This window comes from Glarea lozoyensis, assembly GCF_000409485.1.
Source record: "Glarea lozoyensis ATCC 20868 chromosome Unknown GLAREA2, whole genome shotgun sequence".
Taxonomy (NCBI): Eukaryota; Fungi; Ascomycota; class Leotiomycetes; order Helotiales; family Helotiaceae; genus Glarea; species Glarea lozoyensis.
Genome location: NW_007360994.1, coordinates 787,766 through 856,836, shown reverse-complemented (window position 1 = coordinate 856,836; position 69,071 = coordinate 787,766). Strand labels below are relative to the sequence as shown.

The window sequence follows — 69,071 nt, the reverse complement described above, 5'->3', positions numbered from 1 at the left end:
TCCAGATCCAGCACCTACAAAAGGCCCGCCTTCAACAGTACGGAGTTTTATCTGCCGGCTAAGCACACACACCAACGAACCCCCACTACTGTCGATCAGATCCCTGTATTGATCCTTCGAAGAGCTAGTGTGGGGTGCGTTAAAGTTCTTTTCATTTTGACGCTTCACGATTGCCGAGGGGGGAAATGGTTGATGCATGCCGAGATGCGAGAAATGCAAGTTTGTGAATCTGGAAGGTGCGGTGGAGTTGAGATTGGGGCTGTGTTCGATAATAATGTGGTGAAGGTTCTGGATTTTTTTTGCTGTTGGAAGATTTCGTAGGTGGCGAGGAGGGCGGAGACGGGAAGACGGATGGGATGTCGCTTGGAGTGCGTGCTTGCATGGAAGGAGTTAAGGATGTTTACTATTCGAGCAATCTCGTGACGGAGGTAAATCCAACTAGATTCACAGTAAAAGGAGTGTATTGATCAGCAAAGCAGTTATTTTGGTATGGTGAGAAAGAAATCAATTTACAATTTGAGATTAAATCCCAAGTGCTTTTGCTATCATACAAGCGCTCATCTAGAACCCTACTACTCCGTCGCTATTCCTACGCTCAATGCACACGCAGAGCTGTTTAATTCAAAGTATTGACGCCTTTCCCATGCCCCGTAAACGCCATTGATAATTTCAGTTTTGTTTTCTGTATATCCTCGTCTCATGACTCGTCCATCAATTCGAGTGGAGGTCTTGAAGTGTGTGCTAGCAGTGGCTTCTCAACGTTGATCGGGCTGATATCTCCAGTCATATCATCAAGTGAGATCGCTGGCAAGTTTGGACTAAGACCATGTTCACTTGGGTTGTACAAAACGAGTGATCCGCTTCGTGTTCTGCCCTCAGTCTCTCCATCGCTAACCGGGCTTGCAGGTAGATCGGTTCTTGGTCTGTGATGTAACTTTGCCAATGCCTCTGCCAAATCCTCTGCGTGAACTTGCTTGTTTGGCGCATCTTCCATCTTCACTTCCCATCCGTGTGGTGGAGATGGTGGCGGGGAAATGAAGAATAGCTTTCCGGCGTCTGGGAGGTTCAGGTGCTCGTCTTTAGGTTCGATCGAAGTCGCATGTCCAAAATAAACCTTTACTCGCTCGCCCATGATAGCCTCGCCATCTAGAATTTGTTTGATGCGGATAGCGGAATCCTCCTCGAAGAAAGAAACGATAATGCGGCGGAAAGACTTAAGTGGTGCCCATGAGTGGATTGGCGCAGAAGCGTTGACGAGGTCCTTGATCGTTTGGAGGTTATCTGCGCGAAAGATTTCTGGGTCTTGCAGGTTGGTGATGATGAGGGTATTCGAAGGAGGAGTTGGCTGGATGAGTTGTGGGAGGTTCGACAGATCTATAGACATCGGCTTGCGGGATGATCGCGACGATGGCCGCGAAGACTCTGGGGATGGTGATAAGGACATGGTGCGTGGTTTGGTACTTTCTCAGTAGATATGTTGAGAAGTGGAAGAGTACGTCTGTGAGTGTTCTTGTATGAATGTGAAGTTGTCCTGTTGTCCTGGTTGAATAATGAGTCGAGTTCAATGGTGGCGGGCAGTTGATATGTTTTATAATTTGGACCGGGGGCGAGCCAGAAAGAGCTGCGCCTCGGAGGGTTTGTGCTTTTCGCCGTCATTCCCCAACCCTCTCTCCCTCTGTGGCTTCCAGTCGCTCGCTCCACCGCTCCGCTTGGTCGCTGACTTTTCACCTTCTGGGCCGGTCGCGTAACCCAGACACGCTGAATATTCGACGAGCTCAGCCACCAGAAGTGCCAATCGAATTGCCGGAACGGGCCTGAGAGGGGTTGACAGATGCGACAAACTCCATCGTGATCGCTGGAGCTCGACCTCAACGGCCCGGGACTGGGAGCATGCATGGTGATTATCGCTCGTTCTTGGCTACGTGTACGCGCACACAGTCTGGAACACTACCGACAGTGCAAAAGAGAGATCCAATGCTCGAGCGTGGAGATGGGAGTGTTGAAACGTGTGTCAAACGGGATTCATCCTCGTGAGTTCGGCGTCAAAAGGACCAGTTTACTTCTCCTTCGCGCCTATCAACCACTCCCGAGTATTACACCAACTCTTTGTTGGTGAGATTTATGCTTGTTAGAATCTGCGTGATCATGAACACTGCCGAGTCGAACAAACATTTGATCATTCCCATGGACCGGAGTCAAGCGCCAGATCATAGCCAGTCTTCCCCATCCTGTCCTCATATTATTAACCTTACTCCGGGAATATGGGATGGGCTGGAAGCGCTGTGGTCTTCGGCGGCACGCTCCTGTACTCTCTTCCTTCCTCAAGAATATCTACAGCGCCAATATCGGTTGCAGTACCACTCTTGCGGTATCCAACGAAGCCATTCAACAGAGATTGGCTGGCTGCATACGAATGATACTTACGGGGAGGTAGCTCACCTCTTGGAGGTTTGAGTGATGAGGGCAGTGCAATTGATAAATGCTTCACCTGCCTCATCCAGGTCCGAAAGTTCATACCTATTGATTCCACAAATCTTGGCGATGAGCTTGAAAGTCTTATTGATTAAGCGGCATCACATGCAGTCAACCGAGAAAGTCTCATCCGTAGATATCCCGTTCCGTTTGTCAATCTGCGGATCTACAGAGTGTCGTTACTCGTATCCTGTCTGGATATTCTTGGATATTCTTGATCTTCAGCCATGTAGCTCCTGTCAAGTCAATTCTACTAATTTCCAACTTCTTATTTTCAGACCCAGCATGACTTCAATTCCCAGTGGCACCCCAATACAGTGGATTCTTGAAAGCTTGCTTTCAACAATGTTATCATAACCGGTCTAGGTGTTCTAGACGAAGGTTTGTCCGGCTTGACACTTCGGTAACCTGTTACGAGCTACAAAGGAGGCTGAGTACCAACACCTAACATGCCAACTCAGCGCTTTAATGTTACAAACCCCGCTGACTACGGGGTAATGACAAGACTCGGCGAAGCTAACGTCTTTCTCTTGATTTCTTTTCTTTCTAACACTCCAATCCCTACCTTCAAATAATCACTGGGTCTTCTCCTATTGACTCTCGCTTAGAGGATCCCCAACGTTTACCTATGAGTACGGATTCTAGTCATTCGGTGGCGAAGGAAAAGTTGTTGAGACCATTATACCTGGGAAGACACGTGTGCTGAGTTGTGCAGAACAGCCTCAAATTTGCAAGGAGCTCCAAAATATGTCAACATTAGTTAATTGTTGGAGGAAGTGGAAGTTCCTTTGTCATGTCCTCCCTATGTCGCGCGGTGCGATTCTCCGCTAAATCCCACGACATAAAAAAGATCAAGCCCCCTGGGATTAAGCGAAGCCTCCACGTGATACTAATCCAAGCCTTTTCCGCATCTGGCAAGGGTGCAGGAATGCGCGCCGGCATTGTTCTCTAGAATTTGCCTGGACGTCAGCCTCCTCAAGATCATCGCAACGCGTCTCCCCAAACATCACCGCAGGCACGAATCGCAAATCCACAGCAAGAGGCGTTGCTACGTACCCAACACTTGTTTGATCGGATACCTCAGCCTTGCAGACTGCCCTCGGTCGATCCACCTCAAACAAGCTTAGAAAGCTGTTCCGAACATCTTGAAGCCTCGTCCCTACGTTCTCTCAGCCTCCCTTGCGCCAAAGCCACTTTCGGTCAACGCCAGACATTCAAGATGGATTACGATGCGATGATGTTAGATACGGAGGCGTCCGGGCCTATCGTGAAGATTCCAGTTGTAAGTACCCGCGAGGCTAAGTCTTTCATGAAGGCGAGGCTCACGCGCAAGATGATAGATTGCGCCGCATTCGGTCGATTTCGAATTATCAAACGTGGATCTGGCTTTCGCGAACTCGATACGACGGGTCATCATGGCTGAGGTCCCTACAATGGCAATTGACCTCGTAGAAATTGCGGCGAACACATCGGTACTAGCAGATGAATTTATCTCGCATCGGTTGGGGCTTATTCCATTAAACTCAAAAAATGCAGACAGTATCGAATACTCACGGGACTGTGATTCTTGCGACAACTACTGCGACAAGTGCAGCGTTACTCTTACGTTGCACGCGCGATGTACAGGAGATGAGATTATGAAAGTCTACGCACGGGATCTGGTAGTTGAGGCCGTATCTGGGAATGGAGATCTAGGAAGTCCAGTGATCACAGATCCAGAGGGGTTAGGCACTGTTATTTGCAAGCTGCGCCAGGGCCAGGAACTGCGCATGAAGTGTATTGCAAAGAAGGGAATCGCAAAAGAGCATGCCAAGTGGGCACCAGTATCTGCTGTAGGTTTCGAGTACGACCCACATAATAAGCTGAAGCACGTCGATTTGTGGTATGAGGAGGATGCCGCAGCAGAATGGTAGGTCTACTCGCACTTGTACGCCGAAAGGCCTCTTTACTGACCCCCCCTAGGCCTGAAAGTGAAAATGTCAAATGGGAAGAACCACCACAAGAAGGCGAGCCGTTCGATTACGATGCAGTGCCCGAACGATTTTATTTCGAGGTAGAGAGTGTCGGAAACCTGGAACCAGATGCCATCATTCAGCAGGGAATCAAAGTCCTACAAGAAAAGCTAGCATCGGTCATTGCAGCCTTGACTGGTGAGGGCGAGGGTGGCGCAAATGGAGCTGATTACGAACCACCACGAAGTCCGGATATTGGTGGCGGCGCGAATGGCGGTGGATGGGATAACCAGGGCTACACGACACCATTTGGAGCTGCGAATGGTGGTGGATGGGGAGGAACTGGAGCTGCGACGCCTTATGGAGCCACTCCATATGGACAAAGTGGAACTTGGAATTGAAGTTAAAAGGTCGATAAAAGTAATAGCGTTTCGCACTCACCATCTACGAGATCTCGAAACAACAGGAATTTCTGAGGGCTCTAATAGCCTCGCCATAAAAAGGCAACAGAGACAAAACCATGTATTAATACTTGCATATGAGATCACGGCGTTCCGGGAAAAACATCATACCCACATGGGGACAAGGCGGCAATCTAGACCGTGGTCTGTAATCTAACAGGTTTTGGAATGTCCAGACTCTTTAGCAAAGGGCAAACTTATTCGTAGTAACCATACCAAAAAGGTCTTTCAAGCTACAATCGCTATCCAAGACTCAAAACCATACCTTGTTATACAATGGAAGCTATAATCTATCGGTTTCAATCATGGCTTTATCGATACACATACTGCAGATATAACATTTTAACGTTGTATTGTCTATTCTATAACAGCAGAAATGTCTTCCCTCCCAAAATATGCGTCTACACAAAACGGAAACCTAGGTAATCTTACAATATCCCCTAGTGACATATACGCCTCTGACGCCTTCATATGCATTTATCCGCCAAACTCCTAAACTTTGTGTATGGTATAAAAACAGAAATTCAACCTTATCTTTGCCAAGTTCACTCTAGACCTTCTTACATCCTCGTCTATCTTTTACCACAGGGCCATGAGCCAACCCTCGAGTCTATCATGGTACATCCATTCGAGCTCTTACTTCCCGATTTCCACCAGTCTAGCAAGTCTAAACAAACTCTCTCCGTCTCGAGTTTCGAGCATCAAGTCTTTTCGAACTTGTCGTTGATCTCAGGTGATTGTGGATAATATTCCAGCCATTTATGGCTCGCCAGCCGAATCATCAATCCCCTTTAACCTCCTGTATATCTTTTTGTGTTGTTCCAAGAACAAAAAGGTAGCGATTGTATGAGGACCCAGTCTGATAAAACTAGGAACCCATCCTCTGAACATCCATCCTACACCCTCGTCTCTGTATACATCCATCAAGAGCTTTCTAAGTGGTTTGCTCTCACTGGCGCTCATGATCCTAGTCTTTATGACGTCGACTGGAGAGCAGACTGTAGTTGCGACGAAGCCTGCCAGGAAGGAGGCGGAGAAATGTGTTGTTAAGTTATCGGTTAAAGGTGTGTGTTGAATCAGGACTCGTTTAAAGCCATCGTATGATGCTAGTTGCGAGGCTGTCATGAGGACGGCTCGCATACTATTTGGCCAGACCCCACGAAACAATGTTCTCCAGCCTTCTTCACGCGTCATTCGTATTAATCCATCAATTGCGTTCTTGTAGTTTCTGCGATCTGCTGGAGCGAGTGCGGCATCGTGCTGCATGCGGACGTTAAGGACATCTGCAGGATTACCTGCTACTCCACCCAAGAAGCCAGATGTTGATGCCATGGCTATGAGGGCGGGGAAGGATGGAGATTGTGTGCTCGTGGTGAAATCGGCTTTCAGTTCTTCATAAACGCCGAATCGGGTTGTGGAATAAGTCAATTGACGAAGGAGGGACGCGGACAGGCCAGAGTAGAGTCCCAGGAAACCATCATTCTTAAATACGTGTGCAAAAGTTCCAACCATCGATTTTGGAGCGTCAGCGCTGCGAGTTTGTAGGCGGACCTTGACTATGGAAATGCAGATTAGTAAATTGTACTGCAGCAAAATATCAGAGAATGCCTACCAAGATCCAGAGGATGTGTTACGCATGCTGCAAAACAGCTTGCGCTTCCACCAAACCAGAAGGGATATTTTAAATGCGCTCTCTCCCATGCCTTCTTTCTCGACAATACCGAGTCTTGTTGTTGCGACTTCGACATACTCGTGGACGACATTATAGCAGAATTTCGAACCGTGATAGCATACCGCAGAAGCAGGATCCAGGAAAAGAGTGTGGAGGGGTAGAAATAAAGATATCGAGCGGAGATAAGCTGAATTATGAGGTTATTCCTAAAGATACGCTCGGCCAGGAAAATATTACCGAGACGCGGAACCTTGCAAGCAGACTTTGGTCGACGGGCTCAAAAGTAGCGCCGAAAGCAACGTCTTGCCGAGGGGAGAGAGTGACAGAATTCCAGGTAAACGAATAGTTCGAGCGAGTGAGTGTAGGTATATTTTCTTGTGGTCGTGTGCTCCTGGGAAAATAATTCGAGATGATGTGTAACTCCACCAACATTCAGACCAGAGCGTCTCCGTCATTGCGCAGACCGGAACGGAAGAACCTAAGAGCCTAAATCTTCGGTCCACACCAGCCTCGAAGCTTGTGAAGCTTGGAGCTGTCAACCAATGCTCTCCCCGGATTCTATCATTATGTGTTAGCTATGAGGTCAATTGCGAGAAGACAGCGCTTTTCGACGGTCAGAGAGGCTTTGGCTATCTTTACAGGACTCTCTAATGGTGCTGCGGGGAGATTTAAGAGCTGCTGCCAATGCCGGCATAACTCGACAGGTTCGTTGATGTTGCTCTACAAAATTGCCTTTGAATTAACAGGCGTCAGCGAGTGCATTTCCCGGTAAAATCACATTAGGTGGCAAGGAGTACCAGAAAGACAACTGGTTCAACGTACCAGACTCGATCGCCAACTCTTTGACGCGCGAGTTACACAACACACCAGATCACCCCATATCCATAACCCGCTCAATTGTCGAGTCCAAATTTCCCTCTCCGACTTTCAAACACTACAACAAATTCTTTCCGGTTGTTAGTACGCACGAGAATTTCGACTCTTTGGGATTCCCCGCAGATCATCCTGGGCGAAGCAAAACAGACACGTACTACGTGAACGAGAAAACGGTGTTACGAACCCACACAAGTGCCCACGAACTGGCCATCTTCGGAGCAAATGAAAGCGTGGGATATACCTGTAGTGCCGATGTTTACCGGAGAGATGCGATCGATAAAACCCACTACCCGATCTTCCACCAGATGGAGGGTGCGAGGATGTGGGATAGGAGGAAAGCGCCGGGAGGAAACATTGTGCAAGCTGTTTGGGACGATATTTCGAATTTGCCAACCCATGACATGATTGTCGAAGATCCAAATCCACCTACACATCCTGAACGGAATCCGTTACAGCACGGTCACTCGCATGACGAGGCAGAGGCGATCGCAGCACACCTGAAGAGGTCATTGGAGTTGATGGTCGTAGAAATATTTTCCAGGGCGAAAACGGCAGCCATCGCAGCAGACCCAAACTACCATGACGAACCATTGAAAGTTCGATGGATAGAAGCGTATTTCCCATGGACAAGTCCATCTTGGGAGCTCGAAATTTTCTGGCAAGGAGACTGGTTAGAGGTTCTTGGTTGTGGTGTTGTCAAACAGGAACTTCTCGAGAATGCAGGCGTGCCTTCACAACTAGGCTGGGCGTTTGGAATCGGTCTCGAACGTATCGCAATGCTTTTATTCGAAATACCGGATATTCGTCTGTTTTGGTCGCAAGACGCACGATTTCTCGATCAGTTCAAGGGCGTCTCATCTGACCTCACTTCTTTGAAACGATATGTTCCGTTCTCCAAATATCCCGCCTGTTACAAAGACGTTGCATTCTGGCTTCAGCCATCCTCTTCATCTACTACTTCGGCAGCCGGGGGGCTAGCTCCAGTACAGAGTTTCCACGAAAACGACGTGATGGAAATTGTAAGAGAGATTGGAGGAGATGTTGTGGAAGATGTCAGAAAAACCGATGAGTTTACTCATCCCAAAACAGGAAGGAAGAGCTTATGCTATCGTATAAATTACCGAAGTCTTGAGAGAACGTTGACGAATGAGGAGGCCAACGAATTTCATGAACAAGTTAGGGCAGCGCTTGCCAGAAGATTAGGTGTTGTATTGCGGTAGTGTACTGTTGAAATCCGAGATTTGGCAGAGGGCAATCTGCGTTCGGTCAATGCTATCGAAAAGAAGGAGTCGAGCAGATATAACCATGGAATGTTGACGAGCTGTTGGCTATTTGCTGTACCATATGTCGCGATATAATACCCACTTTACATATTTACTACCATACATTACATTACATATTTGGCATATTTGACTGTCAAATTATTGCCATACTCCTCGCTGTCCGGCCAGAACGTTGAGAACCCCTCATATCAATACGTCACACGTCACCTAGCTAGCTCAGCACCCTACCCCACCAAAATTGACCCTAGATCCTCCTCTTCATACTAGCAATTGACAACTTCTTTCATGAAGCAAGACTTAATATCATACATCAATTAATACTTAAGCAACGAGTTTCAATAAAGATAATTCAAAATATCTAAATACATAAGTGGAAAATGGCAAATACATCAAGCAACGATCCAAAGCTTATGGATGTTGAGCCTGGAGGAGAGGGACCTCAGTAAGTTTACTGAGCTCGCATTGTCATCTCGATATTTCAAATTTGATTAAAACAGCTGATTCCTATTAGGTATGGAGGCAAACAGATAGTCGATCCCCCAAAACCAACTTCAAGTGGCCAATTCGGTGGTAATTACCACCTCAAAACAACTGCACTCTCAACCCCGCGCTAACCACATGTCACAGCTACCTCAGAGAAGTCCGAATCCGACCAAGCTGCAAGCGAAGAAAAGAAGGCTCGAGGTGAGAAGACGGCAGAGAATATCAGATATGGAGAAGCCATCAGCGAACATGGGTTTGGAGGAGAGACGACGACAAATTCGGGGGGTGTAGAAGATGGTTCGGAGACACAAGATGCGAAGCAGACGAGAAGGGAACAAGGGTATGGACCTGGGAGTGGTGTTGGTGCGTAGGATACGTGCATCTGAGGGGTAGTTGGGAAAATCATATCATGTGGTGGAATGAGATATTAGGGAAAGTTTGTGCGATGTGTGGACATGTTGTGGAACGGGAGACATCTGTAAGACAGCCACGGTGGGAGAGCATAAATGCGTAAAATATGGCTACCACGGGATGAAAAAATTGTATAACGTTGGACGTGTACTCCGTGGACTCGGTGTGGGATCCTCGAGGCAATTACCATCTTGGTGAGGGGTATGCATATGCACTCTGAGTGGTTTACCAACACTCTGTGCATTGAACACTTAAGTGGTGATGTACCTAGGGAATTGAAGGTAAGCATTTCGGCCAAGCCTGCAGAGGACTTATGTTAACGGTGGTTTTCGAATTACTAGAGAGAGAAGTGTTCTTGTTGCTTCAGGTGTAGTGTTTCTGATGCCAGCCACTGCTTCTTGGTTAGGATAATATAATACTTCTAACATGAAAGTGTTTTCTCAACATGGAACAATCCGCGTTGACTACATATTTCTGGTCAACCTAGATGAAAAGTCATTTTATGAAGATTAAACGAGATGAGATTCCATGAGGTGAGAGAGACACATTCAAAAGGCTCGCTTAATATTATGTGAAAAAGACCTGCTATCTTTCTAAATCCTTCAAGCTTGTTTATTCTAATAAATATTGTTCCCAGATAGGTTTCCATCTAATACTGCTGGTAAGTAATGCTCAATAACGCTTGCTAGTACCCCTCGAGGACCTAGTTCCCTTCAAAGAACAGCAGGCACACCCTGCCCGCTATTAATTGCCAGCAACGCTATCTCTGCCATCATGTTCGAAACGCTTCATATTCTCCCAATCAGGATCACTCGCCGGCATATAATCATCAATCCACTCTTGCGGAGCAGGAGGAATAACAGTCTGCCAATGCCGCTGCAAGTAAATAGCCAAAGCGTCCAAAGCATACGAGTCTGCGTTTCTATACACTCCAGGGGTGCCCTGATCATGAGCCAGATCATAGCACTTCTGCGCATGGTACGCATCGTCCTTGGTCGACGGATAAGCCACGAGATGTTTGTAGTGGTAGACCTCGTGCAACATCGTCACCGCTGTACTCGTCTCGTAGTTATCAATAATGAGCCGCTCGCGTGGATTATCTTTATGTCTCTCCATTTGCACTCCCAACGACTCTGCCGCGAAGAACCTATCACAGAAAATCGTACTGTGAATCTCCAAGTCTTCGCTGGCTAACTGCTGATTATTGTAATAAGCGTGTGTACTTCCGTCACAAGCATTATAAATATCATCGCAATACCAAAGGATTTGAAAATTCCCGCCTGATGTTGGCGTCCCGGCGTACAGCTTCTTCAGGTTTTCAAAGTTCTGCCAGATAGCGAATGTGTGTCTGTTGGTTGCTGCTGCGGCGTTAGAATGACTGTTATCCCATCTTACCCAGTCTTTGCCTAACCACATCGAATGCGGTACGTTGTAGTCGTAGCCCCCCTGTTGGTTGGTTTGCGCGTCGGCGAGCAGCTTTGAGTCGTACCAGGCGCTCTTGATTATCCCTATCTGTTGCTCGGTGCATTTGGGATCGATGTAGGTGTTCGGGAAAACGTCGTAGTCTCTATGCCATTCTTCGTCGGGAGCTTGTCGTTTTTCGACGGCAATTATGTGTGGAATATGATGTGTCGCGGCGAAACCGAGCCAAAGTGATACTAAGGGGATAGAGATAGGCATGATGTTGAATGCAGAATAGTATACTAGTTAAATCTTGTGCTTGGTTAACAGGAAGTAGAAGTTGATAGATTGATAAATTCATTCATGAAGAGCTTGAATAACTCAATAGACCTGTATCATTATGGCTCGGTATATTATAAATCATCCACACCTAAAGTAGAGCCTGTTTAAGATATGATAAGGAAGTTTTAGACAGCCAAGACTGAATCTTCTGACATGTGCGATTAACGAAACACGTTGAATCGTTGGAAAGAGCAGATAAGATAATACTGCTAGATAAGATATCGCTATTCAAAAGACCGAAAGCTTGAAAATATAGCAATAGGCGAGCGATCGTAGAGTCATAGAAGATGCAAGTAGAACTGAAAAGGTATACTGAAGAACCTTTAACGCAACGCAAGAGCAGTGAAATAGACCCAGACTTTGTAGGAACGACCATTCTCTTCCAGTGATGGTTATAGAATTTGAAAGTAAATTTGAGCCGGAACAACAAAATTATACCAATAACAGCCATTTCCTGTCGCATGCAATCATATATCTCTTTTCATCCACCTAGTTACAATCCAGAGGATTTGAAATATTCAACAAGCTATCTTCTAATATAACCTCAAAGGAAGTTGCATCTTTGACGCCATTTCTCGGTAAAAGTCGTGATTTTCGACTTTACCCTTTTTCAGACACTTGATAGCGTAGCGACAACAACTACAAACAAAGAAGCCAAGATACGAATGTTAGAAGTATAATCGGAAGTCCTGTGTTCTGGAAGGAATCTTATCTGAAGAATTTGGGTGGCCAAATAGTGTCATGTGTTCCTGGTGAGTTTTCGTGTAAAAAGACTGTTTGACGGAAAATTTATCCTTCGGTTAGTACTATTCGTATCTCGATCTAATCAGTTTGATATAACAAAGCTAACCGGTCTGTTTGGAAGGATATCCTAGGCGAGGCGGATTGAGCTCCACGTCGTAGAAACGGGGAGATGGTAGAGATCAAACGCTTTAACCATCGCTCGCGGTGTTGTTCATGGGATCTACTAAATCTAGATCGCTATTTTGATAAATCTCGATCACTATATTGAGTAGTGATTCTAGTGGCGCTGCGCTTGCTAAACACATCTTTAGCGCTAGGTCCGCAATAGAACTCGACCCGGCCTACCGGCCTAGACGTGTCTCGTTCTAAAGCTCTCGTATATATAATAGAATTTAAATATAGTTAGTAAGGTATATCACATCACGATCGAGATTTATCAAAATAGCAATCTAGATTTAGCAAACCCCTTGTTTATTTACATATATAATTGTAAGTGGGTCTGGTGAACTTTGTATATTCCTTCTAATCTCTGAGGAATCCGTGTCGATTATGTAATAATATCAATAATGACCATTTGAATCCAACCTAGAACGCTCGAAGTCGCTGTCGCAGTTGAAAAAAAAAGTGAATGATAAGATCTCCTACTCTGCCCTTCAAGTTCTCAGGAGAGCATCTAACATAGATACTAGATACTTACACAAAGTTCGTTTTCCGACACCTTGGCCCGAATTAAATGCTGTTACCGAGCTGGTGGATTCAGCAGTGTAGCTGTATGCATGTCATGTAGAAGACAAATGAGAATATTGCTCATAGATGAGAATTATCACTTGTGCACTTTTCAACACCAAAATACCTGGAGACCTGAACAGGAAACTTAAGCGACGCAATTTCAGTAGAGCATTCGTCCAAGTATCTAATCCAACCCTTTCACAGATTCAAATGACGCTGTAATACGCCGTGTGGTAGATTTCGCCGGGACAGGCGAAAAGGCACAAGGCTCTTCCCAATTCCTTAAGAGACATTGGATAAAGTTGAAGTTTTGAGCAGAATGCTCACTTGCCATTTGCAAAACATAAACAAAATGCCAAAATAAATGATTATTTCTGTGTAATTACCAGTTTATTGCAGTAATTCCTGGATCGAACGCTCCAGCACCGAGCGCTCGTTTGACAGAGGCAGCAAACGGGCTCGAAACATGGAGTCTTTGATGTTGTGATACAAAATGATATGTAGAGGGTAAAGACATGAAGGCGTTGTTTCATTGTCACTTGACGATTGGATAGGTCTTGTAACAGTGACCATACGGTTGTTTAAGAAAGATATAGCCATCAGCTAAAATACCTCCAAAACTCATTAATGAACTGATTAAGACGCCACAGCCCGGTGGCTATATTGTGTCATCAAGTACAAATCATTTGAAAGCTTCTTCAGCCTTACTACGTAACGAACCCGAACAAACTTCTCGCGCTACCTCCAATCAATATTCTGCCAAGTAATAAAGATGGACATTTGCTTTCAACTCTGTCGAAATCATTCTCCATATCACCTACGAGTACTTAGGATGGAAGAGCGTCCCAATGTCACCTGTTACAATCCCTTGTGCTGAAAAATTTCGGTGCCACACAATCAGAATACAACCACGGAATATGCCCCAGGTGGTTTAATTGGGTTACTTTACGTTCCTGGTACGAGGATGTCAAAACCCGTGGCTGAATGTAAGCATTTCGGCCAAGCATGCATATGGGGATATATGCATAGTCATTTTCGAATTGCTGGGAAGGTGCATTCTGTCGACAGGAGAAATATGATTCGATACGTCAAGGCTCAATAGCAACAACTGAAGAGCCCGAATGTACCAACCAGAGTCTCTAGAAGCGGCCAACCGCGATGCTGTACGCGCAGCAATTCCCACCTATGCCTGCTCGTGTCCCCAATCCGTTTGTGGTGTTGGGTTCGTAGCACGAAATCACTCCTCAATTCCTCGTAAATAAGTCCAAATGAATCAACTTTGGAAGCAAATCACTGCTCCCAATCAGCCGAGACGCATGAATGTTCTCGATATCAAAAGTTGTTGCTACTTTATGAACGCAATTTTGGTAGTTTAAAATCTTCATTCTCCTGGCCGTAACCGGTAGGAACCGAGGGGTTGTGAAGCTACTGACCCGTCCGTCATCAGCCTCGTGCATTTACCCCGCCGGAAGGCATGGCTTGGAGCCCACAATTCCTCTTTTCCAGGCCCAGGAACGCCGCCAAAGAGTGTCGAGCTGCATGGGGGGTGGTACAGAGGATGTTGTGGTTGACGGTACGCGCCAGATTGCAAGCGTAGTAGAGAAGAGAGGATCAAGTAAAGTCGAGATGAAAGCGTAAATCATCTCTTCGACTATTTGTCACTCAAGGCAGAACAGAATAATTGCCGTTGTTTATTGAGAGAGATTGTTGCTGAAGGTGGTGTTAGTTCCCGTACTCTGGGTCTGGGAGGGGACGGAGAAATAGTGTGGAGATAGTTCAACATGGATCATACCTACCAGACCATAACCATAACCTAATTTGTCTGGCTGCACGAGACCGCAATGTCGCCGATTTGTGAGATGGGATTCGCAATACTTTGAACAGAATACTTCGTATGAACAGAATAATTATATCTCGCACAACTCGTACCATTCGCCATAGAAACCAGGAAACGTAGATGGCGTCTAGAGAAGAGGAGACCAGTTCTTGGGGAAAATTTGGCAGACGCCATGGGCAACATGAGCACCCCAAACCTCTCCCCAAACGGGCTTCGCTTCACCAACCCCACCAACGCCGAGCACCCCAAGCTCGAGGCTGACCTGCTCGGGCGGGAGGATGACCTCAAGCCGATCCCCAAGTTGCGACCCCTCCAACCAATAATGGTGCTGCGAGAGCTGCTGTGATGAATAGCCGGGGTAAATTTCTCTGGTGCTTTGGAGCTCCGGTCGACAGTTGACGAGCTCATATGATGGTCCCTTGCCCCGGAGAGAAAGGTGTCCTGGGAAGCTGCTCTGAGACAGACCACAAAACCATCCTCATCCTCCCATTCCTCTCCAATTGCTCACAACAGTTGCGACATTGACATTCACAGCACCGCGAACCCTCTCATAACCGAGCGAAACATATGAGTCGAAGCTACCTGGTGTCACATCGAGCGATATAAGTGTCGGCGCATACTTCAATTTCGATCGCAGACGCAGAGCCAGAGCTACAGATTATATCCCCCACTTCTTCTAAAAACATCATTATTACCACGTATTCGAGGAAGCAATTCGACCGCAATCATGTCTGAAGGAGACGTCAAGCCGAGCAGCGGCCCAGTGGTGGCAGAAGCTCACCAGGTGGACACATTCCGTGAGTCTGGAGATGCTTCGAAGCTTGCGAGTTTGCGCTGACGTGCCTCTAGACCCTCCTGAGAAGATGTTTGCCAGTAAGTCAATAAACTAGAGGGGTTACGGGTATTTGATGTCTAAGAAACAATTGTTAACCTATTTAATTTTCAGAGCATCCCAGCAAACCTCACATCAAAGGTATGTAAAAGTGAGCTTGCGATTATGAACAATTACTTACATCTACAGATTTGGAGGAATACCAAAAGATGTACAAGGAGTCCATTACTGAACCAGAAAAGTTCTGGGGCAACATGGCACACGATTTACTGAGCTGGCAAACCGACTTCAAGACGGTTCATGCTGGTTCCTTTGAAAATGGCGACAATTCCTGGTTTTTGGAAGGTCAACTCAATGCCTCATACAATTGTGTAGACCGACATGCTATTAAGAATCCCGACAAGACAGCCATCATTTACGAAGCTGACGAGACCAGCGATGGAAGAACGCTTTCATATTCTGAGCTACTCCGACAGGTCTGCAAAACTGCATATGTACTCAAGCAGATGGGTGTCAAGAAGGGAGATACCGTAGCCATCTACTTGCCCATGATTCCAGAAGCCGTAATTGCATTCCTTGCATGCGCGCGTATTGGTGCCGTTCATTCCGTGGTCTTTGCTGGATTTTCTGCAGACTCTCTCCGTGATCGTGTCATTGATGCCCAGTCCAAGGTTGTCATTACCACTGACGAGGGTAAGCGAGGTGGAAAACTCATTGGCACCAAAAAAATCGTCGACGATGCCCTGAAGCAATGTCCAGATGTCACTCACTGTCTTGTCTACAAGCGAACCGGTGCGGAAGTCCCATGGACTGAGGGTCGAGATTGGTGGTGGCATGATGAGGTTGATAAATGGCCTGCGTACATTGCGCCTGAGCCGATGAACTCTGAAGACCCACTGTTCCTCCTCTACACATCTGGCTCAACAGGAAAGCCAAAGGGGGTTATGCACTCAACTGCGGGTTACTTGCTTGGAGCTGCTGCGACAGGAAAATACGTATTCGATATTCATGATACCGACAAATTCTTCTGTGGTGGTGATGTTGGATGGATTACTGGTCACACATATGTTGTCTACGCTCCTCTACTTCTTGGTGTTGCGACAGTAGTGTTCGAAGGTACTCCGGCATATCCAAACTTCTCGAGATACTGGGATGTTATCGAGAAACATGGAGTCACTCAGTTCTACGTTGCGCCAACAGCATTGAGATTGCTGAAGCGAGCTGGAAATGAGCACATTAAGCACCAAATGAAGCACCTCAGAGTTCTCGGTTCAGTCGGTGAACCAATTGCTGCCGAGGTGTGGAAATGGTACTTCGAAATTGTTGGAAAGGAAGAGGCACACGTTGTTGATGTAAGGAAACAGGTGTCGATTTGTTGTGATTATACTAATATACGGCAGACATACTGGCAAACCGAGACAGGTTCTCATGTCATCACTCCACTGGCAGGTGTCACACCAACCAAACCAGGAAGTGCTTCCCTTCCATTCTTCGGCATCGAACCAGCGATTATCGACCCAGTCTCCGGCGAGGAGATCCACGGTAACGATGTCGAAGGTGTGCTTGCTTTCAAGCAGCCATGGCCAAGTATGGCTCGAACAGTCTGGGGCGCACACAAGAGATATATGGACACATATCTGAATGTGTACAAGGGATACTACGTAAGTCATTTCTCGAACCTTCAATATAGGACCCTCAACTCATACGTTCTCGCAGTTCACGGGAGATGGAGCTGGTCGTGACCACGAGGGTTATTACTGGATTCGAGGCCGTGTCGACGATGTTGTCAACGTCAGTGGACATCGATTGTCCACCGCCGAAATCGAAGCTGCATTGATCGAGCACCCGGCAGTTGCTGAAGCTGCTGTTGTCGGTATCACCGACGAGCTTACCGGACAAGCAGTCAACGCTTTCGTCGCTATCAAGGATGGAAATGAAGTCAACGATGCACTGAAGAAGGATCTCGTTCTTCAAGTAAGAAAGAGCATCGGTCCATTCGCGGCACCAAAAGCCATCTTCGTCGTGCCAGATCTGCCAAAGACCAGAAGTGGTAAGATCATGAGACGAATTCTCAGAAAGATTCTTGCAAAGGAAGAAGATCAACTTGGTGATACATCCACTGTAAGCACCATTCTCTCGTATCCGTGTTCCAGGCAGACTACTAACAACACCTAGCTCTCCGATCCTAGCGTCGTCGATAAAATCATCGAGACCGTTCAGGCGTCGAGAAAGTGATGTGCGTAAATATTTCTAAGCGGTTTACTTGGACCTAGCCCGTTGCAAAAACGGGATCATTATTTGGGACGATTATTCTGGAATGGAGTCTTAGTATGGGTTTTTGTCTTGTGTTTATTTGGCGGGCTTGCCCTTCGTCATCTGTAGGTCTTGGGGATCGAGCTACTGCAAGTCTGGATGGTAGGTCATGTAGCCAAGAAGGTGAATCGTATTTCACAATATCGATATTATTATCCTGGAATTCATGAGCATGTTTAACGTCAGCAATAACTGTAACCTTGGTGTACTGTAAATAACCATAAACTCAAACCGCGGTCGTCTGTAACCTTAACATGCTAAGTAGATTACACCCCCCAAAGCCTCGTCTCTCATCTCATGTCATCTTTCATCTCACCACCGAATTCTCAAAAATCCTCAACTTCAACCCCTCAACGCCACCTACGCCGCCCATCCCCCTCCAAACTCTCTCAAGCAGCCAAGACAACCACCACGCAACCCACTCCTCTCCGCACTAAATACCTCAAATGCAGTCACTCACAAACACTGGTAGTTCATCCCATTTGGTAGGTCATGATTCCACCGCCAAGAGCAAGAATACAGTGTGCACATGCATGCATAGCCTCAGGAAATACGCAATCGTGGCATTTGAGATGTTGAAAGATGATCGGGGAGTTCGGGAGGAGGGGAGGGTTGGTTGGTGTGCCAAGACGGATGTTTGGTGATCTTGGCCGAGATGGGATGGTTGTTGGTGGTTATGTCCGATTCTGGCAGCATAAGCAAATACTATGAAGTTGTTGTGTAAATATTCATTGAAGAAGAATAAAGATCTCGGCTTGAAGAGAAACAAAAGTGGCTGTAGAAGAAACATTCTATTCTCCGTCTCGCCTTCCCTTCAAACAAAATCCCATGTTTGCAGCTCGTGCGCTCCGTTTCTCAGTCCTGTCAGCAAGTCTACGATTGGTCGGTGTCTAGATTTTGAAACTTGAGGGCATGGAGCTTTGATACGGGCGCTGGGACGAAACACGAGATGTTGAATGCCGGACTTCGGATGATGCGGGGAATTTGTCTTTGAGGATTGAATGGGTGTGTCGTGATCATGATCATGCTCAGCCACTACGTGAAGGTGAAAGAGGCTTGGGAAACTGATGCCGATGAAGCTGTTGGACAGCCGTGACAGCCAGACAAAGAACTCGTACCGACGCCCGAAGCCGAGTGACAGTTGATCCAGAACGCGCACTTCGTTGCTGGGCAGCCTGACGGTCAGTCGGAGTTAAGTACTTTGTGTGGATTTGGAGTTTTTGGCAGTGAACTTTCGGCCGAATCAAGTAGGTTGCCATGGCCTTTGTGGCAAAGCAAATAATGAACGTCAAGTATTTCGTACCTCTAGCCTCCTGAGTGCCTTCGAGTCCGTCCTCGAGTCGAGTCGAAGTCCAATTAATAACAAGCGTCATCCGTCAATTCTTACCCCGTTAGCCGCCCTCCTACAAACACCATCTTGACTCTCTCAAAAGTCAGACATTTATATTTATATTTATCTCGCTGCGACTTGTATCGTCCAGACCGTCTGACCCAAGCTCCAAGCCTTTCAGACGTTCGCAGCATTGCCGTTTCAGAAGACTGCTTTCAGCCCTGACCGAATAATCAACGTCGCACTCCGTCCGGCGCGGATCACTCCGACCACTGCGCTTGAACATCACCAACAGCCTTTTACGAACCCTCATCCCAACTCCCATAATTCCTTCACGACGACCGACACTCATTTCCTCCCTCGCTGGCCGACTGCAGATAATTACTACTCATTGCATATAATATAGGACGATTCATTCGCTTGCATCTACGATCGCTGAGCTGCACGACGAGCGTCTTTCGCTGAAAGGAGGCTGGGGTGTTGAGAAGGCGCACTGGGAGCTGAAAGGAGGAATCGGGGAAAGGAGAGTCCTGTTAATACATACACCAACCAGACTATGAGACTTTTGAGGAATATTGCGGCGGGAGTCGTCAGCGCATTCTTCGTTTCTACTGTAAATGGTATGTTCTCAAGATTGGAGACTCTCACCTGGTGTTTCAGAGCTGACATTAATGTCCAGCACACTCACAACAAAGAAATCCCATATCATACTTCTCGTCGCTGGAAAATGCGAGGATACATACGCCGTCGAATCGAGCGCACGCGGCGTCGCAGTTCACATTGTCGTTTGATCTGCATGAGAAGCAGCAGCATGTCAAGTTGGTCTTGACGCCGAACCACGATATCTTGGGCGATGGAGCGACCGTGTCGTATATGGCGGCGGACGGGACGTTAAGGCATTCGGAACCGTTAGAGAGGGAGGATTATCGGATATTCAAAGGGGCGGCGATGGTGCAGCATTCTGTGGGCGCGGAGTGGACGAATGTTGGATGGGCGAGGATCGTGGTTCATTCTGATGGAGCGGAACCGATGTTTGAGGGCGCTTTCAGACTTGATGGAGATCATCACCATATCCAGACGAGGACGAATTACATGCAGACAAAGCATTTACTGGATCCTGTTCCCGAAGATACTGGCAAGGAGTATATGCTCGTTTGGAGGGACTCTGATGTTACGGAGGGTTTGGCTGAGGATCTCGGGGGCATGTTACATGGCGAGCTGAAAAGAAGTGTTGGCGAAGCGCCTTCATGCTCTGCCGATGGTCTGACCTTTAATACACAGCCTGACCATCCTGTCTACCGAGCGATGTTGAAGCGGGAGGACAAATTCTGGGGATCTATTTCAACTCGATCGCTCTTCGGCAGACAAATCGATGGACAGTTGGGGGGAAACTCTGCTGGTGTCAACTTGGCCTCAACTGTTGGACAAACTCAAGGATGCCCAACCACTCGCAAGGTCGCCTTGGTCGGTATTGCTACCGACTGCACGTATACCGCTGGGTTCAATTCTACGGAAAGCGTCCGAAACAATATCATCAGTGTCATCAATATGGCTTCGACTCAATATGAGGATAGTTTCAACATTACGCTAGGACTTCAAAATCTCACCATTAGTGATGCTGCGTGCCCTGCTACCGCACAAGCCGCTGCTCCATGGAATGTGGGATGCAGTGACTCTGTCACTATTCAAGATCGCTTGAATCTATTTTCTGCCTGGAGAGGCGAACGACCGGATACAAATGCTTACTGGACACTACTTAGTACCTGCGCAACCGGATCGGCTGTCGGGTTGGCTTGGTTGGGTCAAGCATGTGTTAACACTGCTCAAGTTGCTTCCTCAAGTAACGCTAACGAAACCGTGAGCGGTGCAAATGTGGTCGTCAGGACGGGCAGCGAATGGCAAGTCGTTGCACACGAGACTGGTCACACTTTCGGTGCCGTACACGATTGCACGTCAGAGACCTGTGCTGATGCCTCAATGGTGGCTTCGCAACAGTGCTGTCCTTTGAATGCTCAAGTCTGTCCCGCCGGAGGACAATTCATCATGAACCCCAGCACTGGGTCTAATATCGCTAGGTTCTCTCCATGTTCGATTGGAAATGTGTGCTCCGCCATGTTGCGAAATAGTGTCAAAACAAACTGTCTGGTGTCTAATAAGGGTATTACCACTATCACCCGAAGTCAGTGTGGTAATGGGATTGTCGAAGCTGGAGAAGACTGTGATTGTGGTGGTGAGAGTGGTTGTACTGGCAATACATGCTGTGATCCAACCACCTGCCGCTTCAACACCGCCAACAACGCCGTCTGTGATCCTAGTAACGAAGATTGCTGTACACCCACCTGCCAATTCTCCGGGTCAGGTACTGTCTGTCGAGCAAGTACAGGAACCTGTGATCCACAGGAGACTTGCAGTGGAACTAATGCTGCCTGCCCAATTGATGTCAACGCTCCTGATGGTAAGTTATAGAATCCGTTGTGAAGAATATTGTACTAACGAATTCTAGGAACATCATGTGGTAATTCTTCTGGTTTACAGTGTGCCTCTGGACAGTGCACCTCTCGTGATCTCCAATGCAAGACCTTGATGGGTTCTTATACGCAAGGAAACGACACCTACGCATGCTCGTCTTCAGGATGCCAGATATCATGTGCTTCGCCCGAATTTGGACGTAATACTTGCTACTCGATGCAACAGAATTTCCTCGACGGAACATCCTGTCAGGGAGGAGGAAGGTGTTCGAATGGAGACTGTAGAGGGTCGAGTGTAGGAAAAGAAATCACCAGTTGGATCGACGATAACAAAACTCTGGTCATAGCATTAGCATCAGTCATCGGTGGACTCATCGTCATCGCCATCCTATCATGTTGCATATCCCGCTGTCGAAGAAAGCGAACACGACCAAGCAAACAAGCACCCCTTCCACCACCAGGCTGGAACAGCGGGTCGGGCTGGAATCAAAACAGCAATGGACGTAGGATACCAAGCGGCGATGCCGCGCAGGGCTACTGGGGGAGCGATGGGAGATGGCAACCTGCGCCGCCTCCTACATGGCAACAACCTACTGTTCGGTATGCGTGATTGGATTAAAATTGTTTGGGATGGCAGGCGTTTGGGTAAGGTACATAGATATATATTGTATTCGGGTTGGTGTTTTGGTTTGGGCATTTTGAGAATGAATGAGGGGTGTTGGATAGTGTATTGAGGGGATGGTGGAGTGCATAAAAGGCATAGGAGGAGGAATTAAGTCCTAAGGGAAGAAAGGGACGTAGATAGGATAGGGGTGGGATAGATGGAACGGGAGTCCTGTACAGAGGCTCGTGTGGATGTGTGAATAATGAACATTTACCACACCTATCTCAGATTATGTCTCATGTAAACTTGTGAAATTCTGCTCTAGGATAAACACCGTATCGCAAACCTCGGTAAACATCAATCTTATTAATCTTTCACTATATCCCTTCCCAACTCTTTAACCATGTGGAAGCGTAAATACTGGACGTCTGCCACACCTATAACAGCCTTCATTGTGTAGACTATTGAGATTGTGGTATCGTTTGTATCGGTCCTTCCCTGTGGAACTGTGAACAACAATAACATTTGCCACTCATATATCAATTTATGTATTCATGTGCATTTGTAAAATTCGGATCTCATGTGTAGATACCACAATGCGAAGTCTCATTAATCGTCAGTTCATCATCTTTCCGCTCTAGTACGAGACTATGTAGATGTGTGGATCACGAACGGTTATTATAACTGTGTGGTAAGTTCTTGTTCATATGCGCTTGTGAAATTCAGATCTCATTTGTTAATACCAGAACATGAATTTTCATTACTCATCGAATCCCAAGGTTCCTAAAATCTCACAAGCCTCATTAATCATGAATTTCATCCTCTCCACCCTACTCATCCACCCCCCTACTAACCCTCTTCTTCTTCCCACTCCCACCCCCACCACTACCACTCGCTGTCCCCAACCCCTTACTCCCACTCCCACTCCCCCCTTCCCCCCGATTCTTCGCCTCAGCCGCTTCCTTCTCAGCCACTTCTTCTGCTTCGATGTCGGCAGCGGTGAGGAACCCGCACATTATGCGTGTGAGGTAGTTGCGTGTTGCTGGGATGGACTGGGGGGCATGTCAGATTGAGAGAGGAGGGAGAGGGACTAGTTACATCGTTTCTAGATTGTGCCAACATCATCACCAACTCCGGATTATCTAACTTAATAGCCGCGTCTCGACGGAGTTGTGTGTTTGCGTAGGTGTCGTTTCCATACCTAACTCAACATTAGCCCTCATCCTCTCCTCACCCCCAAACCACATAAACCCCCAAAAAAGAAGAAAATTCAACTCACGCATCCCACCGTCCCCCCCACCCCCCCTCCGAATCATCCGACTCATCATCACTCGCAAACGGGTCTTTATTTCTCGCCTGTCTGTCTTGCTGTCCTTTCGTGAGGGGCGGCGGCGGTTTCAGGGTGCGGAAGGAGCGGTTGGAGTGCGAGGAGAGGCTGTATGTTGGGGTGGAATTTGAGGCGGACATTTTTGTGGGAACTTGGGAGGGGAAGAGGGGGGACGAGAGGGGGTAGAGGGGGGATGGATGAGTGAGAGTTGAGATTGTGAGGTTGATTTTAAGTGTGATTTAGTTGTTGGACTAAGTGAGGGTGCTGTGGAGATGAGGCCGTGTGTTGTGAGAGTCAGAGGTCACTGAGTCGTTGAGTCGTTGACTTGAGGCTTTTAGGTGTCAAGTAATCACCCTCTTTCGACGTGCTGATTCTGATTTCCGAAGTGCTGAGCTCAAATTCATGAGTTGTGTGATTGATTTGGGCGTTGATCAAAGTTTCTATGTTGTTGGTTGATAGGTCGCACAACCTGTCGTTGGAAATAAGGGTGACGAGGTCGGTCACGTGATAAGTGCGAAAAGAGCCTTCCTCCCGAGAATATCCTCATAAGTTCGGACCATACAATTTTCATTCTTGCTTAGCCTCCTTTGAAACAGTCACCTATTGATTCTTTATCTACTTGTGATATAGCCATTTCGATATGCTTGTGGTGCTGTAATGTAATTTTTGCTCTATCAAAAACCCTTGCTTTTCAATGATAAGTACCTGTCGATATTTGCCTTCACACCCCTCACAATCTTTGAATTGGGTGTTGTCTTATGTTTTATGTATCAAAACCTTACTTCAATGTTAATGCTTAAATACAGAAACTCAGAACTATGCACTCTTCAGATTTCAAACAAGGTGTCTCATGACATTTGATATTTCAACGACAGATTCTTTTAACTCAAGCTGACCGACTCTCATCCTGGCTGAGTTCATGCAAGTTATGCGAAAGCTTTGTTCATTCACCCACCACTTGATTCCGGACTTTGCTTTTCGGACTGGAAGCAAGTTGAAGCTCCACCTCGATTCAATGAACCCGATCAGACTCCATATCAAGTTTTCTGTTTGAACTCAAGATGAAGTACTCGCGTACCTCTCTCATACGATACAATATCTCCGTCTATATCCATCGCCTGTCTCAGAAGCTCAAACTTCTTATACGTTGAAACCAGCCAACGAACTTTGTCATAAGTCAGTTGCTCCGTCGAGACTACAGACTTGTTTGCCAACAGACCTTCGAGATCGACGCCAGGAATCCTAGTGATTTTCGAATCCGCCTCTCCTAGTACAACGATTCGCTTCAATGAGTTGAACATCTTGTCGATATTTTGCTTTCCGGAAAACATGTGGCCTGGATAAACGATGGCGATGTTTTCAAACTGTGAATCTGCGAGAGCTGTGTAGAGATTGAATCGCATTTCTTTGGAGCCCCGAGCAATGATGATATCAAATCGAAGATTCATATACATGGAGTCGTACTTTGACAAGTCTCCCATGTGGAGTTTGTAGTGTTTCAGACCTTCATGCCGAGATGCTTTGCATATTTGCAGGACAACAGGTACCGGGCAGTCGGATTGAATGCATCTGTAATGATGTCGCATTTCCTGAGGTATATCTTTTGCTTGCCAATCGTTAAAAGGAATGTAGCGCAAATTGACGAAACGCTTCGTTGAGCACATGAAAGTCCAGATCAAATGTTGTATTTCTGCAGGCAGGATGGGTAGCTCATGGGCTGTTGAGCCGGGTTTGACTGAGAAATTGGTCTGCATCGTACAGATATATATTTGAAATTTATTAAGGGAATGTGTTCAAATATCTAATGATAGAAAGAACAAGCGTAGTGGCATATGGAGACACGTCATTTGAGATCTGGTGGGGATGGAGAAAGGGATAGATGCTCACCGCCGACGAGTACAAATTTTCGGCGTCTGCGACTCTGTGTAACCTCAGTTGCAGGCAGGGATGGCTTAATAGCACGTGAGAAACACCATGGATCAGTTAATTCAAAACCAAATATCAAATTTGTGTAGATTAGACGCAATCTTCAAAATGGTCGGAGTTTCATATAACTTTGTAGCGACAATTCCTTTGCGAATTACCTAGCTCCACTGCATATAGCGGCGTGAATCAGTCAGCTAAGCAGCTTAAACGCTACCACAGGTTTATTTACTGATATAACATGAATCAACAGATTGACAAAATTTTGCGAATTGCTGTGGACTATGAATAGGATCTTTAAAGACCTACCGGCCGAAAACGTACCTTTCCTGGCAACCATGGCTAACTGCAAATTTGCTTGTATTGTTTGGTCATTTTATTCAGTTTGCAGCACCAAAATTTGACAACATATGAAATACTCTTCCAATTGAGACCTCCATTTGACGCCTTCCAAAGACACGCCCAAAACACATAACTGAGAAAACGCAATATCTAGTCGTTTCTATCACTGCGGTAGGAATCATTTCTCTCTCCCAAAGGTGGTCTACCCGACACTGTAGCTCGAGAATTTGCCCTACTTCGAAACACTTCCCCATCGATATTTGGATGACCCATGGCAGCAGCACGAGAATTGGTTCGGCTTCGTATAAACTCGATCGATTTTTTGCGATCTTCTTTGATACTTGCTCTGCGCTGGCGGACTTGTTCCAGTGTCATCGGTGGTTCTTCCGTTTTCAAACGCTCTGCTACCTTGACAAATTCATCGGCCCCCATAGCTTGTGCAGATAGTTCGGCCGAGGATAGAGATTTGTAGTGTGCCGTCGCAAACTGGAGAAGCTACACGTAAGTATCTGCTTGATCGGTATTCATAGGGCCCATAGTACTTACTCTTCCGGATTCGCTTGGCGTAATGGGTGTAAGAAATGGACTATCAGAAGCATCATTGTCTCCGCACTGATTGGGATCTTGAGTGATGGTGATCGATTTTCTCAAAGCTGTCACTTCTCCAGCAGGGTCGAGATCTTTGGTTTGGATATATATTGTCCTTGTCCGGTTTTCCTTGACCAAATTCCCAGTAAAATCCGGCTGCAATGGAGGCGACAAAGCGGAGGTTGGTTGATTGAAAGGTGGGAAGGGTGTAGGAGAGTTGGGTTCTAATAGCGTAAGCACATGGCACAATAAACATGAGACGGACACTACCTTCGACAACTTTCTCCATCTTTGGCGGAGCTCCCGAGGTCATGGTACTGGCATTTGATACAGTATTGTGAGATATCATATCTCCACGGGGTTGTGCGTGAGTGCGGAAAAGAGCAGTAAGCCTTTCGTGACAAGTGGAACAAAAGGGAGCTCTCCAGTCGAGGTCTTGCTTATTGTGGAATCGAAGACATTGAAATCTGTGGATGAATCATATGACAGCCGACTCACGAATATTTTGGCGACACCCACGATTTATCCGTGATTTGATTCGATCTGAACAAGTTTTGCGACTGCTAGTAGTTTTTAGTTAATGTGGCGGAGTATTCAATCAAAGGCGAATTCACTTTCAAAAGACATAGAAGGATTTTTGAACTGGTGCTGGCCAGTATAAGCTCTATCCTCCTCCAGATTATGCCTGATACTTTGGGCAAGGAGGAGTGAATATCAAGCAAATTTTACTTGCTAAGTGAAAGCTTTCCTTTCTATGTCAAATTAGCTGTTTGCCTTTTATAATTTAGCGTCTTGCTCACTGCTTCTGAACCCTCAAATATCTTACGGTCCCTTCTTATCGTGTTTTAAGTAAATCGACACCTCGACCTGGTTCTTCAAAGATGTACGCTTACAAGAGTCAGTTGAAAGTTTGTCAATCCTCGAGTTGTCACGTTGCCAATCACTCTGCACAAACATGACGTAACTTCTGAGTTGAGAAAGCAATTTAAGCCTACCTTCAGCTGTACCTGCCTTGAAAGACTTTTCGGGAATCTGAATTTGTAAATTTGGCAACAATTACCGGTCATTATCCTGCCAAAGGAGTCTCCATGTTGATTGCACCTTTCTCGATAATCCATGCTGGTACGCAGATGATTTGGGCATCGCCGTATAGGCCTCGCGAAACGAGAAATCATACCATCCAAGTTTCTAACGAGATACTTTTCGATTTGGCCGAATCGTATCAATACATAATTCTCGATCTTAATGAGGTCCACGGGTTTTCAAGAGGTGAGGTTGAAATAGGGGAAGGACGTCCCGCTATCAAAAGAACAGCCGTCCAGGTATTGCGTGCACGGGCCAAATGTGGTCTCAACCTCGTCAGTCCGAAATTTTATTCTAGAAGAGACTCCGAACTCATCACACGCGCATATCAAACAAGAACAATCATGATTCAAAGAACACTCCTCCGTCAATCTCGAGCATTGAGCTCATCTATAAGGTCAACGCCTAAAGCATCACTTGCGCGACCTCAATTCCAAGCTGCCAGCCAGAATCTCGCGGCTTTCTCCAGGCCTGTCGCATCGAGATGGTACGCAACAGAACCAGAGGCAAAGCAGGCGGAGGGAGAAGCTGGGAAGACAGAAACAAAACCCACAGAGGCTGAGGACCCGGTCAAGAAAGAGTTGGAGGCAAAGAACAAGGAGGTTATTGACTTAAAGGTTGGTCGCCACTATTCTCTCCCTTCATAATGTAAAGCGAGGCTGACATTTCATTCTCAGGATAAACTTCTCCGGTCGGTAGCAGATTTCCGCAACCTTCAAGAAAGAACGAAACGTGATATGCAAAGCGCGAAAGACTTCGCCATCCAGAAGTTTGCCAAAGATCTCGTCGACAGCGTGGATAACCTCGACCGAGCTTTGACAATGGTTCCAGAAGAGAAGCTCAAAGCGGAGGAGAAATCAGAGCACCTCCAGGACTTGGTGTCGTTATATGACGGCCTGAAGATGACTGAAAATATCTTGATGTCAACACTGAAGAAGCACGGTCTGGAGCGATTCGATCCCAGCGTCGAGGGCGAAAAGTTCAATCCAAACGAGCATGAGGCAACATTTATGACACCAATGGCAGGAAAGGAGGACAACACCGTCTTCCACACACAATCAAAGGGATTCAAACTTAACGGACGGATATTGCGAGCGGCCAAGGTTGGCGTTGTAAAGAACAGTTAGATAATACTTAACACGAAGGACGGATGTCCCCTGTATATTGTACGATTATGGTGGGAAAAGGAGGCGTTGGATGTTCGGACTTAGCACTGCTCCTCTCATTGGCGGCGAAGAGGGATCTGTATACACTGTATAGCAATTGGGCATGATAAGCATGATGACACTACTATACGATTTAATATAGGGGTTTTTGGAATCTGAATAAAAGACAGAGCTCGAAATCTCAGGCTTTTCGCCGTATTTTTCACAACACAAAACTCCAGATATTGTGCTATCATCAAGTCAAATTATCCTATCTTACAGCTAACAACAATCATAGTTAGGTCATAATTCGTCAAGTGTATCCGACCATCCAACAACTCCAGAAGCATAACCTCAACCAGCCAAGCCGTATCAAAAAGCGCCAAACAAGACCGAAAGCAGACCTCCCAGTCGTAAGAAAATCGAATCCAACATTCTGACAATACCACACCTAAATCACAAACAAAAATCCACTCAAATAAATCGCCAACCCCTTATCTCACCACACATCAATCCATCCTCCAAATCATCACCGCTCAATCCGTCCTTCCCTCAACCCCTCCCCAATCTCCCCCAACATCCCACACAACCGATCCTTCAGTCCCCGCAACATCTCCACCTCCTCCAGAATATCGCCCAAATCACCATTCAACCGCTCATCCGTTTTCTCCGCGCGCGCGATAGCGATTTTCTCGCGTGTCAGCGACTCGTTGATGTGGCGCGCGTATTGCTTGATGTTGTGTTTCTTGGGCCGGACGGTGGAGACGCTGGAGGGTGTCGGTGCTTGGTCGTCGGGGTGGGAGAAGAGGGAGGGGAGGTGGGTCGGCGGGGGAGTGCTAGGTGCGGTGACTAGGGAGTTGGCTGTGGAGAGGGAGTTCGCTGGATGCGTTGTGGTTGTGTAGGGTTCTCTGGTTAGTAGTTTTGGGTCTGCAGAGGGGTAGGATATTTCTCGATGAATCTTGGGCGTGGATCCGGCGTCGAGGACGTGGTATGAAGCCTCTGCATACGGTGGCGTGGGATTATGGTTATGTACTTTGGATGCAGGAGTTGGAGAATCCAGAATGCCGTTTTGTTGCTGCCAGTCAGCGTATTGGTGGTGACGAGGTACCTGTGGTGGCGTTTGGGGATTATAGGAAGCTTCAGCTTGGGCTTGGTGATATGCTTGCCATTGAACTTGTCGCTGGTATACCTCGTAGAGTTGCTGGTTTAGCGGAGCAGTATGCTCGAGTAAACATCCGATAGTCTTAGTTCCGATTATCTGAGACCTGTTGAAGAATAGTCTTTCGCGATTAAAGTAGCATGAGCTCATTGAATCCAAATTCAGACGTTTCTCAGTTTCTTGGGACGTACTTTTGGCCGTGGAGATGGATAATCTTTCGAGGGCAAAAGAGCGAGAAGTCTGTCCACAAACATGCCTTTTCAAAGTGGAGAACGATCAGATCTATTCGATGTCAGTTAGCTCAATCCCTGCTAGGCTTCTACAGATGATCGACACACTTTCAGCACTGTTCTCCCCTTCCTAGAAAGAAAGGACTTCCGTTCCGTTGTGATTGACAACAGCTGTGAAACCCGCTGATTCGTACGGTAAATCGCTCCCCGACATGTGTCTAGCACGAGTGACTGTTGTCAAAGACTTTGGCTCTAGTTTGCTGACTTTGTCTCCTGTCTTGTTCATGAGCTTGATAATTATCCTAACTTGCGCTTTTTCTGCTCACAGTAAATTGTCAACGATGTTGAACTATAACGTCACAGTCCCTTACAAGATCCCAGAAGTTTCAGTCGGCTCCCAATATCGAATGATTGAAGTAGGCGCTGCATTACAACTGTTGCGTCTATTATGGTCTTTTTTCACAATTTCGAGGGTGCTGGTCGTTATTCTCATCGTGACAAACTTGAAAAGCTTACCTTTGATATGGCATGTAAGTGCCTTTGCTTTACCTCTTGCCCTTCATTCTGCTAAGACTTCAATTAGTTGCGGATTGTCAACGCCTTTCGCTTTATCTGTAAAACTCAGAGACCAGAGACCCCCGTCGGACCTGAACAGCTCTTCCTCCCGCTCATTACAACATCGCATGCTCCAATAATGGAAATTGACTTTAACGGCCACAGTGAGTCTGTTTCTCTATGATCAATGCTAAATATCTAATTCAAATCAGAGTCAAATTCATCATACTTTTCCGATATCGACATCGCACGAACCCATCTTGTATGTACGCTCTTCGCCAAGGGTATTTCACACTTTCGAGGGGGAACCACCGCTATCACTGGATCAAAGTATCCGCTGTTCGGTCTGGCACTAGGTGCTGTGAGCTGTTCGTTCAAGAGAGAATTGAAGCCATACGAGACATATGAAATGTGGTCAAGGGTTCTGTCATGGGATGAGAAATGGATATACATAGTCACGCACTTTGTACGGAAAGATGTCGTTCTACCGCGCAAGTACACACTGTATCCGGAGCAAAATGAGGCAAAGCAACGTGAAACCGAAGGGGATGACACCTCTTGGCTCAAGATCTTAGACGGAAACAAAGCAGTTGTTGCTACAGCTCTCAGCAAATGTGTGTTCAAATCAGGACGGCGAACAGTATCTCCTATGATAATGCTTCGGGAGTCTGGTCTTCTACCTGCTGAAAGTGCATCGGGCGATAATAATGTTGAAGAGTTTCAGTTGCCAACCTCGACCGGCTCTTCCGATTCAGGGATCGATATCGGCTCTGGCGAAGAGGAAGGATTTTCTTTGGCATGGATAGAGAAGAAACGCCTACGGGGCATGAAAGCTGCAATTGCACTCGGGGGAAAGGCTCAAACTGAGTTAGAACAAGAGTTTACAGCGGAGAATGATGCACTCGGTCGACACAGTGACGGGTCGGGAATAGTAGGGGTCGTTTCCACGCTTGCGGAATTGGCACATTTACCTGCATGCAAAGGAGTCTTATGATGAATGTGGTAATCTGCCCCACGGTGGGCATGAGAGAGTCCAGATTCAGAGAACTGCTGGATTGCGTAGTAAAGATGAACTCACTGTAACGAGAGATGATATTATAATGATGAATGATAAACAACGAGAAAACCGCAAAATTTGAATGAAGTAACATCAAATGCACGCATATATCCTAGGGTTTGCGGTGACAACTTTTGACGATTTGTCAATTGTTGATCAGATGTAGGGTCGAAGGTCGAGTTTGCACAGCTTTTCATCGTCGCGGGGTTGTCAACTGGATGACTTGGCAAGAGCCTTTTGCAGTCATGGAAGAAAGATCATCGGCAGGGGTCATTCCTGGGTACTGGTTTCCGCATCCGCTTACGAAGATCGTAGATCTCTTGGTTGCAGGTGCTGACCCACCATTATTAGTGTCCAAGCCCAAGCTCGATTGACTACTATGGCCGGGGCTGAAGTGGCTTCCATGCTTAGCTGCAACAGACTTTTGTGCTCAATTCATCCCTCCGCTCGACACCAGCACGACTAGTCACTGACTTCCGCTTCTTTTCCTGATTCCTGAATCATCGGCGCCAAGTGGTGGAGATTGCATGATGATGCCTTGCATATCCTTGCCTTCTACCACATCTGGAAATGCTAGGCGGAAAGCAGAGAACTTCATCCCAAAAAGGAAATGCTGCCAATCCAGCCGGTTATGCAGCCCACATCTGAAGTCACCCTACGGTTTGTTCTTCAACTGAGTGGACTAGCCTCTTGACGTCGTTATGGGTCTAATTTATGAACATACGATTCGATGGCTTGTATCTTGCGACGGAAGAACGTTAATGAAGAACGGTAATTACTAAGCCAGCCCTTGCTCATTTTCTCCAGGATTGTTTTCGAATTGAGGGACTGTGACAAGGACTCACTGCCAATAAGCTCGCGGTGCTGTACGTGGTATGTATTGCGAGGTCATTTTATTGTGACTTATTTGTGTCTTGACAGTAGAGATTCTGTTTCGAATGCACTCATAATACTCTACATAGCTCATAGCTACCATGGATTATTCACGGGGTACATCTCACTCAGTCGAACGCAATCGGCCAGACGCAGAACAGAAGCCAATCCCCACACAACTGCCAGCCAGAGAAACCCCTATCGCTCACAATAATGTGGTTCAAAACTTAATTCGAGATACAATTGAAGCTGCCAATCCACCTCTTCGACACTTGGCATCTCATTCATCTCTAGGCTCTGTCAAATCGAACCAAACGCAAAAATCATCAAAATCGCATGGCTCAGACTTACGTTCCAATCGTGGGCCGAGAGCATTCATACCCTTGGCCACAAACTTCGAGAGCCAGAGGGCGGAAAAGCCAGGCTTCCAATTGACACGAAATACAAAAGCTTGGGAACCCATACATTCACCCAGAGCTTCCTCCGTACCTATAAATCCGCGGAACAGCTGGACAGCAAAGAGTGACTGGGGAGAGAGCGCTGGCACAAGTTCTGAGTCAAGACTAGGTACTAGAACAATTGTGACAGGAGGAGCCGAAGAACATAAGGGTAACACTAATCTACTCGCTGCTGAGATTCCGGAGGCAGTTGGGCTCGAAGGCAATGATTCGGCAAATGCGACAAGGCAGCGTGGCGGCGCAGAAATTGAGCCCGAATACCCTGGTACATTTGGGTTAATTTATTTGATTTTTGGGATTGCACTGAGTGTGTTTCTGATCTCACTTGATCGGACAATCATTACCACCGTATGTAAAAGCTGTGTCCGAATAGGAATATTCTGTAGCTAATAAGTATTACCTCAGGCAATCCCTCTCATCACTAATGAGTTTGACTCAACAGCGGACGTCGGATGGTATGGGTCTTCATATCTTTTGACCGCATCAGCATTTCAACCACTCTACGGTAGGATATATATGCTTTTTGGAATCAAGTGGTCATATTTACTCGCGCTGTTTATATTTGAGCTGGGGAATCTGATATCTGCCGTCTCGACCAGCTCAGTAGTTCTAATAGTTGGTCGGGCCATCGCGGGGCTAGGAAGTGCTGGTATCTTGACGGGGAGTTTCGTCGTCGTTAGTCACGCTGTACCTCTGAAACAAAGACCAGTTTTGACTGCCTTGGTTGGTTTAATGTAGAAATTCCCCCTCTTTTCTTCAATATTGACACTGACATGCATTATAGGTTTGGCGTAGGAGCAACAGTTGGGCCACTACTCGGCGGTGTCTTTACCGACTTAGTAACTTGGAGATGGTGTTTCTACTTCAACCTCCCGGTTGGTGGCGCCACAGCCCTAGCTATGATCTTCTTCTTCCATCCAACCGCTCGACATGCTTTGCTGGATAAATCATTTTTCTATCGTGTCATGGAGCTAGATCTAGCTGGAAATGTCATACTTCTAGGGGCCTGTGTTATGCTCTTCACGGCACTTCAACTTACAGAAGATAGAGTGCCATGGTCAAGTGCCAGGGTTATCGGTCTGCTTGCCGGATCGGGGATGACATTTATAACATTTATAGGTTGGCAATGGTGGAAAGCGGATGGAGCATTGATGCCTCCACGTATTTTGAAGCAAAGATCCGTGGCGGCTAGTTGCGCAGCTGCGTTCTTTATTTATTCGGCGATTCTGATCCACACTTATTATTTACCAATCTGGTTCCAAGCTGTCAAGAACGACAGTGCGATACATTCTGGAGTCAATATGATACCATATGTTGCCGCGAATGCTGTCTTCTCCCTTTTAGCGGGAATTTTTGTTTCAAAGAATGGTTATTTTACTATTCCAGCAGTCTTAGGTTGTGCAATTGGTACTGTTGGATGTGGACTATTAAGCACAATCAACGAGGAAACATCATCCGCGAAATGGATAGGATTTGAGATTTTAGCATCAGCCGGGATTGGAATGGCGATCCAACAAGGATTTACGGCAATCCAAATTGTGCTCCCTCTAGAAGAGGTAGCAATCGGTACAGCAGCGGTTGTTGCCTTTCAATCGCTTGGTGGTGCTATTTTTGTATCAGTCGGCAACACCATTTTACAAAACTCGTTGTTTGATGCGAATCTTCCTGGTGTGGATATAGAACGAGTACTGTCAGCAGGGGCAGCTCACTTCCGCGATGTCGCGCCGACTGAGCAAATACCAGAACTGGTGCGCATTTATGATTCGGCGCTTCGAAAGGTTTTTACCGCAGCAATTCCGATGGCTGGCTTAGCCATGGTGGCGTGCTTATTTCTGGAATTCAGAAACGTTAAAGACAAAACGAAAAGCGAGGATGAAGAGAACAACAGAGACAAGTTTCAGCGAAGCGAGATCGAGAAGCAAATTTTGAAAGCACATAGAGAAAGCATTGCTAGCAAGCAAAGTGTAATATAGTTGAGAGATGAGAGCAAATAATATCGAATATTTTATACCTTGAAGGTAGCACATATACAACGAGTTTGACAGAATAGAATGACTTCAGGGGAGATCCTTCACCCCGATAGTTGCTTTAGCGACATGCAAATTTATTTTTCGTAGACCTTCTCTCCACAAGTCTGGGACAAAACATGATACTGGCCTCCTAGATGAGACGTGCGGGGAAGTATAGTCGGGGTATACAAAGTTATGGAGTTGTAAGCTCATGTCTTCAAAGTCTACTATCTCCTTACGAAACACAGGAATTGGCTGAAAGAGGACCCATTTACTGCAAGTAGTGGGCCATAGATATGGAGGCTTGCCAACAAGCTGACGATCCAAGAAGTTATCTAGTAATCTGCAAAAGAGACCTCAGCAACCAAGATCTTCCCAGAATTCATATGACGACTGTCAAGGGCGTCTCAATTTCTGTACTAAGATTAGGAGAGCAGCAATCGTACCCAAAAGTGTCAAGAACACAAACACGGGCTGACATGTCTGTTGAGATGATGTGCCATCTCTCAGAACAATCTAACAAGTGAATGGAACGCCCTTTTCTCAACTTGATTCGCATTTAGTTACAGTAACCGAGCAACCCAATTTCAGGCCCAAATAACCTAGATCGCTGTTTTCCATGTATTGACCTGGATCATGATTGTGGATAAAAGAAAAAGAATATCAAAGCCTCATACATCATGCAGGTACGAAGAGACGTGAGATCAATCAGACTTTCGGGTTACGTCAATCTGCCCTCAATTCCCTGTCTTTGGCTTATGTAGGAAACGGAGATCCGTGACTGACAGTTCCACTGGTAGCTTGCGAGGGGTCTCGTTACTTTGGCATCGAAATCCAATAGCTAGAGCAGTATCACTTGCATCGGTCGTTCATAACATGCCCTTGAGCCTTGAATTTTGATCAAAATAGAGGCCAAGGGTCACATATGATTGGATTGGTGTCTTCATGATTTTACTTAGATCTACAATATGCTTTACTGATATTGGTTAAATTCTGCAGTTGCAGAGATTTTAATATCAACTGGTACTTTGCACGACTTGGGCTTCTTTCGGAGCGTTAATTCTTAACGAGAAGTGAAAACGATAACCCACATTTGATCAACAACCACGGGAAGGATAGGAGATCATCATTTAAATGTGGAGGGAGTCGAAGTTGTTGTCGAAACAAACGTATAAGTACAGGGCTGCCTTCGACTTCTCTGGGTTTATCAAGAAGTCGATTTGAAACCTGCTTTATAGAACGACATACAGAATACCATCTCACTCCATTTTTCATCGCAAGACTCCAAAATGCAGTTCACATACATTGCTGCCATCTTTGCTCTCGTCGCTAGCGTTTCTGCCGCACCACAGTCTCCGTCAGTCAGCTGCTGGTCAACATGCGGAGTTGATTGTGTCAAGCAAGGCTTTCTTCAAGGAGGTCTTTGCTCCGACGTGGGAGAATGCACATGTGTGAAGGGAATTCAAGCCACGAAAAGAGAATTTGCACCAGAGCCAGCGCCACAACTCATTGAGTGCTACTCTACATGCTCTGTTGGGTGTGTCCGGGACGGATTCTATCAAGGAGGAATTTGTGCTGCTGATGGGACATGTAATTGTTTGACTGGTCTCACTGCACGTGAGTCTTCAGAAGAGAAAGCTAAGCGAGATCTCATCTCGTGTTACTCTACGTGCTCAGTCGGGTGCGTCAGGGCTGGTCAATTAAATGGTGGACTATGCTCTGCTGACGGGTAAGTCTTTTGATTTGTCCCATTCGACTTCTTAACTAAAGTCTTTACAGAACTTGTGTCTGCCAGGGGTCACCATAAAGTGCACAACTAGTGATAGGTTTCGAAGAGAGGAACGTCGGGGAATCAACTCAGTTGCTCTGAATAATTTGGCTATGTACTGTGCTGCAATCAAAAGCGAGAGCCCTTAAATGACAACATACAAATAAAACAAATATCTTCATTTTATCTGGCTATAAATTTTGCATTTTTGTGTACTCGGTCTGGACAAATCATGTATATTCCCCAAATTGAACACCTCTGGACTTGAACGGAGATCCAAAAACTTGTGCTGTCATCGTACAGTAGTATCACTTCATTGATGGTTGAGATAGAAACAACCCTGCAGATATCCACACTTTCCAATGGATCAAACAACGCATAGTTTGTACTACCCTGAATTCTTCCTGAATCGGAAAGTACATGACTCAAAAGAGCAAAGTCACGAATGCACGAAATAGGACCCCGAATACGACCCCGACCAAGAAGAGCCGACACTTCTTGGAACGTACTAACCAGATCAGTGCCGTGCTTGCATCTAAACATCCTTCCCGCCAACACCAAATTCGTCATAGCGAAGCAGATCCCAGGGCCAGAGTAGGAAAATGCCCGAACAACTTGGAAGGTTTTAAATGTCGCTTCGTCGGTTCAGTCTACCGAGACGCTTCCGTCGCACTTTTTTAGCTCAGATGTCAGCGAGGAAATCGCACGATTGGGCTACTCATTAGCGTTGAGATGCGGACATTTATTTAGTTAGCTTGTGTGACTGTACTAAGCATGCTGCATAGCACGAATCGAGCTAATCACACGTAAAGAGACGACGATTGACCTTATATCAGGAGTAGAAATTTTAAAGGGGTGTGTGGCGCCCGGCGGAAGGTCTTGGTAGGAACTCTGAAGCTCAGAATTGAATGTTTTAGAGCCGAAAGTTACGATGGTCTCTGGGGATGTCCGATATCAGGTTGAGTGTTAGCTCATTGTCCAATAACGACTGTGGACCAGCAGTTCGGAAACTTATTTCGGATGGCCAACTCCCGTGGAAGCTTACGAGTACAACAACAAGTCATGTCAATCCCACACAAGCTACCAATGAGACTATACCCATCGACAAAATAATCAACAAATCACTAGATTGAGACGAGAAATGTGAATATGCAACATGATCCACAGATGCCCAAAATTGCGACCACAAGACGTCAGTTTCCACAACGAGCCGAGAACTCAGATAGACCAAAAGATCGGCATTCAACCCAATTTCCCAGTCCATCGTCTGGGGAAAAGAGCCCGTAAACCTGTCAAAGCTGTCCTGTGTTCGATGATCTGCGTAATAAAGTGACAAGGACCTTCTAAGTTGCTGCTTTCGGCCGTTTGTCTCAGCGCATTGGTTTCTGTGGCCGATGTACGTTAGCATGACTACGTTGTCTCTTTTCGAACTTGTAATCTGACACCTGTCTTCAACCACAGGAATTGAATCTTGGGACCGAATCTCACTGGCGCATGTCATGTACGAGGAATACGAAGACCCCAAGAACGGAAGGACGATTCCCAATTTTGGTCTCTTCACTAGTCACTGACACAATTTCCTGCGTACCAAGAACTTTCAGATCAAACAACTGGACACCAAACATTCAAATTTCAAGGCTGGATTAAGGTAAATTTATTCAAGAAGGCATGTGCCATGGTTTAATGAAAAAAAAGAAGATTGGATATTGTTTTGCCGTTAAAGTCCTGATCAGAGCTGTGCAAAGAATCAAGTCACTCACTCACAGCTGTCGTAATATTTAACAAGCATCTTAATGTAATAACTTAGCATGAGTCTTGTTATGTCCGACTGCGCAGAATATTATATCACACACCAGTTGCTTCATCGCTTGAAATGCATCTCAGAGTAGTGACCCAGCTCCGATGCCTTAAAGAGGTACTTAAAATTTACAAATCAAATTGTGTATTGGAATAACTCAACTCAGATTTCGTGTTAGACTTGTAACAGTAAACAAAGAATAGAAACAAAACTCTGAACTCCAAAAAAAGCCAGTGTATACAAGAATCCACTTATGACTCTTTAAACCCATAGACCGTTTAACTATTCACGATTACTTGACTAGACCTTCTTATGAGAGCACCTTTTGCACTTAAATTTTGTTTCCCTTCAAATACATTGAAAGTTGTACCATTATCAACTTCGACATTAAATACAAAGCAGTAAACAGAGAACAGCAACGAAATTTCGTACCCTTAAAATGCCAATTTAATTAGATAACACCTCTATATCTCGTTATCTAAAACCAGTAAACCATTAGGCTATTTATAAATTATAAAAGGTACACTTTCTCATCGGAGTATATCTTGTACCTGAATTTCGTGTTTGTCTAACTAGGTTAAAACTTTTCCGAGGATTAAGACGAAACTACGTGCTCCCAAAAGTCATGTGTACAAGACTTCACCGATCACTCTATAAACCCATAAACCATCAGGCCATTTACAATAACGCAAAATACACCTTCTCATCGAAGTATATCCTGCATTCAAATTCGTCTCCGTCTAAACACATCAAAAGATGTGTAATGATCAACTTCAATATTAAACAGTAAACAGGGGACAGAATTATGACTTGTTACTCGTTAGAAGGCTAATGTAAACAATACTCTAGGAACGATTAGTTATAATCAGTATATCATCCGCTCCTTCGACAAATCAAGCTCCCCTTCGGAGCACATTTTGCACATGAATATCGCCTCCTTTAAAAAGCCGCGAGTACTTAGATAATCCAACACGCCGTAGATCTTCTCTACTCAACCTGTTTCAGGAAGGATAGAACGTACTATACCTGTATCCAGACAGGCTACGAACGAAAGTAAAATACAGCTTCTCATCGGAGCACATTTTGCACTCGATTCTCGTGTTACCCCAAATATATCAATAGCATTTCTCAGTCAAATGACAAAAATACATCTTAGCAACACTTTAGATGGGGGGGTCTATTTAGAAGGAAATGTAAAGTGCGATACTTATATCGCGATTTGTTGTTTTAGTGGGTGACTTCAAAACAAATTCATCGAAACTGAGAAAAAAGGAAATACAAAAGCCCAGAGTAGCTGTGTTAAAGAAGTTAAGACCTCTGTGATACTACTGATCACCAGAACCTGGCCTATTCATTACACTTACGAAGAGATTTTAAGCCGAATCGACAGTACTATTTGACACAAATAATGAATCACGTAGATTTCAAACCCGAATTATCTTCAAAAACACTCAAATTTTCCACAACCTCACAATATAATACACCCGCTGGCAACTAACTACTCACCAACCCCTCAGCCCTCAATATACACAGAACCCCCATCTGTACAAAGCCCCCTCCAAAAAACAATCATCCTCCCCATCCAAACGAAGCCCTCAGCTTCAAAACTTCATTTTCAAAAGACAAACCAAACCTAATTAAAACACACAACATAAAGGGGTATCCAGCACTAATATCGCAATAACCCACACTCCAAATAACGTCTCTTTGTGCCCAATGATATATAAACAAAAACCACATACAAAAATTCCAGAAACATTTTCATCATCCAATCGCAATCCCTCTCAATCTTCTTCCGTCACCGTACTGACCAAGACATTAGCTTTGCTTGATTTCTTTCCGAGTTTGAGTAGACTCAATCGTTTTCGAACACTGCCGACTTTGCTTCCAACGCTTGAGGTATCGGGTCGTTGAGAGCTGGTACTTCTTCTCGAATCGGCGCCTCCGCTTCGTGATCGGGTGTTGCTTGCAGCTGTGAGGTCGGAAGAGGTGAGCCATTCGCCATCTTCGCTCAGCGCTTGGTTCATCACCCTTTCAAGTGTGTTGTCTCGCTCTCTGCCGCGTCCTGTTCCGTTGGTCACGCTTGAACCGCTGAAGAATGACTTTCTGTTTTCCTTCGACCGTGATCGGTTGCTTTCGAAAGACTCCTCTATGGATATCTCGTTTGCAGGTAAACCTTTTGCACTGTTCCCATTTCCATTACTCAACGCTAATGCTTGAACCATAGCCTGATCTGGCGGCTGTGACCTCAGTGGGTTGGGCAACTGTTCGCTCAAGGATGGCGGGGCCCTCTTGAGAAAGCTAAGCCGATTTCTACCCTGTCGCTGCGAGTCGAGGGAATTGCCCGTGTCTTGTGTCGCGAGAGTACCGTTGGTATTGCTTTGCGGCAGCATTCGTAAACTCTCCCGTCGTCCATTCAGGGAAGGACTTGATAGTGCCCATGATGGAGTAGGGGTAGATTCCCGCTGTGTCTGCGGTTGCGACTGTGGGAAAGTAAAAGAGGCAAGCTCAGGCGCGAACGTAGCTTCGAAATCTGCATTTGATTTTAGAATGCTGCCCTGAATACTAGGATAGAGTTTTGGAGGGGAAAAAATTGAGGGGTAGCTACTCTGTGCAAGTTCCTCTTTATTTTGACGTGGAACTTGTGGCTTTGGGAGAGGTCTAGCAAACATAGCGAGACAACGCTTGATCATCACAGCATGGTCGATCAGGGCAATTTTAAGAGCATTCTCGAGCGGCGACAGTTCCACTTCTTCGACTTCCTCGCCATCGATATTTGTTGGGAGTAGCTCCCGGTATTGCGCAACACTGGTGTCTGAGTTTGGATTGACTGAGATGTTCAAAGCATCGACCAGAAGCGGAGCCATGTCTTCTTCACCATCAGCGACGCGTTTTTCAACGACAGACATTTCTTGCGTCTTGCGTACGATACGTTCAAGGGCGGTTTGTAGGGGGGTGAGCGTCACGCGATCAATGGCGACGATTTCGCTCCGTCGGAGGATAGTAGGAAACGCTTCCGCCGTTGCATAAATGATCTTTTCCGCAGAGTGTTCGTTGACTGGACCAGAAGTGTTGCGCTTTGAAGTAACAGAGAACAGCTGAGGATGAGCAGCGAGCAGATAATCGCGAATGTTTTGAGGCACGCGAGCCCGCTGAAAGACATGATTGTCCAAGTCACGATGGGGACTGAGAGCCGAGATCTGAAGAAATTGACCTTCGACATCTTCCACATCGCCAGCGGTAACGATCTGCGCCGAAGGGTGTTGCTCCTGCATGCGATCCGTGAAAGCAGACGTTCGTTCGGTGGGCGAACCTTCGAAGACGAATTCCTTGTCCCGTAAACTGCCCGGGAACCCCATTCCTTTGTACGTGACGCGGAAATACTTGGGAACGAGTTTCTCAGTTTTCGATATTTTCTCGTAGATTGTGGCAATGGCACGCTGGGTTCGAGCAAGCTTTGGGAAGTCGTAAACATTTTCCTGGTATTGCTGTTGCAGTTCTTGGTACGTAGAAAGTGCACAGCTCCAAGCTTCACCGTCCTCGAAATGCTTGATTATGTCGAAGTAAATGCGCTCCTTGCGGTCAAACTGCGATTGAGTTGGGAAGTCGGGGTCGACTAACGCGGTAACAATCTTTGTAGGGTCCCACTCGTACAGGTCAGCATGAAGACGAAGCGCAAGTCCAGCTTCCGTAAAGTTGCGCGCGTCGGCTTGAAGCTGGGCCAGTTGATGAACATATCGAACAAAGATCTCTTCTTTTTGCATGTCTCGTAGAAACTCCATGAGACGCAAGCGATGGATCATCTGGGAAGCCTCGCCAGCATTGTCTGTACTGTGCACAGCTACAAGCAGATCCAAGAACTCGTCTATGGTGGAAATAAGTTCTCTGAGTGAGTTATGAAGCTCTTCTTCCCCAGCGCTTGCCAATGGATCGCACAGGTTCTGTAGATCATTGATAAACAGCTTCTGCAGAACACTTTCTGTCAATGGTTTGGACTTGAACAGACGGTCTAGACAGTCAATCATCTCGGTCTGGATGACAGACAAATCTTCGCTCAGCGTCCATTCACTGATGATCATCGTCTGCAGGACTTCGACTGCTACACGTCGCAGACCCTCGTGTACACTCAAGCAAAGCTCGACAATTGGCCCAACGAGACCAGGCACATATTGCACTTGATAGCCACCCATTCTTTTGAGGTTGTATTTTCCTTGCTCTTCGAGACTCGTTTCCCACCCAATTGCCCCCCAGGTCTGTCTCAACAGCTCCGCACCAGTTTCTCGGACGTCGCCGGCTATTTTCCAGACAGCGCGACGTTTCTGCTCAGGAAATGTCTCAAGCGCGAGAGCATCGCTTCCCACAAGTGTCAACAGCGTCGTGAAAAAAATCTTCCATAATTCGGTGTTGTAGTTCTCAGCATCTTCGGGCTCAGGTAAGAAATATTCGAGAAGTATACTCGCAATGTATTCCAATGTCCTCATAGTAGATTTGTGGTGGAAGATATGCACGCTCAACCATTGAGCGGGAAAAGCCTCGCCACGAAGTATGCTAAGATGCACATGAAGCATTTCTTCGAGAATTGTCGACATGTCCTCTTCGGCCATCTCAAGTTGCATTCCCGCTGGCAAGCTAGTAATTGCTGAAAGCGCAGCAGATAGCTCAACCAAGGCCTCATCGAACTGGACGGGTTCCGTAGTAGGCTTGGTCGGAAATGGATACGTCGTGGGAAAGAGGAGCGAGACACGATTTTTTGGAGTGTGCGGACGCGATTGGATTGCAAGATACGAATCAATTATCTTGGGATGTATTCCGGAATCTCTGATCCAAGCCCATCAACTTGCGTTGACAGTATAGAACAACACAACCTCACTTGGTCCTTCCACTGGTCGGTGACTTCTATTGTTTTGCCCCAATGGGGGGCGAGCCATCTGGCTGTGTTGGCGCTCAAAGCAGCCTTTTGCTCAGGTGCCTGGAAAAGCTCTAGCTTCGAGTAGTTGATGATGGCAACAAGCTTATACAACACAAGTTTTCCTTTCACCAGTGCGCATGAATCCATAAAATCGATTGCGATGTGTAGAATCTCTTCTGTACTTAGAATGCGGTCGAGTTCTGGCAACCAAGTGTGAAAATGCTGAACTGCCAAAGTCTGACTTCCAACAAGGATAGGCGCTGTGTTTCGCATAAGACCGTCCAGAGCCTTGAATATTGCCCTCAAATGTTTGGCGAATTCGGGATCTGTGCTCAGGATACCAAGATTAGCCTCCTTGCCTTTCTGTTGGTCCCTCGCGTGCATGATAAACTTCAAGATATGGCGGACGACTTTAAAGGTAGCTCGTAGTTTGCGTGATGTCTCGGGGTCGGAAGGATTCGCCAGAAGTCGTGTGAAAGATCTGACAAGGGGGGCAGTCGCGAAGGGATAGTTGAATATGTTGTCGGCATAGTGATCCACGAGAGGGCCCAAATTGAATCTGCGATCATGCACAATCCCAAGAACTGTAACTAAGGCGCTAAAGATGAGGTCCTCTACATCGTCCTGATTGGCGTGGGCAACCAGTAGGCTGAAGATGGAGTCAAACACCTCGTTTAACAGTTTAACAATCTCAATCTCGGGCACAAAGACGAGCCGTTTTAGAAGGTCTGGGAGGTTCCCAGACGGCTGTTCTTTCCACTTTAGCAATCCCAGTAGAACCTTGTCTTGGGAGAATCGCGTGCTACAAAGATAGCTTTTGACACGTAGAAGAGCAACAGGGCCCGTAACAGCTTCATCCATGCTGACATCGTCTTTGCCTCTGGCATTCCATGTCAGATTAAGATACCCACCCTTACCAGCAGAATTAGCATGGGGAGTTGAAGTAGTATCATCGTATCTATACAACAGTAAAGAGTGATGTCCGTCTCGCAGGAAAGCTTGCTGGTCCCACAAGGGCAAGAACGAGATTGCTAATGGTTGGTTTGGCGAATCGCAGAGTGTCATCACAATATGACATTGCGGTACGGCGTCCGGTGGTATGGACAAGCGAATTGTTTGACTCCACGCATCACCACGCTCGGTAGCTGTAGACTCCCAGGAACTTTCAGCTTCAGCATTCGAAGATGCAAAGATACAAGACTCTACTCTTTCGCCCGACAATTTTCGGACTTCAAGCTTAATTTGAAGATTGGAACTATTCAAATTGTTGGTAAGAGGGCTGGCGCTACCCACTGACCGTGAGAGCAGTGCATGGCGGGGTAAATGGGCGTCGTCGAGGGTGATATAAATGTCAGATCGAGGCTTCGTAGGGGCCCCAGAAAATCCCATTTTGTTTGTAATCGAGATATTAGAGAGCAAGGTTGGTGTGGCTTTGATCAAACCCTCCACGTCTGCAGTTTCGAAAGATTTAAGCTGCACTTGTAGCCGCTCTGCTCTTCGGGATCGCTCGTAGGCCCCAGATTTGCTTCGCACTAGATCACGAATCACTTCTTCCCAGCCATCGCGCACATCTTGTTTGTCGTCCTTGAAACCAGCAGCGGGCGCCCATACCGTCATCACCTGTTCCACTTCCTCCTCCTGCTTCATGATAGAATTGATCTTCAAGGCTCCAATTCCTACAGTCCTTGCTACACTTCTGCTGATAGATACGGACCTCTGTTCTTTTGTTGCAGGACCCCGCGACCCGGAAGTGCTGGGCGGGTGATGGTTATCAATGCTGTCTTCCCGAACGCCGTCCATCTGCTCGGAAACATTGTTGAGTTTAGACGAATTTGGAGCATTCCTCGAAAACGTGGACCGCTGCGACTTTTGACCCCACATAAGACTTCTCCTCCCCGATTTGACAGCCGTCAGGGGTGGTTTGTCTCGACTTTGTGCTGTTCCTCCATCCCTTGACACGGAACCACCTCGAGATCTTGGTTTTCCTGACACGACCACATGCTCTGTCGACCGAACTTTGACAACAAGAAATAATTCGGTTTCCACGGACTGCTGGTCTCCAATGTCTGAGGGTGCGAGTTCCGCGAAAAGAGTGCGCATTTGATTTGTTTTTGGCAGGCTTGTCAGCGCGCCACTAGGGGGGAAGTCCACAATATAGCTTTCCGACAGCACAACCGCAGACTGTCCGTGGGATTTCGAGGCCAAGAAAAAGTCAAGCACCGTAGACTCAGTCGAGCCTCCGACAAAGGCTTTCACATCTATGAGCAGATGGTGAAGAGTCTGTCTATCGCTTGTAACGGGTTGGGGTCGTTCGTCTAGCAAAGTCATCATTGACTGTAGGGTTGTGATTTCGACAGCTGAGTCGTCCCCAGTCAATATTCTCCCACGCGCAGCAGGATCCCGCACAATTACTTCGCCATTAAACAACTTGTTGCCCCTTACCAGATCCCATACGGTTTTCTCGCGCAGAATGCGAAGCTCGTGTGCCGTCAAAACGTTGTGAAGCAACTGCCTCCTCGACATATCCAATGACTGGATCAAATTCGACATTTTTTCCAGCAGCGGGTACTGCCTCGAAAGCAAAAGCTCGTGGAGATTTGTAGACTGCCATTCTCGCAAACAAGATGCGATTTCGTCCACCAGTGGTTCGGAAGCCGACGTAGGCGTTTCGTCTCCAATCTTCAACATTGGCACAGGAGCAGGTGGTTTGGGAGCATCCGGGTCTCTTCTTGGTATCAAGGACATGGCAGAAGATATACCGCTAGGACTCCTTTTTTTCCTGCTTGCTTTGTCGCCTTTGGTCAACCTCGCATTGGCTTTCTGCAGACTTCCTGACTTGCTCTTCAGCCGTTGTACCGAATTTGGACTTGCCAGTGGACTCGAGTCCACGCTGCCTGGTAAGCTTCCATTTCTGAGCCCAAAACCATTGGTCAATGGCGGCTTCGTATCCCCATATGCTCCCTCCTCATCCGACCCCTCATCATCTTCCCCGAGGACTTCTCGCACCTCCACACAACTCCGAGGGAAGATACCAGAAAAGACCCGCGCCTCAAGCGTCTGGCCTTTGGTGCTCGTCAAGCCTGCTAGCAAGCTCGGAGGCGCGACCAGATACCCGCGGAACCAGTCCCCATTCTGTCCACCCTGTTCGATGATATAGAGCTCGTCGCCGAGTTCCAACGGCAAATCTGCCGGCGACGATGCGGTAAAGGGATATGTGGCGACAGCAAATGCGATTCGAGGAAGGGCGACCCAGGGCATCCTCTCTCCTGGACGGCTCGAAGACTGGAGTACTCGGCGCGTGAAGCTGGAGTGGGAGGGAAATAGTGATTCGTGGAGGTGACGATGCGCTGCAAAAGATCATGAATAGCAATTGAGGTTTCGAGACATGAGGGAAGGCAGAATCGATGGCGCGGTGCCGCGTATTGGTGTGGTGGGAGCGAAAGGGTGGGTGGAAAATAAATTGTCACAGATCATGGGCGATTGCAGATGTATGGATGTGGTGGTGTTGAGCTTTGACACTTTTTTTCCGTACCCAGACGTGTAGGTGAGGCTGTCAGGGGTCAAACCGTATCTGCGAGTGGCTCTCCTGCTCATTACCACCTTGATTGAGTGATGTTTCAAATACGGGGGCCATACTGATGATTGGAAGAGAGTTTTTTTGTTTTGATTTCCATTCAATCAAGTCGAATAAATGGCCAATACTCTTCATTCCGTTCTGGTGTCGAATCTGTATTCGATATATCTAGGAGGTCGAGTGCAGTGCTCGATTTGGCCATGACACTGCACGATATCTCGGTGGCCCAAGCGGGAGCGAGGCAGGGGGTCTGAAAAGGTACCGTTTCGTGAGCCTGCAGGACACGTGAATGGCAGCTACTATCAGCATCTTTTACGTGGAATTTACTACTGAGCTCAATTCGATTCTAGCGAAAACATATGCTTATTCTGACCTCGTTTTGGTTTCTATCAAAAGCTTCAACAAGTTAATCCCGGTTGAACATCTTCGACAATGCCATGGTTGTGGCCCAATGATCGTCTGGCCGCGAACAGACCAAAAACTCGCATATCTTGGAGTGCCCCTGAAAGTCAGATTGGTGTGCCCCAGGTTGTTCAATAACAATTAGTCTAGACTGATACTAATAAAAATAGCAATCTTTAAATAACAGACATAGATAAATATCAGCCTTTTCTTCAAAGTATATGATTTCTGGGTGCCTGCCTGATCCTTTTCAACTTAGGACTGTATACACCACCGTGCAAAACTCAGTAGTACGAATATGTCAATAGATAAGGATTCCGCGGTCAAGAGGGGAAGTTACATTACAACACGAGCAAGAAGCATGGCTTACACAAGATGTCTGGTAACAAATCCCTTGAAAGGTCTAATCTTGTACCCAACGACCAGTAGCGTTGATTGTGATGAAGTCGTTGAACATAAGTATCTAATGTCTCTGCTGCTCTATAACCTATATACACCAAACTAGCAAGTCATTATTAGTAGATGCCAATTTGTCTGCTAATCAGTCATTTCTACTTCCGACAGATACCCAATCCTGCGCTCCGTGTCTGATGGTTATCGTACACACTCACACCCAACACCAAGGTTACAACTTTCTCCATGGACCAGGAATAATACCATTTCTCTTCTTGTTGTACTTATCACTCAACTGCCGTAATGCTCGCTCCTTCTTTTGCGCCCAAATCCGCATCTGCCCATACGCGATAATGCCAAATAGCACCGTACTCCAGCTCTTAGTAACAAGAGCAATACCAGTCCATGCAATCAATTCGAAGGAGTAATTTGGACACGTAACAGTATCAAATCCAAATCCCTTTGGAATACCTCTTTCCGTTCCTCCTGGCTTGCGAAGCTTGCTCAAAACCACATGCGCATTGTAATTGGCGATCTCGCCGAAGAGGTAGAGTGCAATTCCGACATAGTTGATGGAATCAATAGCTGGGGAACTCTTCGCAGTATATGATGTTGGCTTGTAGATCCAGTACGCGAGATTAAAACCAGAAAATACCCAATAATGTCCCGAGTTCTTGAAGATGTTGAAGAATGGCATCGTTGCGAGGGAGAATCGGTGAACGAAGAGGGTCTCGTATTCGCGTTTGAGGAAATGAAGAACGATCATAGCCATGCTGAGGTATTGGGACGTGGAAAGAGGGCCAGGATTGCTGTAGATATATGGGCGGATCGCGAGGAACGATAGATGGATCAGAATTGGGCCTAGGTACTCGATAACGAAGACGGTCGTCCAAGAAGCTTGTGGTCCTGCGAAAATTAGCCCAATGCAATGAATTTGAGGTAAATTTTTGGCATACCAAGATCTTTCACCAGAATCTCAAGTCCTCCAAGAACCTCTTTGTGTTTGGTTATAAGCGCTTTCCTGTCCGACAAGAGCTTCTTCTTTTCTGGATCCGAAATGCCCAATCGTTCTGGATTAAGTCCGACCTGCTTCCCAAGTTTATCCTTCACATCTTGAACTGTTGTCGCATCCGTAACCTCAATGCTTGAAGGCAATCGCTTTATTGGCTTTCTTGGATCTAGCAGAAGATGTCAGTGTTGAAAATGGAAATTGCGGCGATGCAAATGCAACGTACTGCGATTCGAAACCTTGATGGTGACTGGGGTCGCCATTTCGAGGGGTAAAGTACGGATGTTGGTTGGAAGTATGTACCTCACCAATTGAACTTCGTACGGTTGTTGTAATCCTGTCGAATTATTTTTGCTGAGCTTTTTGGTTCAACCATATTCGACCTCGGCCCATTTGTCATCACGTGATGCAATAAATACTTTTTCCAGTCTTGGGCATTTGGTAACCAAGGTATATACTAAGAGCCTTACTTAGTAGGTACCGGTACTAATGAGGATATACTTTATTTAGTACTCAAAATTACCTAGGTACTAAGGTAACCTTTTTAGTACCCGCGATACCGGGCCCGTCAATTACCCGATCGGAGCCCGGCAAGATCCGGTCCGAGTCGGACCCGGTATAAGCGTTTTTCCGGGACCTACTCTACCCTCCCTCGAGCCTCCTTTTCGGCCGTTATAAGTAGCTAAGTATATCCTTAACATTTACTAAAAAAAACCCGGGTAACTAAGGTATACTAAGGTACCTAAATAGTAGGTACCTAACCTAAAATGAAATCAAAAATTTTGGTACCAAAAACCAGGGGCCTTAGTAGGTACTAAGGTATACCTTACCAAATGCCTAAGACTGACTTTTTCAACGACGATAAAACTACATTCCACATCTAAGAATCTTTTATGGAATCAAGTATTTTTAAATAACAAAAAGCTTAAATTTGTTTATCTAATTTGTCGCAGACCAGGTTAGTCACGTGGGCAATATGGTTCAGGTACGCCACAAGGGAGTGGCTTAGGCTGCTCACTGGCACGTGCTAAGTATAGGGCTATATATATTAGATACTTAGCTGTCCTAAACCTAAGGAGTTAGACTTATTTAATATACTAAACCTCCACCCTGCCTACATACTATGTAATAGTTATAAGCCCGGTATACAGCTCTATAGCTACGTATATTAACTTTATAAGTATTATAGTATAGGGTAGAAGTTCTATAAGACCTTACTTCGTTTCTAAGATTCCCCTAAATTAATCTATACTCTTTTATTTATATTACCTAAAGAAACATAATAACTATAATAACTACTATTAAGATTAGTACTTAAGACTATTGTATACTTAAGTCTACGCTAGATTAGGTTCTATTCTATAACGAGTACCTAAACTTAGGCGAACAATATAGTATTTCTAAGTATATCGACTTAGAAGTTCTATACTACCCGGACAACTACCTTTTAGAGTCTAAAGGACTAGTTTAATGTCACGAACAGCGTCGGCCTCGGCGTCGTAATACTCCTAGGACTAAAAGTCCTGGGATTAGGCGAGGTCACGGGAATCGAGTAGTTCCTGGGACTGCCGTCTAATGGCTTAATTTAGTTAATATTAGTAATGTTTATATTAGCCGATAGGCCCCGGTTTAAGGCGCCGTCACGTAATAATAGAAGTTCGACAAGTTCGCTAGGCGAACCTGTCGAACCGGCCAGGAGTTCGACGGGTTCGACTAGCGAACCTATCGAACTTAGGGAAAGGAAGTTCTATATAATAATTGTAATTTCCTTAGATAGGAGCTTTGTGCTTAACTTATTATAGTAATAGTATATTATCTGTTTAACGTACTCTTATTGTAACGAATAGATCTCTAAATCTATAAGTGACAATCTTGTACCTACTTCTTAATATACTAACCTTACGATAACCCTAGTCTACCTTAGGTAGAACCGAATCGTTATACTTTGAGTACCTATTCTTAGTAAGTACTAGATTATTAATAATAGCTCCAAATGTTACTAGTCTAGCCGGAAGCGTCGTAGGAACCCTGGCGCCACTACTACTAGTCCCTACCGTAATCGAGGCAAAAGAAGGCCTACGAATCCCTCCTCTAGATAAGTATAATGGAACTCTAGCTAACCTGGAGTAGTTTATTATAAAGGCTTAGCTTTATATAGGTTTTTACGGAGACAAGTTTAGGAACGATACGGACAAGGTTTTGTTCCTAATCTCGCGCTTCGAGGGAAGGGCCTATAACTAGATCGAGCCTTATATTAGCGATTACTAGGAGAATAAGACCTAGACGGGCTTAGTATCTACGGTTTACTCCTAGTTCGTTAAAGATTATTTCAAATTAATAAAAGACTTCGTGGCCGGTATAAGGAAGGCCTTTAGGGATATCGATATTAAGAAAAAGTCGGAGCTAGTATTACTTAAGCTTACCTAGACTAGGTCAGCTATCCGCTATAATGTCGACTTCTAGCAAACCTTAGCCCGGTTAGGACTAGGCGATAAAGCCCTAAGGATGTTATTCTATAGAGGATTGAAGGAGTTCGTAAAAGACGAATTATCGCGTATAGATCCTCTTAAGAACCTTTACGAGCTAAGTGAAGCCGCTATTAAAATCGATAACTAAGCGTACGAGCGTCGCATCGAAAAGAAAGGAGTCTATTCTCACTATATACGTCTAACAAAGAACTACTATAGTGATCTAATAGATTAGGAGCTAACGAAATATACGAAAGCGGTGACGAAGGGTAGGACTTAGAAGAAAAATAAGAAGTCTATACTACTAGCTAAGCGTAAAAGACTAAGGGTAGAAGGACTATGTTTTGAATATAAGAAGCTAGGGTATTAAGCCCGGAATTACGGAAAAAATTCTAAAACCGTAAAAGTGGTTACAAAACACTACCCCTTAGAAATAAAATCGGACGCGGAGGGTATCCACCGAAAGATTAGTCTAATAGACTCTGACATAAAAGAACTCGATTAATAGTTAGCCCGATCTGATAGCGAAGACTTAGAAACTATCGTGGAAACTAATAAGGGGACAGTCGCTCTAACCCCGTCTAAAGAGAATCTTAAGGAAAATCTCTACAAATAGATCTACCTTACAGATAAGGAGGAAGAGAACTTCTAGTTAGAGCTTTAGAAAGCTTACGTAAGAATAAGGTCCACCTTAGCTATAGACGAAGAAAGGGAGTTAGCTAGAAAGAAGGCTAAGAATATAGAGAAAACCCGAGTAAGAGATCTAGAGGCTAAGGGACTTACTAACGAGAAAGTTAGACGGAAATAGTTCGAAACTAGTATAAAACTAGAGTAAGCGCTCTAAGAGTAAAGCCGACTATAGCGGAGAATAGATTAGGTCAACGCCTAGGAAGCCTATATCTCGGAGTATAAGCTCGACGAACTAGAGGTATATAACGCCACGTAGCTACTATATTCGGACTATAGTTTAATCTATTAGTTAGTATACTACTACGACAACTGTTATATATATATCTCTCCGAAAAGGGAAAATTACTTCCCTAGGTTTAAGTACTATATTTATATCGTAGTACTAGAACTAAGGAAGGACCCTAGAATACAGACTATCGCCGTAGCGAAGACTAAGGACGGGAACCGCCTAGTATTAAATATAAAGCTACGAGGAAAGGAAGTTAAGGCCCTAATAGATATAGGGGCCATAGGAAACTTCATTTCTTTACAAATAGTTAGAAGAATAAATTCCCTAGTAAAGCCTATTGACAAACCTTATACCCTACGCGGAGTGGACGATTAAAGAGTCGTATCCGACGAAGGAGTTATTAATAGAATAACTATTCCTCTTAGAATAGTAGTCAACGGACATACTAAGGAATTATAGTTTAATATTACACTAATAGGCAAGGAGGAAGTCCTCCTAGGAATACTATAGATAAAGAAATATAACCTAGAGATAAATTAGAAAACCGAAGAAGTATAGTTTACGTAATACTAATATAAGGGTTTATATTGACTAGAGGGCCGGAATAGAGTTTACGCCACTCTTTCTAAGGCGCCCGGACACCTTAAATAACTAGAGGGTCCTCTATAGGATACTAGTAAGGGTATAGAAAAACAAATACCTATATAGTATTAGAAGTATAAGAAGTTGTTCGAAAACCCGGAAGACTTTCGAGCCTTACCCGAATATTAACTATAGGATTATAAAATTAATTTTAAAGAAGGAGCGAAATACCCTTCGGAAACCTTAAGGCGACACTGTTTCGACACCGCTAGGACGCTAGAGGAATACGTCAAAATAGTACTTAAGAAGGGATAGATTAGAGAATCTAAATTACTAATAGTATTAAATATACTAGTCGTCGCGAAATTAGGCGATAATAACGGAAGGCCTTATATTGACCTCCGACGAGTTAACGATATTACTATCGCTAATAAATATCCGTTGCTTAACGCCTAGTACTTGCGGGACAAGCTAGCTAAGGCTAGGATATTTACGAAAGTAGACTAGAGGAACGCCTTTAACTTAATACGGATTAAGAAGGGCGAAGAATAGAAGTTCGCCTTCCTAGTACCCTCGGGACTCTACAAACCCTTAGTTATACTATTCGGAGTAAAGAACGTACCGGCGATATACTAAAGGTAGAACGATAACATTCTACGAGAATACCTCGGCAAGTTTGTTATCTACTACCTTAATGACCTTCTTATCTACTTAGAAGATAAAGAGTATTATAAAGAATACGTCTGTTTAGTCTTAGAGGCCTTAGCAAAGGTAGACTCTAGGTTAAAACTAAGTAAGTACGAATTTAGAGTTTAGAGAATAACGTTCCTTAGTTATGTCATTAAACCGGGGAAGATAAGTATCGAACTAGAGAAAATCTAACGAGTCGCGGATTGGCCTAAGTTGACCTGTGTTAAGGACGTCTAATCGTTCCTCGGTTTCGGTAATTTCTACCGACAGTTTATTAAAGGATACTCTAATATAGTAACCCTACTAATACGACTTACGCGAAAAGACGTGCTATTCTTTATAGGGGAACCCGAGAAAGCCGCGTTCTAGTAGCTAAAAGATAGGTTTACTAGCAACCTAATAATAAGAAGCTTCGACGAAGACAAACCTAGTAGGATCGAGACCGATGCCTTAGATACTACTGTTAGTACTGTTTATCTGTAACTAGACGAATCCGGAAAGTAGTACCCTGTTACCTATTACTCCGAAAAGTATTCGCCCGCTAAATAGAACTACGACATTTATAAGAAGGAACTTATAGCTATAGTTAAGTCGTTGAAATATTAGAAAATCTACCTCCTAGGAGCTAGATACCCGGTTAAGGTCTACATAGACTACAAGAATCTACGTACGTTCCTTACTTTAAAGGAACTAGATAACTGGAGGATGGCGAGATAGGCCGAAGAGCTCGCCTATTACGACCTTATTATTAAATATATTACGGGAAAAGACAACCCTAGAGCTGACGCTCTAAGTCGATAACCCGGATATAAAGAAGATAAGGTGTATAAAAAATAAGCTATCCTAAAAGAAGACAAGGACGGGAATTTTATCCCTAATACTAAGGTAATCGCCGCCCTTACAAAAATCCGTAGCCTATAGTACGACGAAATTATAGCTACTTAGAATAAAGAACCTAACGTTTCGGAGAAAACGTCTAGATATAAGGATAGTAGACTAAGAATACCTAATTTATATGTAAAGGAATTTATCTAGAAATTCTATAAGGCCCCGGAATATAGCTATTAGGGAATAAGAAGAACTCTCTAGAGAATCTAGTAGTAATACTATATCGACAAGCTACGAGCTTTAGTTAAGAAAGTAGTAACCGAATACGACACCTATATTTGTAACAAATCCACGCACTATATACCTTACGGACTTATAGGACAAATACCTATTCCGAAGAAACTATAGAAAATAATATCGTGGGATTTTATTATTAAACTTCTACTCTTAAGAGACCTAATAATAGGAGTAGAATACGATACGATCTTAGTTATAATAGAAAGACTTACTAAGTATATAATTCTAATACTATATAAGGAGGTAAGTACTACTAAAGAGTTAGTATACGCTTTCCTATAATACGTAGTTGCGGACCACGGCACCCTAGAAGAAATAGTCTTAGATAGAGATAAACTATTTACATCTAAATTCTAGACGGCCGTAACCGCCTATATAGGAATAAAGCGAAAGCTATTAATATCGTTCTATCTATAGACGAATAGAGATAATAAAAGGATAAACTAAGTAGTTAAAGTATACTTAAGGTGTTACGTGAATTACAAATAAGATAACTAGGTCGCCTTACTACTAATAGCCCAATTCTCGTATAATAGTATAGCTACGGAGATAATATAAGTATCGCCGTTTAAGGCTAACTTTAGTTATAAGAAAACCGCGTTCTAAGAACCGTATAACGTATCTGTCGACAATTAGGTAGGAAGGGTCCTTATTAACGACCTTTCCTCCCTTTATAAATAACTTGTTAAAGAACTTAAGTTTATCTTAGAACGAAACACGAACTACTATAATAAGAAACGTAGTTAGGAGCCTACGCTAAGAGAGGGGGATAAAGTTTATTTAGTTAGACGAAATATCTAAACAAAACGACTAAGCGATAAACTAGATAACAAGAAATTAGGACTATTTAAAATTAAAGTACTTAAAGGACGCTTAAACTATAAATTGGCTCTACCTAAGAGTATAAATATCTTCCTAGTATTCTACGTATCTCTCCTCGAGCTAGTACCGCCTAGAGCGCCACCGGCTCTAGTTATAGAAATAGAACCGGTAAACCCTAACGCCGAGTATAAAGTCGAGAAAATCTTAGACTATAAACTCGTTAGAGGAAAACCACGTTACCTAATAAAATAGAAGGACTACTTATAATTAGAAAATATATAGGAACTAACAAATAACCTTAACTACTCTAAGTAGCTTAAGAAGTTCTACCGCTAGTATCTAGGGCCTCCTAGAAAGACCTGGGATCGAAATTCGGATCGAGTAGCGACGGGTCGTAAGTAGAGAAGTCGTCGGGCGGGGTAGGGTAGGCTAGTAGTCGTTCTACCTCTACTTCCCTCTCCTTCTTCTCCCTCTTCTCCTCTTCTTCCTACCGCTCTTTCCTCTCTAACTCGTCTAACTCGTCTAGCGAGTTAAGACCCGCCGAAATTATCTTTTGTTTCTATTCCCGAAGGAACTTTTACTACTGGCGGATACGAGTACGACGAGCTAGTATCTCTTAGATCTAGGCTTCGGTCTACTTATCCTCTAGGAAGAGTTTCTCTTCTTAAACCTCGATACTCTCCTAGTTGCGAACTAAGGGTATTCGATTTATCTCTTTAATATTATACGACTTTCTAGCGGATATGTAGGCACCGTAGCGACTATATTTTAGGTCCCGAGAGACTATATACTCTTTTCTTACCTTTTCGTAGCGAGAGTAAGGCACTATCTTCTTTTTAGTTAGATTAATTTGTTTACTAAGGGCCACGATATTAGAACGTTTTATTATACGGTCGGGTAGTATATTAGAAGGAAGGGAAGTCTATAGTCTTTAACCGACGTATTTCCTAGTCGTACTTAAGCGTACGGACCTACTAGTCCGAATAGGGGGTAGTATTACGAATAGCGTCGGCCTCGGCGTCGTAATACTCCTAGGACCAAAAGTCCTGGGATTAGGCGAGGTCACGGGAATCGAGTAGTTCCTAGGACCGCCGTCTAATAGCTTAATTTAGTTAATGTTAGTAATATTTATATTGGCCGATAGGCCCCGGTTTAAGGCGCCGTCACGTAATAATAGAAGTTCGACAAGTTCGCTAGGCGAACCTGTCGAACCGGCTAGGAGTTCGACGGGTTCGACTAGCGAACCTATCGAACTTAGGGAAAGGAAGTTCTATATAATAATTGTAATTTCCTTAGATAGGAGCTTCGTACTCAACTTATTATAGTAATAGTATATTATCTATTTAATATACTCTTATTGTAACGAATAGATCTCTGAATCTATAAGTAACAATCTTGTGCCTACTTCTCAACATACTAACCTTACAATAACCTCAGTCTACCCCGGGTAGAACCGAATCGTTACATTTAAGTCACCCTAGAGGATTATATTGTTAAAGAGAAAAGGAAGGTAGTAGTAAAGGCTTAGAGATTAATTAACGACTCTATCTACGATAGTATTAAGACCTCGACTCTAATACTAGAAGCCTTAATACTACCTATTCTAGAGGTAATCGTTACTAAGAACGTTGAGATAAAGAAGTCGGAATAATATAAGATTAAGTATAAAAGATTAACGTTTAGGTATAAGGTAAGGGTAGCTTAATATAATCGGTATATTCTCTTCTACGGGAAAATTTAGAAGTAGGTATCTAACTACGTTCTAAGCTTAGTCTATAATACTAAGCGCGCGCTTATACGATCCGCCGGTATACCTTATTCTCTTAAACAATTAGTCGCTAGATATAAGAAAAGATTTACTCTTAGCGATATTATAGTAGCTCTTACTACTTCCGAATCCTATAAAGTATATATAGCTAAGGTAGCTAAAGGAGGGGTGAATTCTATCCTCTAGGTTTAGAAGTAGTAATTAGTTTACTTAGTCTATATCTTCTATAACTACTACGAAGTTAAGATAATACTTATAGTTCTAGAGTTTCTTAGGGCCGTAGGAGTTTAATTCTAGCTAACCTAGGCTTAGATAGAAATCGACGCCTTTAGTAAGATTTAACGTAGAGGCGGAGTTACTAATTTAATTAGTTAGGTCGTAGAGAACTTTAAATATAAGTACTAATAAGACGCTCTCCTAGAGTATAAACCTACTATCTTTACCTTTAGACTAGGCGAGAATAAATCTAAGTCGTCTAAGTTAAGGTTAAGATCTCCGATACCTTAATAAGCTAAGCTTAATAATAAAGTAAGTAGGTACTTATACGGCCGAAAGTAGTATTCTTTCGCTCCGGACTAGTGTATATAGTTAGAAATAGTAGTAACTAGATTAACTAAGGTTAGGAATAGAAATTAGTATCTAGGTAACTACGACTCTCGATAGATCTTAACTGCTCTTTACTCCCCTAAAGGAAACTTACTTCGTTAAAAGCTAATAAGTTCTTATAGGTAGAAGATCTTAACGAGTCTAAATAGAGGTAACTCCGGCTTATAAACTAAGCCGAGCTTAAAACTATAAGGGTTAGGAGCTTAGAAGCTAATCTATAGAAAAATTATTGTAGTTACCCTTAACCTATTTCTAGTCTAGGACTCCCTTGAAGAGGATTATATAGAGGTATAGTTTATTAGTACTTTCTTAATACGTCGCTATCTATACTCTAAGTCGACTCTTATCGACAACTATAGTACTTTATATATAGTTAACCGAGAGGAGTTACTCGACCCTAGTACTTTTAAACTATCTACTTAGACTAACTTAATCGATATAGAAACGAGCTCTATCGCCGTTAAAGGACGTAGTACTCGTATATTTAAAGGAGTAATTAACTATAGTAATAGTAAGAAGAGTAATCTAGTTCTAACTAAGGTAGCTATTATCGAAGGTTTCTATATTAATATTATAAGCGAAGCTATTCTTTGTATTTCGAGTCTCTAGGTCTATAGTTAAGATATAACGCTACGTATAGATAAAGTAGATAATTCTTTAATTATTAGATAGCTAGAAAGAAGAGTAAACCTTACGTTCTTTAAATACAAGTTACTTTCCTCTTATCTACTTATCCCTTAAAGTAATATAATAATAGTATATTCTATAATTAAACGTAAGATTAAACTATACTTTAGGAGATTAAGAGACTACCCTAGACTACGAGAAGACTCTACTTAGAAGTAGTACCTACGAGGCTTCTATATAGTAGAAATAGGTCTAGTTAAGCTCGCCGAAAACGTAAGAAATATTAAGGTTACTAGACTTAAACGAATTAAGTACTTAGTATACTCTATTATATATATAAGTAAGTAGATTAACTACTTAGAATCTAAAAACCGCGCGCTAAGACTATTCTTTAGAATAGCGTAAGACCTCTTCGATTATAATAAAGTATATAACTCTAGCCGATAGCTACTTATTATTAAGGATAAGTATAGTAGTAAACTATAGACGTTCGCTCTACTAACAAGGAAGTAGGTTAAGATCTTAAGAGTATTATAGAACTTTAACGCCTAGATTATAAGATAATATAGGCTATATATCTATATATTTCGGTATAATAGAGAAAGAGGAGTTTTCTCGTATTTTGAAAAGTCGGAGTATAAGAAATTTATAGAGGAGAAGGGGATAGCTATTAAGTTAACTTTACTATATATAAAGGAGCCTAATAGTAGGAGTAAGAAAGTAGGATAGGAGGTAATTTTAAGGTCGATTATAGTACTCGTATACGCTAACCTTCTAGAGGATCTATAGCTAGAATCGACGTAAGTAGGAGCTTACCTATATAATATAAGCCTAGTAGAAAGGTATAACTAGAAATTACTAAATAAAGTACTACTATAATAGTTTCGAAACTACTATTACTATTTTAATCTAGACGTAATTAAGCTAATTACTACTAATTTAAAGCTAGATTAGAATAGTATCTATATCTATAGTTGTAGAGTATATACTATAAAAAGAGATAGAGAGGCTAGACTATTTAAGAAAGAGTTTAAAACTATAATAAGAGCTTATATTAAATACCTCGTAGGTTATATCGTATTAAACATCTATAGAATCTAGATTCTAGAGCTAAAAGAAGTTATTATTACTTATAACGTTATCTTTAATAAAACTAGCTTCTATAATAAAGCCTCTAAAGGAGACCTAGCTTTAGAAATCTAAGAGAAGAGAAGTCTAGTTAACGAGATTTAAGAACCTTTTAATAAAGCCCTTTAGGACGTAGATATAATAATTAAAGGTATCTTTAAAAAAGATAATATACTAAGAACTTATTAACTATAAGTTAATAAGAATAGAGAAAGCCCGATAGATATTATAGAAGCTTAGCTAGAAGAGGCGAGTACTAAAATATACTAGCTAGATACTTAGCGCTATAAGCTAAAATCGAGGGTAGAAACTAGCGGTATTAGACTTTTAACTCCTAAGAATACCCCTAAGTCTAAATAGGCTAGAGGTATAGGAACTACCTTAGAATAGACGTCGTCGACGTCGGGGGTATTAGAGGAAGTACTAGCGGAGCTAAACTTAACTTCGTAACTATAGGAGAATTATATTGTGAGAGTAATCTCTTAGGTAGTAGTTTAGTATATACTTATCGCTTTCGATTATTAATATATTAATAAGAGAACCGCTAAAGCCGAGTCGTCTAAGAGATAGAAATTAGATAACGAAACTATAGTAGCTTAGAGTAAGGATAATACTAAGTCGGTTACTCGAGTAATAATAACTAAAGCCCCGATAAAGAGAACATAGAAGGTCTATAAACAAATAAGAGAGTATTTGACTAGAACGAAGTAGAAACTAGAAGAGGAGAAACTAAAGAGAGACTCCGATAAAGAAAAGGCGTTAGGAATCTATACTATTCTAGATAGAGATATTAATTAATTAGATAGGGAAATAGAGTAATTCTTAGAAACGTTCTAGTCGCTAAAGACTTAGGAAACTATTAAATAAAGGCTCCTAGACCGAGAGAGCTACGATAATATCTACGAGATAGTTACCGCTTTAATTATTCGGAATAAGTATCTATTATAGGCGAAGAGGTACTTATCGACGCCTCTAAGTAGTAAAATAGAGGGGGTAAATTGTAACGATTCGGTTCTACCTAGGGTAGACTAGGGTTATTATAAGGTTAGTATATTAAGAAGTAGGCGTAAGATTATTACTTATAGATTTAGAGATCTATTCGTTATAATAAGAGTAAGTTAAGCCGATAATATACTATTACTATAAGTAGTTAAGTATAAAGCTTCTATCTAAGGAAATTACAATTATTATATAGAACTTCCTTTCCTTAAGTTCGATAGGTTTACTAGTCGAACTCGTCGAACTCCTAGCCGGTTCGATAGGTTCGCCTAGCGAACTTATCGAACTTCTATTATTACGTAATAGTACTCTAAACCGGGGCCTATCCGCTAATATAAATATTACTAACTTTAACTAAATTAAGCTATTAGACGGCGGTCCTAGAAACTACTTAATTCCTATAACCTCGCCTAATCCTAGGACCTTTAGTCCTAGGAGTATTACGACGCCGAGGCCGACGCTACTCGTAATACTATTCTCTATTTGGACTAGCGGGTCTATACGCTTAAGTACGACTAAGAAATACGTTAGTTAAAGGCTATAGACTTTTCTTTCTTCTAATATACTACCTAACTATACGACTAGACGTTCTAATATTGTAGCCCTCGGAAAATAAATTAATTTAATTAGAAGAAAGATAGTACCTTACTCTCGCTACGAGAAGATAGGAAAAGAGTATATAGTTTCTCGAGACCTAAAATATAGTTATTATAGTATCTATATATCCGCGGAAAAGTCCTACGATATTAAGGAGATAAATCGAATACCCTTAGTTTATAACTAGGAGAGTATTAAGGTTTAGGAAGAGAAGCTTTTCCTAGAGGACGAGTAGACCGAGGCCTAGATCTAAGAGATACTAGCTCGTTATACTCGTATCTACCGATAGTAAAAATTCCTTTAGGAACGGAAATAGAAGATAATCTCGGCGGGTCTTAACTCGCTAGACGAGTTAGATAAGTTAGAGAGGAAAGAGCGGTAGAAGGAAGAAGAGGAGAAGAGGGAGAAGAAGGAGAGGGAAGTAGAAGTGGAACGACTACTAGCCTACCCTACCCCGCCCGACGACTTCTCTACTTATAACCTATCGCTACTCGATTTAAATTTTAATCTCGGGTCTTTCTAGGAGGCCCTAGATACTAGCGGTAGAACTTTTTAAGCTACTTAGGGTAGTTAAGGTTACTTATTAGTTTCTATATATTTTCTAATTATAGGTAGTCCTTCTATTTTATTAGATAACGTAGTTTTCCTCTAACGAGTTTATAGTCTAAGATTTTCTCGACTTTATACTTGGCGTTAGGGTTTACTAGTTCTATTTCTATAACTAGAGCTAGTAGTACTCTAGGCGGTACTAGTTTAAGGAGAGATATATAGAATACTAGAAAGATATTTATATTTTTTAGTAGAGCTAGTTTGTAATTTAAAGGTCCTTTATACGCTCTAATTTTAAATAGTCCTAGTTTCTTATTATCTAGTTTATTACTTAGTCGTTTTGTTTAGATATTTTGTCTAACTAAATAAACTCTATCTCCCTCTCTTAGCGTAGGCTCCTAACTACGTTTCTTATTATAGTAGGACGCGTTTTATTCTAAGATAAACTTAAGTTCTTTAACGAGTTATTTATAAAGAGAGGAAAGGTCGTTAACGAGGATCTTTTCTACCTAATTGTCGATAGACGCGTTATAAGGTTCTTAGAACACTATTTTCTTATAACTAAAGTTAGCTTTAAATAGCGATACTTATATTATCTCTATAGCTATACTATTATACGAGAACTAGGCTATTAGTAATAAGGCGACCTAATTGTCCTATTTATAGTTTATATAATACTTTAAGTATACTTCGACTACTTAGTTTATTCTTTTATTACCTCTATTTGTTTATAGATAGAACGATATTAATAGCTTTCGCTTTATTTCTATATAGATAGTTACGGCCGTCTAGAATTTAGATATAAATAGTTTATCTTAGTCTAAGACTATTTCTTCTAGGGTACTATAATTCGTAACTACGTACTAGATAAAAGCGTATACTAACTTCTTAGTAATACTTAACTCCTTATATAGTATTAGGATTATATACTTAGTAAGTCTCTCTATTATAACTAAGATCGCGTTATATTCGACTTCTATTATTAGATCTCTTAAGAGTAGAAGTTTAACGATAAAGTCCTATAATATTATTTTCTATAGTTTCTTCGAAATAAGTATCTATCCTATAAGTCTATAAGGTGTATAGTATATAGATTTATTTCGAATATAGGTATTATATTTAGTTACTACTTTTTTAACTAAAGCTCGTAGCTTGTCGATATAGTATTACTATTAGATTCTTTAGAAGGTTCTTCTAATTTCTTAATAACTATATTCTAGGGCTTTATAGAATTTCTAGATAAACTCTAAGGTATATAGGCTTAGTACTTTAAGTTTTCTGTCTTTATATAGCGAGTTCTCTTTAGAAACTACTAGTTCTTTATTCTAGGCGGTTATAATATTATTATACTATAGGCCTCGGATTTTAGTAAGGGCAGTAATTACCTTAGTATTAGGGATAAGATTTCTATTCTTATCTTCTTTAAAGATAGCTTACTTTTTATAGATCTTATCTCCTTTATATCCTAGTTAACGGCTTAAAGCGTTAGCTCGGAGATTGTCCGTTCCTTTTACGTACTTAATTATAATATTAAAATAAGCGAGTTCTTCGGCCTATTATACTATTTGTTAATTGTCTAGTTTCTTTATTATTAAGAACGTTTATAGGTTCTTATAATCTATAAGGATAATAATAGGGAATTTGGCTCCTTAAAGATAAATCTTCTAATGTCTTAGTACTTTAACTATAGCTATAAGTTTCTTCTTATAGATATTATAGTTCTATTTAGCCGGCGAGTATTTTTCGGAGTAATATATAATAGAGTATATCTTTCTATTCTTGTCTAGTTATAGGTAAATAGTACCTATAGTAGTATCTAAGGTATCGGTCTCGACTATACTTAGTCTATTAATACTAAAACTCCTAATAACTAGTTTCTTAGTAAACCGGTCCTTAAGTTCTTATATAGCCGCTCTCTTCTTTTCTCCTATAAGGAAGGGTACGTCCTTCCGGGTAAGGTTAGTAAGCGGTTCTATAATTTTTAAATATCCTTTAATAAATTATCGGTAGAAGTTTTTAAAACCGAGAAATAACTAGACGTCTTTAATATTTTCTAACTCCGGCTAGTCCTTTATTCGTTAGATCTTCTCTGGGTCGATATTTATTTTTCCTAGTTCGATAATAAACCCTAGAAACCTAGTCTTCTAAGTACTAAACTCGTACTTCTCTAGCTTTAGTCTAGAGTTAACCTTTACTAGGGCTTCTAGGACTAAATAGACGTACTCCTTATAGTTACTCTCGTTTTCTAAATAAACGAGGATATCGTCGAGGTAACAAATAATAAACTTATCGAGGTACTCTTATAGAATATTATCGTTCTATCTCTAGTATATTATAGGGGCGTTAGTTAACCTAAATAGTATAATAGTATATTTGTATTAGCTAGAGGGTATAATAAATACGGTTATCTACTTATATCTTTCCTTAATCCTAATAAGGTTAAAGGCATTCCTCTAGTCGAGTTTTGTAAATATTTTTACTTTAGCTAGTCTATCCCGTAGATACTATGTATTTAGTAAAGGGTATTAGTCCCTAATAGTAATATCGTTTAGTCTTCGGAAGTCTCTATAAGGTCTTCCTTTATTATTACCTAGTTTTACTACTACTAGTATATTTAAAGTAACTAGTAATTTAGATAGCCTAATCTATTCTTTCTTAAGTCTACGTCGACGTATTTCTCTAACGTCTCGGAGACGTCGAACTAGTGTCGTCTTAATTTCTTAGAAGACGGTTACCTTTCTTCTTTTAGATTAATCTCGTAATTCTATAGTTAATATTCGGGTAAGGCTCGAAAGTCTTCCGGGTTTTCGAATAACTTCTTAAATTTTCTATACTATATAAGTACTTGTTTTTCTTTACCTACGTCGGTAGTAACCTATAGAGGACCCTCTATTCCTTCGAGGTATCCGGGCACTTTAGAGGAGGTAGTGTAAACCTCTCTCTAGCCTTATAGTTAAACCTACGTACCCTTGTAGGCGTATCTCCTATAGGCTATAGTGTTAGTATACTAGTCTATTTCGAGGTTATACTCTCGGATCTAGGTTATTTCTAATATAGCCTCGATATCTCCGATTTCGGTAATATTAAACTAGATATTAGCTTTATATCTATCTAGTAAGGATAACTTAGACGGGATAGTTACTTTGTTAATTTGTCTATTACTATAGTCTAACCTATCTACTAGCTATAGAGTATATAGGTAAATACTAGTTATAGAAATATTTAATTTCTCTACTATACGGGGTAAGATATAGTTTATACTAGCTCCCGAGTCGATTATAACCTTAATTAGTTTTCCTCTAATTTTTATCTCGACTATAATTTGTTTTCCTTCTCCTATAACGTATAACTCGTAGGGGTCTAATAATATCTCTATAACTTTTACGTCTCGAAGTAGGTCGGTCTATATATAGTATTATACTACCTATTCTTATAAACGATAGGGTATACTAAGGCGTAGGGTATAGGTATTAGGGACTAGGGCTTTCTACTAAGTAAACTCGCTTATTTGTCCTTTAATAAAGGAGACCCGCTCCTAGATATACTTCTCTAGAGCTTTACTAATAATCTCCTATATATCTCCTAGTTTAAGGAGATTGTTTAGTTAGGGTAACTACCTAATTAGTTTAAGGAGTTTAATAGTTGTCTTCTAGGTACGTTCTTATTAGAATACTACCCTTTTTGTATCTACGAAAAATACTTTATAACGCGTGTCGGTTACGGGTTTCTCTCCCTATATCTAATAGTCGGCGGTAAACTTTTAGCTATCCCTAGTCTTCTAGATATTTCCTTCTTCTATAGTCTCTTGAAAGTACTAGTACTCCCCGTGTTTTAGAATTACTTCCTCGGGTTTATAGGCCGAGAGGCTGTTAGGTTCTAAGTCTTCCTAGTATAAGGAGTCTCCGATCCGGTGTTTCTAGGCTACTAGGGGTACCTTAGATCTTATCTAGACTACCGAACCGACTTCGGTAGTCTCTTACTTACCCTAATTATCCTCTAGTAGAGTAGCCTTATTTATTACGGCTAGTCGTTTAGTATTACCGAACTGTTTTTTCTAGCCCTTCTATAGCTTTCCTTTATAATAGAAACTAGCTAGGTAACCTTCCTTTCTATACTTAAAATAAAGTCCTCTCTCCCGTCGATAGTTTCTTTTCTTATTAGAGAGTTTTAGTTTAGAGTAGGTAGTATTAAGTTATTTAGACAAGGAATTACTATAGTAATATAGTTTCTTTTCTTTATAGTAATATTAAGTAATATATTCCTAGGTTTTTCCTCTACGAAACTTATAAAGGCGGTTATCGAGCTAGATAACCTTCTTAATTAAGGTTACTATATTAGTAAAAACTATTCCTTACCTTACTATTTCTTTTCTAAGGTACCTCTTAAGGCCCCTCTAGAAGATTTCTATTAACGCGGCGGAATCCTAGCCTAATTTGTTTCTATAACGTTAGAACTCGGTAGTGTAACTAATTACTAACCCGGTTTAGGTTAGGCTTAAGAGTTTCCGAATAGCGGTACGTTTTACGTTAACGTCGCCGAATATTCGTCGGATTTTAAACTTAAAACCTTAGAAACTACTAAATATCTTTCTTATAGTCTACATTATATTTCTACCTTCCTTATTTAGAAAGTAATCTTCTAAGAATAGTTAAATCTATTAGTAAGCTTCTCCCTTAAGGTACGAAGTAGCCTATAGGCTCTTCTCGTGTCTCGAGTTAAACTTATCTTTATTAAAAGCGAAGTAGAGTTCGACTTAGAGTAGAAACGTTTCTAACTTAGTTCTTTTCCCTTTATACCTCTCCGGTAGGGCGACCCTAAGAGTTTTAGTATTTTCGACAGTAATATTTCGAGTGTTAGGTATACTAACGTTATTATTGTTGTTATTGTCGTTCGCGTCTGTAGAACTACTATTCTAGGCGTCCGGAGAGTTAGTTGTAAGGGTAAGGTTAATACGGCTAGTAGTTAGGCTACCGGTCGTTGCTTAGGCTAGTCCGGCTATTATTAATAATCTAATACTTACTAAGAATAGGTACTTAAAGTGTAACGATTTAGTCTTACCCGGGGTAGACTAGGGTTATCGTAAGGTTAGTATATTAAGAAGTAGGCGTAAGATTATTACTTATAGATTTAGAGATCTATTCGTTATAATAAGAGTAAGTTAAGCCGATAATATACTATTACTATAAGTAGTTAAGCACAAAGCTCCTATCTAAGGAAATTATAATTATTATATAGAACTTTCTTTTCTTAAGTTCGATAGGTTCGCTAGTCGAACTCGTCGAACTCCTAGCCGGTTCGATAGGTTCGCCTAGCGAACTTGTCAAACTTCTATTATTACGTGACAGTACCCTAAACCGGGGCCTATCCGCTAATATAAACATTACTAACTTTAACTAAATTAAGCTATTAGACGGCGGTCCTAGGAACTACTTAATTCCCGTAACCTCGCCTAATCCTAGGACCTTTAGTCCTAGGAGTATTACGACGCCGAGGCCGACGCTACTTGTAATATAAATACTCCGATAAATTGTAAGGAGCTTCTAAAAGCTACCTCGGTTATTTAGAGTAAGTACCTAGTATATATAAAGATAAGCTTACAAGTAACTCCGAGTATTATATATATAGATCTTCCGGCTCTTCTAACTAAATAGAAGAATCTCGAAATATACGAATTAGAAGACAAGTTTATTAAGAATATAGTAAACGAAATTAAGAACCTAGAAAAGAAGAACTATTAGATAATCTGTTTAATAAGCGATATACTAAAGATACCTATTCTAGTAAAGTAGGTATTTATATATAAGCTCGATTAGAAAGGCAAATTACTACGTTATAAATTAAGGCTCGTAGTAAGGGGTAATCTATAATATAAGAATACTATTTAATTAACTTATATAGTAACCTTAGCTACTAAGTCCTTCCGCCTATATTGCGCTTTAGCTACTAAATACGACCTTAAGATAAAATAGTTTAACGTCGTAAATACCTTTGTTAATATAGTACGAAAGAAGAATAAAGACTTAGTATATTACTACCTACTACTAGGATTTAAGTAAGTAGATAAGTATATTAAATTAGATAGAGCGCTATATAGATTAAGGGATTTCCTAGTACTATAGTACGATAACTTTATTACTATAATTTAAGCTTAAGGCTTAATGTTAAGTAAAGAAGAGCTATATTTAATATATAATAAGGAGTGTAAAGTTCTTATCGTCTTCTACGTCGATAATATTATCGTATTATACTATAAACGGAATAAGGCCGTAGCTAAGCTTGTATTTAATAGAATAAGACGCTTATACGAGTTAACTAAGCTTAGAGACTACTATTAGTTTCTTAGAATTAGAATCTTAAGAGATAGAGTTAAGAGGACTATAGAACTAGTTTACGACGTATATATCGAGAAAATTACTTTACGTTTCGGCTTAGCCGAGAGGGTAATTCTAGTAACTCTACTTCTAACTATCGACTTTGTTAAAAACTAGGATTAAGCGTTAAAGGTAAAGGTTAAGGAGTTCTAAGAGAAAGTTAGTTTAATTCTATATACCGTAATTATAATTAGGCTAGACGTCGCTTTTATAGCCTCCTAGCTATCTTATTTCCTTTAAAACCTAGCTCCCGAGTACCTTAAAGTAGTAGATTAGACGATACGTTACCTATTTAGAACGTGTTTTCTCGCTATTTAATTCTACGCTTATCTACTTAAGATAAGCTTATCTCCTAACCTCTTAGATACTCTAATTATAGCTTCCGATACTTTATTTATAAACGACTCTAAATTACGTAGGTCGTCGTATAGTTTTATTATTATATTATTTAGAGGTTTAATCTATTAGAGAGTAACTCGACAAGGTATAATTATACTCTTAATAATAGAAGTAGAGCTTCTAGAACTCTTAAGTGTAGAAAAGGAGGCAATAGCTCTTTAGAGGTTATTTAGAGATATTTAATTAATTCTAGGTTAGCTATAGAAGATCTATTATAATAACTAGCAAACGATAAGGCTTATTATATAGAAAGGAGGTAGAGTAGAAACTAAGCTAAGGTATATAGATATCTATAATATATAGTTAAGATAGAAATACTAAAAAGAAAGCTTTAAGGTAGTTTATCTTCTAACAAATAAGATACTAGCTAATAGTCTAACTAAGAACCTACTAAGGTATAAGTTTAAGTACTTTCGATTACTTCTTAACCTACAAGATATTAGGGGCGTAATTGAGAAGCTAGATTAGGGTTAATTTAGGTACTTACTTACTAAGACTAAGCTCGAGCTAGAGTATATTAGAGAATTGTTTTTATATATTATATATTTATTTTATTAGATAAGTTAGAGGTTCTTATATAGGTTTACGGCGATTAGAATAGTTTAAAGA

At 43.1% G+C, this 69,071-nt stretch overlaps 18 protein-coding genes across 18 annotated transcripts; 8 read left to right on the top strand and 10 right to left on the bottom strand.

Annotated features, from left to right (window-relative positions):
- Window positions 1–697: 697 nt before the first annotated feature.
- On the bottom strand, window positions 698–1,444 carry GLAREA_03615 (RNA-binding, RBD; the record flags this gene model as incomplete). Its single annotated transcript, XM_008083868.1, has 1 exon — window positions 698–1,444. One exon carries the CDS (start codon window positions 1,442–1,444, stop codon window positions 698–700), a length of 747 nt encoding a protein of 248 aa, XP_008082059.1.
- A 2,247-nt stretch (window positions 1,445–3,691) lies between these two features.
- Window positions 3,692–4,825, top strand: GLAREA_03614 (Insert subdomain of RNA polymerase alpha subunit; the record flags this gene model as incomplete). Its single annotated transcript, XM_008083867.1, has 3 exons — window positions 3,692–3,754; window positions 3,813–4,381; window positions 4,435–4,825. The coding sequence occupies 3 exons, from the start codon at window positions 3,692–3,694 to the stop codon at window positions 4,823–4,825; spliced, it is 1,023 nt and encodes a 340-aa protein (XP_008082058.1).
- An 819-nt stretch (window positions 4,826–5,644) lies between these two features.
- On the bottom strand, window positions 5,645–6,648 carry GLAREA_03613 (Mitochondrial carrier; the record flags this gene model as incomplete). The annotated part of the gene is made up of 2 exons (XM_008083866.1): window positions 5,645–6,441; window positions 6,498–6,648. The coding sequence occupies 2 exons, from the start codon at window positions 6,646–6,648 to the stop codon at window positions 5,645–5,647; spliced, it is 948 nt and encodes a 315-aa protein (XP_008082057.1).
- Window positions 6,649–7,207: 559 nt separating this feature from the next.
- Window positions 7,208–8,653, top strand: GLAREA_03612 (Class II aaRS and biotin synthetase; the record flags this gene model as incomplete). Its single annotated transcript, XM_008083865.1, has 2 exons — window positions 7,208–7,261; window positions 7,304–8,653. The coding sequence occupies 2 exons, from the start codon at window positions 7,208–7,210 to the stop codon at window positions 8,651–8,653; spliced, it is 1,404 nt and encodes a 467-aa protein (XP_008082056.1).
- Window positions 8,654–9,093: 440 nt separating this feature from the next.
- On the top strand, window positions 9,094–9,570 carry GLAREA_03611 (uncharacterized protein; the record flags this gene model as incomplete). The annotated part of the gene is made up of 3 exons (XM_008083864.1): window positions 9,094–9,158; window positions 9,228–9,286; window positions 9,344–9,570. The coding sequence occupies 3 exons, from the start codon at window positions 9,094–9,096 to the stop codon at window positions 9,568–9,570; spliced, it is 351 nt and encodes a 116-aa protein (XP_008082055.1).
- Window positions 9,571–10,354: 784 nt separating this feature from the next.
- On the bottom strand, window positions 10,355–11,290 carry GLAREA_03610 (Metalloproteases (zincins), catalytic; the record flags this gene model as incomplete). The annotated part of the gene is made up of 1 exon (XM_008083863.1): window positions 10,355–11,290. The coding sequence occupies one exon, from the start codon at window positions 11,288–11,290 to the stop codon at window positions 10,355–10,357; it is 936 nt and encodes a 311-aa protein (XP_008082054.1).
- A 4,100-nt stretch (window positions 11,291–15,390) lies between these two features.
- On the top strand, window positions 15,391–17,730 carry GLAREA_03609 (Acetyl-CoA synthetase-like protein; the record flags this gene model as incomplete). The annotated part of the gene is made up of 7 exons (XM_008083862.1): window positions 15,391–15,460; window positions 15,513–15,536; window positions 15,610–15,636; window positions 15,685–16,847; window positions 16,896–17,156; window positions 17,212–17,616; window positions 17,671–17,730. The coding sequence occupies 7 exons, from the start codon at window positions 15,391–15,393 to the stop codon at window positions 17,728–17,730; spliced, it is 2,010 nt and encodes a 669-aa protein (XP_008082053.1).
- Window positions 17,731–19,694: 1,964 nt separating this feature from the next.
- GLAREA_03608 (Metalloproteases (zincins), catalytic) lies at window positions 19,695–22,216 on the top strand (the record flags this gene model as incomplete). The annotated part of the gene is made up of 3 exons (XM_008083861.1): window positions 19,695–19,758; window positions 19,818–21,593; window positions 21,642–22,216. The coding sequence occupies 3 exons, from the start codon at window positions 19,695–19,697 to the stop codon at window positions 22,214–22,216; spliced, it is 2,415 nt and encodes an 804-aa protein (XP_008082052.1).
- An 824-nt stretch (window positions 22,217–23,040) lies between these two features.
- GLAREA_03607 (uncharacterized protein) lies at window positions 23,041–23,677 on the bottom strand (the record flags this gene model as incomplete). Its single annotated transcript, XM_008083860.1, has 3 exons — window positions 23,041–23,262; window positions 23,309–23,411; window positions 23,490–23,677. 3 exons carry the CDS (start codon window positions 23,675–23,677, stop codon window positions 23,041–23,043), a joined length of 513 nt encoding a protein of 170 aa, XP_008082051.1.
- An 897-nt stretch (window positions 23,678–24,574) lies between these two features.
- On the bottom strand, window positions 24,575–25,018 carry GLAREA_03606 (uncharacterized protein; the record flags this gene model as incomplete). Its single annotated transcript, XM_008083859.1, has 1 exon — window positions 24,575–25,018. The coding sequence occupies one exon, from the start codon at window positions 25,016–25,018 to the stop codon at window positions 24,575–24,577; it is 444 nt and encodes a 147-aa protein (XP_008082050.1).
- Window positions 25,019–25,952: 934 nt separating this feature from the next.
- On the bottom strand, window positions 25,953–26,703 carry GLAREA_03605 (uncharacterized protein; the record flags this gene model as incomplete). Its single annotated transcript, XM_008083858.1, has 3 exons — window positions 25,953–26,297; window positions 26,349–26,614; window positions 26,661–26,703. The coding sequence occupies 3 exons, from the start codon at window positions 26,701–26,703 to the stop codon at window positions 25,953–25,955; spliced, it is 654 nt and encodes a 217-aa protein (XP_008082049.1).
- Window positions 26,704–27,478: 775 nt separating this feature from the next.
- GLAREA_03604 (Head of nucleotide exchange factor GrpE) lies at window positions 27,479–28,600 on the top strand (the record flags this gene model as incomplete). The annotated part of the gene is made up of 2 exons (XM_008083857.1): window positions 27,479–28,090; window positions 28,151–28,600. 2 exons carry the CDS (start codon window positions 27,479–27,481, stop codon window positions 28,598–28,600), a joined length of 1,062 nt encoding a protein of 353 aa, XP_008082048.1.
- Window positions 28,601–29,147: 547 nt separating this feature from the next.
- Window positions 29,148–29,927, bottom strand: GLAREA_03603 (uncharacterized protein; the record flags this gene model as incomplete). The annotated part of the gene is made up of 1 exon (XM_008083856.1): window positions 29,148–29,927. One exon carries the CDS (start codon window positions 29,925–29,927, stop codon window positions 29,148–29,150), a length of 780 nt encoding a protein of 259 aa, XP_008082047.1.
- Window positions 29,928–30,348: 421 nt separating this feature from the next.
- Window positions 30,349–31,556, top strand: GLAREA_03602 (Thioesterase/thiol ester dehydrase-isomerase; the record flags this gene model as incomplete). Its single annotated transcript, XM_008083855.1, has 3 exons — window positions 30,349–30,537; window positions 30,591–30,726; window positions 30,775–31,556. 3 exons carry the CDS (start codon window positions 30,349–30,351, stop codon window positions 31,554–31,556), a joined length of 1,107 nt encoding a protein of 368 aa, XP_008082046.1.
- A 1,037-nt stretch (window positions 31,557–32,593) lies between these two features.
- Window positions 32,594–34,923, top strand: GLAREA_03601 (MFS general substrate transporter; the record flags this gene model as incomplete). The annotated part of the gene is made up of 3 exons (XM_008083854.1): window positions 32,594–33,298; window positions 33,356–33,684; window positions 33,735–34,923. 3 exons carry the CDS (start codon window positions 32,594–32,596, stop codon window positions 34,921–34,923), a joined length of 2,223 nt encoding a protein of 740 aa, XP_008082045.1.
- Window positions 34,924–40,309: 5,386 nt separating this feature from the next.
- On the bottom strand, window positions 40,310–43,129 carry GLAREA_03600 (uncharacterized protein; the record flags this gene model as incomplete). The annotated part of the gene is made up of 1 exon (XM_008083853.1): window positions 40,310–43,129. One exon carries the CDS (start codon window positions 43,127–43,129, stop codon window positions 40,310–40,312), a length of 2,820 nt encoding a protein of 939 aa, XP_008082044.1.
- A 188-nt stretch (window positions 43,130–43,317) lies between these two features.
- GLAREA_03599 (SH3-domain-containing protein) lies at window positions 43,318–46,692 on the bottom strand (the record flags this gene model as incomplete). The annotated part of the gene is made up of 1 exon (XM_008083852.1): window positions 43,318–46,692. The coding sequence occupies one exon, from the start codon at window positions 46,690–46,692 to the stop codon at window positions 43,318–43,320; it is 3,375 nt and encodes a 1,124-aa protein (XP_008082043.1).
- A 1,343-nt stretch (window positions 46,693–48,035) lies between these two features.
- Window positions 48,036–49,075, bottom strand: GLAREA_03598 (uncharacterized protein; the record flags this gene model as incomplete). Its single annotated transcript, XM_008083851.1, has 3 exons — window positions 48,036–48,709; window positions 48,760–48,981; window positions 49,039–49,075. 3 exons carry the CDS (start codon window positions 49,073–49,075, stop codon window positions 48,036–48,038), a joined length of 933 nt encoding a protein of 310 aa, XP_008082042.1.
- Between the last annotated feature and the right edge of the window lie 19,996 nt (window positions 49,076–69,071).